This window comes from Aulonocara sp. 'chitande type north' Nkhata Bay, linkage group LG6 (assembly GCF_057382095.1).
Source record: "Aulonocara sp. 'chitande type north' Nkhata Bay isolate Kocher_YH1m ecotype deep benthic linkage group LG6, A_spYH_male_GT1.1, whole genome shotgun sequence".
Classification (NCBI taxonomy): Eukaryota; Metazoa; Chordata; class Actinopteri; order Cichliformes; family Cichlidae; genus Aulonocara; species Aulonocara sp. 'chitande type north' Nkhata Bay.
The window spans coordinates 27,379,863-27,451,951 of record NC_141349.1 but is presented as its reverse complement, the minus strand read 5'-3'; the positions used below and the strand labels follow the sequence as shown (position 1 = coordinate 27,451,951).

General features: G+C 40.6%; 2 protein-coding genes and 2 pseudogenes across 10 annotated transcripts in view; 3 read left to right on the top strand and 1 right to left on the bottom strand.

The window, feature by feature from the left end:
* Positions 1–19,430: 19,430 nt before the first annotated feature.
* On the top strand, positions 19,431–50,666 carry atf7ip (activating transcription factor 7 interacting protein). Of its 5 annotated transcripts, XM_086296007.1 has the most exons (15): positions 19,431–20,027; positions 41,122–41,174; positions 42,072–42,587; positions 42,724–42,781; positions 42,965–43,174; positions 44,035–44,216; positions 44,448–44,585; positions 44,710–44,781; positions 44,872–44,942; positions 46,581–46,645; positions 48,177–48,857; positions 48,946–49,047; positions 49,135–49,212; positions 49,376–49,461; positions 49,725–50,666. In XM_086296007.1, exons 3-15 carry the CDS (start codon positions 42,078–42,080, stop codon positions 50,184–50,186), a joined length of 2,715 nt encoding a protein of 904 aa, XP_086152133.1. In that variant the 5' UTR covers positions 19,431–20,027; positions 41,122–41,174; positions 42,072–42,077; the 3' UTR covers positions 50,187–50,666. The 5 variants fall into 5 exon arrangements, with proteins under 5 accessions (XP_086152133.1, XP_086152132.1, XP_086152130.1 ...); XM_086296006.1 differs by having other exon boundaries at positions 42,724–43,174; positions 48,180–48,857; XM_086296004.1 differs by having other exon boundaries at positions 19,431–20,037; positions 42,724–43,174.
* A 5,315-nt stretch (positions 50,667–55,981) lies between these two features.
* On the top strand, positions 55,982–56,742 carry LOC147327962 (uncharacterized; annotated as a pseudogene).
* A 138-nt stretch (positions 56,743–56,880) lies between these two features.
* Positions 56,881–66,384, bottom strand: LOC147327961 (uncharacterized; annotated as a pseudogene).
* Positions 66,198–72,089, top strand: part of grin2bb (glutamate receptor, ionotropic, N-methyl D-aspartate 2B, genome duplicate b) — a 135,971-nt gene continuing 130,079 nt past the window's right edge. The window contains exon 1 of one of the 5 annotated variants that reach the window (XM_086296001.1): positions 66,198–66,314. The gene's annotated coding sequence lies outside the window, so the exon portion shown is untranslated. Of the gene's footprint in view, positions 68,400–72,089 lie in introns of all 5 variants that reach the window. The other 4 variants (XM_086296000.1, XM_086295999.1, XM_086295998.1 and 1 more) reach the window with 4 other exon arrangements.

Here is a 72,089-nt window from a genome sequence, read left to right as displayed (position 1 = left end):
AGTTAATCTTAGCAGTAAGGAGATCGCACTAGTTATGGCTGAAAGTAGGGACATCCTGGACATAAAGCTGTGAAGGAGCATCATTGCCATTGCTGTTTGAATCCAGTTTGAATAACTGTAATTTCCTAATCCCTCCATTGACGGACGCAGATGTAATCCAGATGACTGTGAATAAATGAATAATGTGACCCATATTCAGCACTAGGCATGCACCTGAACCAATATTTAACATGTTAGATGAGGCAACATGAAAGGTTTAGCAAATTTCCCCATTCTATTAGGGAACAGCACAGTTGAGTTGATATTTTGGTTTTCTGGTCTACCAGTATTTTTTCTCAATGAATCGTTATGCAACTTGGCACAACCTTGTCCCTGTGTATGAGCCCTTAGTGCATGAGCCCTTAGTGCGCAGGGAGCCACCAGCCACCCGCACAGTACAGAGATGGTCGGAGGAGAGCGAGGAGGCTCTTAAGGATTGTTTTGAGTCGACTGTGTGGGAGGTGATCTGTGACGACCACGGAGAGGACATCAACAGCCTTAACTGCATAACTGCATAACTGATTATATTAATTTCTGTGTGGATAACACCGTACCTACCAGGACTGTACAGTGTTTCTCCAACAGCAAACCTTGGATTACCCCAGAAATTAAAGCTGTCCTCAAGCAGAAGAGGAGGGCCTTCAAATCCAAAGACAAAGAGGAGTTGAAAAGGGTGCAGAGAGAGTTGAGGGGACTGATAAGGAATGGGAAGGACAGCTACAGGCAAAAGATGGAGAACCAGCTTCAACAAAACAACGTTGGTGAAGTCTGGAGAGGCCTCAGAACCATCTCAGGCCACAAACATCAGAACTCTCTGCCTGGGAGGGATGTGAGGTGGGCAAATGAACTGAATTATTTCTTCAACAGATTTCATTCAGCCATGAGGCAGTCTCCAACATCGGCTGCAGACTCACCCACCCCCACTGCTGCTGTTCCACCTCTGACACCTCAGACACTTCACACCTCCTCTATTCACCCTGCTCACTCCTCCCCACCCCCAACAACAGCATCCAATACACACTCAACACAAGGCTCCAGCCTGTCTCTCTCAACCACCCAGGTTAGGAGGGAACTGAGGAGGATTAATGGCAAGAAGGCAGCGGGCCCAGATGACATCAGCTCGAGGGTCGTCAGGTCCTGCGCGGATCAACTGTGTGGGGTGATGGAGCACCTCTTCAACCTGAGCCTGAGGCTGGGAAGAGTCCCACAGCTCTGGAAAACCTCCTGTGTTGTACCAGTGCCAAAGACTTCACGCCCCAAGGACCTCAACAGCTACAGGCCGGTGGCTCTGACATCCCACCTGATGAAGACCCTGGAGCGGTTGGTCCTGGCTCAGCTTCGGCGCCTAACAAGCTCATCACTGGACCCACTTCAGTTTGCCTACCAGCCTGGCATTGGAGCGGATGATGCCGTCATTCACCTCCTACATCGTTCCGTCGCTCACCTGGAGACCGCTGGAAGCACTGTGAGAATCATGTTCTTTGATTTCTCCAGTGCCTTCAACACTATTCTTCCCTTGGTTCTGAAGGACAAGCTGGAGAACTCTGGAGTGGACCATCACCTCACTACCTGGATTTTGGACTACCTCACCGACCGACCACAGTATGTGAGAACTCAGGGCTGTGTGTCGGACAGGGTCGTCTGCAGTACGGGGGCCCCACAGGGAACGGTTCTGGCTCCGTTCCTCTTCACCATCTACACTGCAGACGTCTCCCACAATTCCACCCAGTGCTTCCTGCAGAAGTTCTCTGATGACTCTGCAATAGTCGGCCTCCTCACTGATGGGGACGACAAGGAGTACAGAGGACTGACTCAAGACTTTGTGGACTGGTGCCAGCTGAACTACCTCCAGATCAACGCCAGTAAAACCAAGGAGCTGGTGGTAGACTTCCGCAGGCACAAGCATTCTCCACTGCAACCACTGAACATCCAAGGTATGGACATTGAGGCTGTGGACAGCTACAGGTACCTTGGTGTTCATCTGAACAACAGACTGGACTGGACTCATAACTCAGATGCCCTCTACAGGAAAGGGCAGAGCAGGCTGTACCTGCTGCGGAGACTCAGGTCGTTTGGAGTGGAGGGCCCACTCCTGAAGACCTTCTATGACTCTGTGGTGGCCTCTGCTATCTTTTATGGCGTGGTTTGCTGGGGTGGCAGCATCTCTGCTGGGGACAGGAAGAGACTGAACAGGCTGATCCGAAGGGCCAGCTCTGTTCTAGGATGCCCTCTGGACCCAGTGGAGGTGGTGAGTGACAGGAGAATGGCGGCTAAGCTGTCATCCCTGTTGGACAACATCTCCCACCCCATTGCAGGACACTCTGACAGCACTGAGCAGCTCCTTCAGTGGGAGACTGCGGCACCCACGGTGTGGGACGGAGAGATTTCGCAGGTCTTTCCTCCCCACTGCTGTCAGACTCCACAACAAAGACTTTAACTGATCAAACACACACATCCACAAATGTGCAATAATCTTTTCTGGCATCGTTGTATTTTTACTCAGTTGTATATAGCATTTGTATTTTATTTTTATCTTATTGTATATTTTATTCTATTTTATTCTACTGTATATAGTATTTTATTTTATTCTATTCTGCACAGTTGTGTACTGTATTTATTCTTATTGTATTCTAATTTTTGTTTCATAACTTTTGCACTGTCCACTTCCTGCTGTGACAAAACAAATTTCCCACATGTGGGACTAATAAAGGTTATCTTATCTTATCTTATGCTGCATTGTGCAAGAGTTGACAAACAGTGCTTCAGTTGAACATTAAGCTTATTCCTATTTGTTCCTGTTTGCAAACAATAAAAAACATTTTTTTAAAAACAGTAATTTTACTAAAAGAGAATCAGTTATGCTTTTTCTTGTCTGTGCATGTTCTCAGTCATCCAGGTTATATTAGTCTTAAGTACTTTATCTGAAGGCAACTCAAGAGCTTAAGACAAGGGGTTAGTGGGTCTGCCCCCGTGGAGGTGGTCCTGAGAGTTGAGGACCCTTCCTGTGATGACCGCCTTAACTGAATACTTTATACACTGCCTTTATCTGACAACAGAGCTCTCTGCAGGTATACAGGCTATCCTCTGACTTAGAGCGGTTTCTGAACCATAAATTCCCATAATTCAGAGAATGACAGGTAGGGGCAACGAATTTTGGGAACACATCCAAGGGGACCACCTCACTAGGGGTTTTGCTGGGTTCCAGCATCAGAAATCCTGCATTCTGAATTAGAATTGTGAGCTGGAATGCCTTCTCCGGATTTCCAAAGAGAAAGTTGGGAGAAGCCGCACCAACCCCATTTATAATCTAAGATGGCAACAGTGCAGAAAAACAGTAGTAATATGGTAAAATCCTGTAATCTGCAATGAAACTGTAGAGCACTGAGCAGACTATCCGTGGATGTGTTGCAGCTGTGTTTTTGAGCATCATTGGCTCTACCACAATTTTTCCTTGCTTTTCCGACTACAACTGTAACATGGTCTGAGAGATGTGACTCCCTGCTCCAACTTTTGTGGTAAGAGGAAGACAGCATTAAAGATACAGAATACAGAATACATATACATGTATTGTTGCATCCCTAATATATACATATACATGTCACAGTGGTGGAAGCACGTTCTAAATACCGCTGTGCTATTGAGAGCATCCTCACTGGATGCATCACCACCTGATATGGCACCCCTTATAACCGCAAAGCTATCTAGAGAGTGGTGCGGTGTGCTGAAAGGATAATTGAAGGTGAGCTTCCCTCCCTCCAGGACTTCTCCAGGAAGCAGGGCCTGAGGAAAGCGGAGAGGATCATCAAAGACTCCAGTCACCCCAGCCAACTGTTCAAACTACTTCCATCAGGTACTGCAGTATCCGGTCCCAAACCAGCAGACTGAGGCTGTGTCCCAATTCAGGGTCTGCACGCTTGAAGTACGCATTTCAAGTGTGGTTATGTCACCGCCATGCGACGACAGCTGTCCCAATTCGAAGTGTGCTTCAAATGCATACTCCAAATGCGCCGTCGATTTCCCCAAATATCAAGCGTGGTTCGGTGTACGCTTCGTGGTCCCATATATCCCACAATTCATAGCGCGGCGGTGGGTGTGGATAATTTTGCCGCGAAATACGGCAGAAGGGAGCGGCCGAAGAGGTTTTTTGTTTTTTTTTCCAAACTTTATTGAACTTATAAAGCGAACAGTCAGTCATTCCAGTTCAGTTTGTACAGTAGACATACAACGCAAATAAGAGTAACAATATACAGTACAATGAAATAAGAAGGATAAATAAATAAAGGATAAAAAAAGAAAAAAAAGGGGGGGGAATGTGACAGACTTCATAACAACTTTGTACTTGAAAGTTGTGACAGCTCATCCGTTAAACATTTCTGAATGAATTTCAATCAATGATAAACCTTTTTTATTGGAAGTTAATTTAAGAGAGTTTAAGTAATATTCAATTTCAATCAAAGACTAATTAAATGATGGGGTTGAGTTTTGAAATTGACATTTATGTAAGTGGACTTTCCCTAATAAGATGGAGCAGCCGAAGAGTGAACTGTCAAAAGTACTGAATATGACGTCACTTATTTATGTACGAATGTTTAATAATTAAAGTCAGTCATATATCCACAAACACAACAAGCTGAAAGTCAGTGATATATATATATATATGTGTGTGTAATATATATATATATATATATATATATATATATATATATATATATATATATATTAGGGGTGCAACGATACACAAAATTCACGGTTCGGTTCGGTTCGATACTTTGGTGTCACGGTTCGATATTTTTTCGATACAAAAAAATGTTCATGCCTTTTTAATTTGTCATTTATTAAAATTATAAATATATATTTTAACTCAAAATTACAGTTTTTAAATTTAACCCTAACCCTTGTGCGCGTTTTTTATTTTGACAGCGAATGCGCACCTGCGGACCACTTATGTGCACCCCTGGTTATTTAGCTCGTCATATTGCAGCCACAGAAATTCTTTTGTCCATGAAACCATAAAGCTGCACTTTCTTTTTGCCTTATAGTCTCATTTGTCATAACTTCTCCGTTTTGTGGTAAGCTTTTCTTTGGCTGTCACTTTTTCACCCCGACCTGTCTTATTTGGCTCAGCAGAACTAAAATATATATACTGCTACTTTTACACACGGACTCACATAAGCTCAGCGATTCTCTGCGCGATCAACCTCTCACATGTTTAAGCTTGCTGCGGGAGATTTCACTTGTCATGTTTGCATAGTAAGCTAACGATTAATAAGACGATGTCAGAGGAATTGGTGCACAAATTATCATCACTCACAGATCAGTGCTGTCATTGCAAAGTGAAAGCAAAAAAACAAGCGCAAATTCAAACGCGATTTCAATATGTCACATATTGACAGTGGCTCACCGATGCCAATGACATAATTACCCAGCTACATTTCTGAAAGAATGCAAAAGCATTGACATATATTTTTCCTACAATAGCCCGACGGGCAGGGCAGAGAGATTTTTGTAGCCCGACTGGAAAGATCGCTAGCTCCGGGACGTCGGGCTAGCGATTTTGCAAGCCCTGTATCTGATCTCATCTTTGGAAAAGAGAGTTTATTACAGAGAAATGTCTCTTTCCAAAATAAAAGCTATACTATCCGCTTCTTCTGGGCTATATTCTCAGCAGCATAAGGAGAATCACATGCTAACAGCTGTCTAAATGACTCGGCTAAAGTTAGTAGCATGCTTGTTGTTTTTGTCTTTGCACTAGGATGATGTCGGCGTAAATGTGCAGTCATATTCGTTGTGTTCCCACTAGTGCTTTCAGGTTAATCTCGTTGAAATGACCTTAACGCCACAACACGGCAAATCTCCGTTAACGAGCTACCGCCGATCGCCCCGTGCATGGGGCTAGACGGCCAACACGTTAACGAGCTAACTGCGCTAACACACTAGTTCACACCAATGTAATTAAGCATTGCATGGCACATCCAACATACTGTTTTACTTTAGTCCATGACTCGCTTACCTTCAGGGTCATACGTCACATGAAAACCAAAATAATTCCAAATGCCAGATCTGAATGAGGGTGGGGGAGGTCCATCTTGCAAGGAGAGCTTAACTTCTGTCTCGCTAGCTTGCCCTGCGCTCTTCCTCCTGACTATGCTGTCTGTGTTGAGCGCTCAGTGGATCTGCGCTCGACAGTGCAGCCTAGGCGGAGTAGTCGAACGCAGATTCACTGAGCGCTCAACACAGACAGCATCGTCAGAAGGAAAGTTGATAAAATAAATTACAAATGTTGTATTGTTCGATACATATGCGTACCGAACCGAAAGCACTGTATCGAACGGTTCAATATCGATACGAATATCGTTGCACCCCTAATATATCATAATAATCTGACAATACTATAATATTGGCCATATTATATTTACATTACCACAGTGAGATGACTTTAGTCTCATGAACAACATTAACTAATTGTTATTTACTAACTAATCTTAAATGACTGTTCAGCACAGAAATGAAGCCCAACAATTTTGTTTTACAGTCTCGTGGTCTCAGCCTCAGATACTCAACTAATCAAAGTGATGTCATGACAAAAATATATGACCAACAAAACATTTTTCTCCTTCATTTCTGTCAAACAATGCTGTATGTAACGTGTCTCGCGGTTAGTATCATGGTTGCTAGGCAACCTGAACAGCGCAACGAAGCATATACCGTCCCATTTCACAAGCCTCTCACTTCTGCACTTCTTGTACTTATAGTACGCACCGTACGTAGTACGCGTAGTGCGCGTACTTCAAGCGTGCAGACCCTGAATTGGAACACAGCCTGAGACAGCTTTTTCCATCAGGCCATCAGATTGCTAAACACTTCATAGACACCTCACCTTCACTTATCGGAATGTCAACATTATGCACTCCATACTGTACATAAATGCCATTTCTTTTGCACAATATCCAACTGCTAACCTCTGTATATTTTATTTATTTTATTTTATATATATGTATACACACACACATATATGATTTGGTATACATATTAAGTAATGCGCATGCATTCTCATATTTGTACATATATTTATTATAATTCTCATATTGCTATTCTTATATTTTGCTTTGTTATTATGTTTCTTGTATTTTGCACACCTCGGTTGCTTGTGAAGCTTGCACACAAGAATTTCACTCACATGTGCTGTACCAGTGTACCAGCACACATGATGTGACAATAAAAGTGATTTTAGTCTTTTTTCCCCCCAAACAGTCTATGATTTCAAATAAAGAGGTCAGCAAGTACAAGTTACAAGCAACCGCTGCTAGCTCAATTCTCAAGCTTCAGGTTGCTCTAAACGTTTGTTTTTTTATATTCTTGGTTTGAGATGATGTCAGTGACAGCAGATATCCTCAATATGGCCATCTCTGGCACACAGTGGGAGATGTAAGCACAAAACCCCCGCCTACCTGCTGTTCAAATCTTTTCTTTACAAGCACTAGCCAATAAGAGGAATGCTGGCTTGAAAAGGAGGGGGATGGGAGGTGAAAGGTCTTGTTCCACAAGCGCTGAGCTGAGGGGTTCCACCCAGGCTCATAAAGATGATTTTGAACAGTGAATCATAAAAACTCTGAGTCCAAGAATAAAATTTAGGAGTTGGACATGAGCTCTGAGTTAATGAAATGGGTCCAGTTAAAGATGTCTGAGATGTCATACACTTTGGATTCCAGCCAATCATTTTACCTTTGTAAGCGTAGTAGGTGCATGGGCCCAGGTACATACGTTCTTTTAGAGCAGAGCTACAGATTAAAAACGCCCAAGGCCAAGCGGTCAAAAGTCTGGCTGTACTTCACAGCAAAAGATGCAAACTCAACAGCCTGCAACAAGTGCTTTAAGCTGATACTGTGCAAAGAAGGTAACACCTCGAATCTGATGAAACACCTGGCGACGCGTAGCGTTTTTTTAAAAGCAATGCACCGTATTTGATAGCTTGCTGCGAAACCTCACATCGAGCACATCTACTGCAGGTGGGTTGCCTGTTATCGGACCCTGAGTTAGCAACATCCCCCAAAACTCCGAAGAGGAGAGTCCTGGCCCCTAGCCCTGCCAGTGTAGCAGAAATGATGACGGATGATGATGGCAGCAGCAGCAGCCGTTCTTCTCTGGGTCAGTAGCTTAATGTTGTTCGTGTGTAATTTACGTTGAGTAGGCTAACCACGTTATTAAAATAATGCACGTAAGGTGAACTAGCAAACACCGTCGTAGTTACACGCGGCTGTCTTCTTGTTTGATGGCAAATACTCCCTTCACCCTGGCCAAAAAGGCTAAAATGACCAAAGAAAAAGTGGAAAACAGTTAAACGAGAGGTTTTTGGACAAAGTTGGTGTTTTGTTTTTCCCCCCCCATTGTTTAAGCACTGCTTCCAGCCAAGAGTGATACCATAAATCCCCTATAGCTGCAAAAAAGGCTAACATTGTTCTCTTTTTACAAAAAAACAGCTAAACATGAGAGGTTTTTGGACAAAGTTTGTGTTCTTCATTCTTTAAGCACCGGTTCGAGCACCGTTTAAGCACCGGCACTGTTTCAAAAGTACCGGTTTGGTACTGGTATCGGATAAAACCTAAACGATACCCATCCTTAGTCCCGTCGCAGTGTGGACACTCAAAAACGCAGACTTTCTAAAATGATGACGCATTTTAGTCATGTGATGCAGTCATGTGACCAATTAAACAAAGATAGCAGTTGTTTTGATTGCTCTCAATTTTGACAGCCCTAAAAAAGATTAATATCACTTTGTACATGGTCCGGATAGCTTTTCTTCAATTCTTTAATTCTCAATCGCTTTTGCGCACGCGCAGGACTGGAACGTAAGCGTTTTCAACTCTGTGAAAACGACTGAAAACGCTAGTGTGGACGCGGAGCGCTTTCAGACGAAAAAGCCATTTTCAAATCTATCCGGGCTAGTGTGGATGTAGCCTAAATTGCTCCACTCCTATAGGTCTGAACGTCAGTGTGAATGGTTGCTTTGTGATTGGATTCTTCAACATATAGTGAAGTCCTGACAATTGTGAATTTCTAAACAGTGATGTCATGAAACTTCTACATCTGAACCATAGGGAAGCTGGTTCTCAAATTTGTTTCTACACAGCATTCAAATTCCGGAAACAGCTGTTTCGATGCTGAAAAACCCATGTAGGCTTACTTTTCCCCCCACACACATAAAGGTTGATTGGGATCTCATAATTTCTCTAACAATTTCTCATCTATAAACACAAAATTGATAATAGCATTGCTATATAAAAAGTGTTATCTTTACTATGGCAGGAATCAGAAATCTCTAAATGCAGCTGAGTCCTTATCTGATGAATAAATTGTGCAAATTTTAGGGTTAAAAAACCTTGTATTTCTACTTTTTGAAGTCCAACTATCAACTTAACATGGGTTTCTTCCCAATTTAAAAGATGAGGTCAAAAACGTTTGTAATTACACTTACTTGTCAGATGATGACACTATAACAGGTAGCCTTGGATTCAGGTAAGGTCTAAAATGGATTAGTGTTAAGAGTCAGGATTTATCAAGTAGAAAATGCATTTAAATTACTTTCACTCAATTTTCTTCTTCTTAAAGCTTTTCTGCACCTCTAAACACATGCTATTTGGAATACCTGATTTTCACTACACGATTATTGCAACAACACATTGCAGTATCTGTGGAAAATTTGAACTTTTTTAAAAGTGTGCCTTGTGCCTTGTGCTTTACGCTGGGAAGAGGGGGGAGGGGCGGTAGTTACACTCAGTAGCACAGGAACAGAGCCGGAGAGAAAGAGAGCCAGGGACAACAACGTCACATTAGAAAGGTATAGTAATCATCAGTGTTGGGACTAACGCGTTATTAAGTAACGCGTTACAGTAACTGATAGGTTTGTAGCTTGAACCTATTTGCTGGAACGTTGAAGGCAATATAATTACACAGCAAGCAAGACACGAAGTAGGCAAAGTTCTTCTTGTTACTCATGCATGAGGGAGACCTGCCTGGAGCCAAGTGTCGTTCCACCACTTGACCTCCATCAGACTCTCAGCCAGGTTCCCCATAGCACTCCTTTTATTGTGGTTACATGAACATGCATAGGGTCATTAACATATGACGTCTACATACAAACAAAGAGTACCTTGCCTCTGTGTGTGTGTGTGTGTGTGTGTGTGTGTGTGTGTGTGTGTGTGTGTGTGTGTGTGTGTGTGGTCCTGCTGATCAAAGGCTCATATAACATGAAAGCACAAAAGGTACATCCTTGGTCAGGAAGAGGGTAGTCTCCCCCTCACCCTAGATGGTTCACCCTAGATAACACGGTGAGGAAGTCCAGCAGTTCATCTAAACAAAAAGCACTTAGACTAGAACAGACGTAGCTACGTTAATCCTACTGTAAAACAATAAGACAAGGTACGACCTCTCTCGTGCTCCCAGAGTGCTCTCTAATGCACACAAAGTTTGCAGACTATCAAGGATCAAACCTCTACCAATCTACAACTAATTATAAAACTCTAAGCATATATAAGTAGATATTTCTAAGCATAAATGACAATCAACAATACAAAACCTAACAGTAACTACGTTATTATTGTGGTAACGAGCACAGTAACTAGTTATTATGCCAAAACCGGGAACGCGTTACTCGTTACTGGGATTTAGATAGGCTCGTTATTCGTTACTTCATGTGGTGGCTATCGCGGAGCTTCCACAGATTCAATAACATTAGCAAGTGGTGGAGGCCAGCAGGTGGATGAAGGAAAAGGGAGCCAAGAGGAGAGACCCGAAGCGGCCGCTGGTCCGAGAGTGTCAGGTGAACTGAACTTCAGGTAAGAAGTTATAACCTGCAGTCCATCTGGGTCAGATATAAACCAAGTTTAGGTGGAGTTTATTTTCGTTATGCTGACTTTTTCGTACTGCGTGCTAGCTAGCATGACGGAGTTTCTATACAGCTGGGTGGGTGCTATGTTACTGATGTTGAACTTTATTTTGTTCATAAGGTTAATTATTAGAGTTGCCAAGCATCCAGTAAAAAACGGAATCGTCTCGTATTCAGAGAAAATATTACGCATTTCGTATTGAGGTGAAAAAGAACATTTTGTCCCGGACTTCAGCTACAATGAAAAAGACACAAAGCTGGAGTTATTCTGTGTTTACGCTGCACAGCTGCCTCTTCTTCTCTCATCCTCTCACCCTCCCGCTCCTGTTTCTACTTCAATCATGAAACTGATCAATGATCAGCTGATCGGCTTTTCTCTCTTGTTTATTTGTCGCTCACTTTGCGCCAGAAAGAGGAAACCAGCGGATGTCGCGGTTGTCACGGTTTGCCGGGGCAAGCCGTGTGGAGTTGGAGAAAGGACCCAAAAGGCGGCAGCTCTGGTGCAGGTGAGTATTTATATACAGGAGTGGGTAAAAACAGCAATCAGGGCTCTAGACTAACTTTTTGCCATGGGCGTACCGGTACGCCTAACTTTAAAAAGTTAGGCGTACCGGCCCGGCCCGGCCCGCAGACAGCTCCGACGGGCCGGGCAAAATCACGTCCGGCGAGTCGGGCTGCGAGGTAGTAGTGGCGGAGAGAAGGTGTGGTGTGAGGTGGAGAAAGGCCTGCATGGTCGGGGAAAGCGATTCCAATAGCCATGGCAGGCCGGAAAAGAGCCGTTGCAGCCGATTTTCCGCTGCGCGGCGAAGCTCTTCCGGGGGGTGTTCCAGCCATAGGCTGAGAAGATTCTCCACAGTGAAAATGATATCGTCCTTTAGCTCCTCAGAAGGGTTGCAAACTGCTGGGTCGTGGTAGTGGCTGGTTCGTACTGTCACGGTTTGCCAGGGCAAGCCGTGTGGAGTTGGAGAAAGGACCCAAAAGGCGGCAGCTCTGGTGCAGGTGAGTATTTATTTACAGGAGTGGGTACAAACAGCAATGGTGGGTGAACATGAAACCGGAAACCTAAACTGGGTAAACTAACAACACAAACCAGAAACGAAGATGCAGGGAGATCCGAGGAAATACACATGGAGAGATGCAGGGAGACCGAGGGGAAACAACACAGACGAACCAGCAACTAACCACGAAAACAACAGCAGCACTTTTAAGCTTGATCAGCTGTTGTTAGAATTGATTTAATATTAATTTCTAGTATCAGCTGATGTTTGCTGGAGCCACAGCTGTAAACCTGCTGGTCATGATATCGGTTTGAATATGTGATGAGAGGGAAACATGAAGATGAAACCAGGAGATGTCCTTCCTGAATCATCAGAGCTGTGATGGAGAAACAGACTTACCTTTTAGTTAACATGAATGAGTTGAAGGGAAGTTATGAACTGTTTCTGAGAGACAAATAACACCAGGATCCTTTTCTAAGTAGCTGACAGCTGGTAACTGTGCAGGGGCGGGTCTAGCAAAGTGTTGCCAGGGGTCCATGTAGGGCATTAAAAGGAAAAGGGGGGCAAAAGAAAATACTTTCTTATTCTCATTTAAAATGTCTCACTTTTAAAAAAATAATTATCTGAGTCTTGCAACAAACAATTGATAGATTGATACATATATACCATCAGAACAGTGTACATCACTGTCACAACAGCGTTTATTTTCATTCAAAGGCTTTATGATTTTTCCTATAATGGTGGGCTGGTCTCTAGTCAAAATGCCCGGGACGATTTTTTTGTCCCAGTCCAGCTCTGTATGCAGCTCATCTGCAGTCTGGTGTTGCCTACATCTTCCTATTCAGAAGGCAGAATTTCCGAGTTCTGAGTACAATCAAAAGCACCACGACTGCAGTTTTTGTGTTGGATGTAAAAAGCAGGCTAGGATAGAATCAGGTGTGGGATTTCTCTCGTGGAAATGTGCACATTATTTTTTCCTTTCTATTGGTAGGTGGCACAGTGCACTTGTGGCATGTAAGCAAGCTAGAAGACTGGCAATCTTGCTGGGTATCCAGTTACGGAAGCAACACATTAACAAGAGAATTCTGAGTAAAACCAAAGTTACTTTCCCTAGTAACTAGTTACTCTGAAAGTAACGAGTAACTTGAAGTAACTGAGTTACTTTTGATAGAAGTAACTAGTAATGTAACTAAGTTACTAATTTAAAGTAACTTACCCAACACTGGTAATCATCCACAACTATTTTCAGTTGCAGATGATAAAGGATTCAGAAAGTTTATTCATGCAGGTCCATATGACAGAGAATATGCATGTTCTTTTTGTTTTCATATTATAATTTATATTTAATTGTGTTGTGGTTTGCAGTGTTTTGTGTTGTTTCACTTTAAATTTGTAAAAGGAAAAAGCTGAAAATTTAAATAGTTAAAAGTTGAAATGTAAATAGTTGATTTTTGTATTATATGATTTATTTATTACATTTTATGTGGAGTGAATAAATAAAAGTATATTTATGGTGGCCCCTACAGACAAAGCACATACAAACTTCAAATCGCGTACGAACTCTGAAGCACGTACAAACTCCAAAACACATAAAAACACGTACAAACTCCAAAACACGTAAAAACACGTACAAACTCCAAAACACGTAAAAACTCAGAAGCACATAAAAACTCAAAACACGTACAAAACAGAAGTGCTCCAGGATGCTAGGAGCAGTGTTGAGCTTTTGTTACATAGAGGCAGTGTTGCCAACTTAGCAACTTTGTCGCTATATTTAGTGAGTTTTCAGACCCCCTTAGCGACTTTTTTCCTAAAAAGCGACTAGTGACAAATCTGGCGACTTTTTCTGGTGTTATTGGAGACTTATTTATGACGACTTTTTGACGTGAAAGGGCGTGTTGCTCTTACTCTCAAAAAGCAGCGGTGCTGCCGTGGGCACCTCACCCGTGCTAAAGCGCTCACGGGCGGAGGATAGTCCTCCCCCAGCTGCAGGAGATGTTCACACCTATGCGTCCAAACTGCAAATGAACCACACATGAGCGAAGCCGCTGCTCCCGCACTGACTGTAACGCAGTCAGTTCTTCTTTTACTGTTATGCTGTTTTGTGGATCACAAGGTTTAAAACTACTTATAAACACACACACACACACATAACGTAACTCCACCAGAGTGCCTATTTCGAGTCACTTTTGCCGGTCGAAGCCCGGATAAAGGAGCAGGGTTGGAATTGTGACATTAAAAAACAATAATTGCTAAAAGAAATTTAATTTGTAGTTCTAAATAAATTCTAAATGCATTTAGGACGTTTTTTTGCTCACTTTATGTCTCTTCCACGATGTTATTTCTCTCTCCAACAGCGTAGGTTACAATTATATTAGCATGACCAATTATGCAAATTAGGTGATGACATCATTTAGCGACTTCTAGCGACTTTTAGGACAGCCAATAGCGATTTTCCCTACTGAGGAGTTGACAACACTGCATAGAGGCTACACAAGCCAGCAAGTACCAACGACCGGATTTGGTGTGTGGTAATAACAGGTAAATTAACTTTTTTTTTTTAATTATTTGACTATATATGAATGCTTGTGTATAAATACTAGGGGTGCAACGATATTCGTATCGATATTGAACCGTTCGATACAGTGCTTTCGGTTCGGTACGCATATGTATCGAACAATACAAAATTTTTAATTTATTTTATCAACTTTCCTTCTGACGATGCTGTCTGTGTTGAGCGCTCAGTGAATCTGCACTCGACAGTGCAGCCTAGGCGGAGCAGTCGAGTGCAGATTCACTGAGCGCAGGGCAAGCTGCACTCGACAGTGCAGCCTAGGCGGAGTAGTCGAGTGCAGATTCACTGAGCGCAGGGCAAGCTAGCGAGACAGAAGTTAAGTATGGGCAGAAATCTGATTTGAATTTGAATTAGTCTAATTTGAAATTGAATTTATGGTTTGAAAATGATCATCACTAAATTGAAATTGAATTTTAGATTTTGAAAATGAATTGATTTGCTTTGAAACTGCATTTTATCCTTTAAAAATTCAGCTCTCGAATACTTTCAGTTTCACTTCTCACCATTCAGTTTCAGTTCTACAATTCAATTTCAGTTCCAAAATTCAGTTTTTTGGAACTTACATCCGGTTCCGGTTCAAGCGCAGATTAATAGAACTACGTTTTACTAGCGGACCGAAAGTGTTACTGACGGGAATCTACAGCGTCTTGAGCTGAATTAAGACTTCAGAAGTCATTCGTCATGTCGAATGACCAGCGGATGAACTCTCAGGTTGGTAATAAATGTACTACATGTATAAGAACAAGCGTCATGTTAACAAATGATAGCCGTACGGTAACTTTTATGCTTATTGTAGCTGCTAGCTAAAAACGCTAATTTAGCGTAGTTTGCCCTGAATTCAGCTTTGACAACAAATATGATCGACTGTTTCTAGTAGAATTCCAAAGTTGTCATCTTGGACCCTCTCAGAGTACCCCCTCTGTATGCTTGCAGAGACCCCTACAGTAGGGAAACATGCAAAACGGTGTCCAAACCTTTGTATTTTAGCTTTATTTATGTCTTACACAGCATCCCAACTCTTTAGCTAACTTAATAACTTTAGCTAAAGTGAATAGTTAGTCTATTTCATTAGTGCAGCATTACTGGATAACTTAAAAACTTTACCTATGAGATCAAGAGAAGGCGGGTCAATGCTGGGTGTGGTTTGAAAACTTTGTGTTATTGCATTTTATTTTTGCTCATATGTAGAGATATGTTCTCTACTCTTATAAAGGTCCATTTCAGTAACAGATTCAGTGTTTTACATAAGCTGTTTTCACAAATCCATATGGAATAACCAGTTATGGAAGTTAGGTCAGGCGTGATGCTGGCTTCCAGTACTGTATTTTTAACTTTAAATAGGAAAAAATTTGCCCTTGTTTGTGAGATTTTGAAAGCATGCCAAGTCTATGAGAACCGGTTTCAGCCAGTTGGAGCCGGTTCCTTTGCTTTGGGCTGAAAATGAGAGAGATGAGAAATGTGATCTAGGTTCAAAATTCTGTGTGCTGGTTATTCGTCGTTGATGTCTTGTTGTGCTGCTGATTAGAAATCTTGGTTGTTTCAGATGTAATGTTGTACTTCACACATAATAATAATGATGATGATAATAATAATAAAAAAGTGGTCAGGTTTTACACAGATTTTTATCCTATTAAAATGAGAATGTTTGTGCTTAAGACATGCTACACTTGCGTATTTTCCAGCTTCATATTTTGTTGTGGCTGTTTGTAATTATTTAATCCTGGTAGCTGTCTGGTAGCAATATGAGTACTAAGGGGATGTTACACAGAAGAGCAGTGATGTGGCAAATAAAGACTGAAATATCAGGAAAGTTATTTGTAAAATTACAGAAAAAATTGACCTTTTAACATTACCTAAAGCAGTGAATCTTACAATAGTTTTCAGACTAGGCGACTAAAGTCTTTCTCATGTATTCAAGTTACCTGTACAGGCCTCCTAGCTATATTTCAGTTATTTAGAAAGTTCAGTTGCTGCTACATAGGGATATGCGCGACTACTTAACTAGATGTATAGATGTTACTCCCCTTGCTAGTAGACATCAGAAACACTAGTTGGCTAGTAGGGCTGCCACAATTTGTTGACATAATCTATGACATCGACTATTAAAAAGTGGTTAGTCCATCATTTTATTGTTGACGCGTCATATACATACCACATAAATGTGTTTTTGTAACTGCAATACACTGCAGGAAGGTATGGGGGCAGTATCACATTTTCCATCTGCAGGACTGCACTCAGTTTGGGATGCTATTTACACTTCTCTGACATGAGGCACATGGGTGGAAACAGTCCTCTTCCCACATGCTTACACTACTGTAAATACCACACGGTTCGGGAAGGAAGCTGACTGAATGCAGGAAGCACATGACAACCAGACTATTACCAACACGTATTAGCGTAAACTGACCTTACGTGGACTTTGTCTTGGGAAGATGGCAAATTAAAGACTGTCTAAAGTTCGATTTGAAACTTTGCACCCTTTGTTGTGCTCATAAAGAACTTTAGTTAATTTTTAATATGATTTTCTGGCGTTCTCTTGTTTACGCGGAGACTCTAAAGGATCTGGCACACCATGTAGACAAATTGGCTGGCAGATCATGATTGTGGTTTACCGTGAGCTACAGTTTCTTTATCATTGGCTTTGTGGCTGACTTATCGTGTTCAGCTGAGGTTAAAAACAGTGTGTGCGGATGGTGGTTAAAGCTAAATTTAATGTGGGCTTTGGTATTAAACTAATATTTTTAATATAATGATATTAAAAATGATCCTCCAGAATTGTTTGTCCTTCCAGAATTGTTTCTATTTGAAACAGACTACATAGCTTTTGTGGAGATTTATATATTTAGCTTGTTAGTTTAAGGTTAGCTTCACAAAGTCAATAAAATTATACACTGAAAACAAGTGTCTGTTACTCATGCCTACCCAAAATCTCCTTCTGCTATAAACAAGCACTACAATACATGCAGAAGTTTGGACACCTCAAGGCAAATTAAACGTTTATTAAATTTCAAAGTAAAAAGAAATGAATAAAGCCCTTCGGGGAAATAAGATGTGTCATTTCATTATATATTTAACTCCCATCCCAAACATTCAATGAAACTCTCAGAAGTCAGCATTAATTAACTCATTAGGTCTCATACAGTTCATGTATGTGTCTCGCCTGTCATCCTATGATAGCTGGGATAGGCTCCAGCGCTCACTGGCGTCCCTGAAGAAAGTGGGTGAATGGACTTGTACCGACAAATTTTCTGACCACTCCAACTTTGCTCTCCTACTTAGGAAATCTCGAGTTAAGCTAACTGATGCTTAAAAGCCTATTATAATATCATTAATAACGGTAATTAACAGGAACACTGTAGAACTGCTGGGCAGAAAGGCCAATTGAAAACTCCATATGATGACAAGGGACCCGGCTCAGCATCGGTAAAGGGAGACCTTACCTATGCACAGATGACCTCTGGATAAGCCAACGCCTTTCTGAAAGCTCGATTAAGGTGAGAGACTGGTGGCAGCTGAGACTGCAACCTTGCAAATCTTACCAAAGGTATATTTGGAGGAAATGGGAACATGGAAAAATTCTGCTTTAAGGCTTGAGAAGAATGGACCCTGTTATAAATACATGTATACACAAACACCACTCAAGAACTCACAATTATCAACAAGTATTATGTGAAAGTGTGAGTACTTCAAACTAATGCATACAAATGTAGTTTTTTTATTACTGCAGGAAGTCAAGCCTGCTGTGGGTTTTAATAAGCAAATTTGTGGCTACAAATGAGTGTGTAAAGACAGAGTGAAACAAATGCGATTATTGAGATTTATTTTTTTTAAATAAAGAGGCATGTGTACAGACAGCTTTATAACTCTGCCGAAACATACAAGCTCACCTGCCGATATAGTGAGATTTCCAGCATTAGGAATTTTAAATAATCCCGACAAATAAATTGAAAAGTACTCTAATTTTAAAAGAATTTATTCCTTCACTTGCACGGGTAACTATGCAAAAATACTTCTACCATCAAAGCAGCGTGTTATGATTTATTGAGGACTCTAAACGGTGATTCACCAAACTGAGAGCTTCAGCTATGCAGGCTATTTTCAGGCTGCTTGTACTGCCTAAGCGAAGGAAAATGTAAACGTTTTTTATTGCTGTGTGTTCAATTTATGCCCCAATATCAATGTATGAGAACTAAGCTACAGTGTAGCCTAGCTGATTTGACCACAGGGGGTGACTTGTCTAAGCTCAAGGCTGCTTTCTCCAGCACTGCAGACATGTCGGTGTGCAAAAGGGTGTGAGAAAGAGAGAGACACGCAGGCTCTTGGAGAGCACAGATACCAGCTCCCCTGCTCCCGATCACATGGATTCTGCTGCAAAGGGACTCAGACAACACGAGGTGCAAAGGTTTAAGCTATTCCTTTTCTGGAATACCAACAAACATGAGAATATAAGACCACTATAACTCACCCCCTGCTGGCCTCTTGGGGAACAGCAAGTTCCTCAAGCACAAGTGAGTGCACAAAATGGCTGACCTGAATTAATGCTTTGTGATCTCAGAAGGAAATGACTGCAAAAAGACTGTTGTTTCTAATAAATAGCATAACATAACATAACATAACTACTCGCTGGGACCTTCAGGTGGACTCTTCTCATGTGTGCACTTCCGCGTAGAAAGTGCAACACTTCAATGTACCTAACACCCTGCATAACCACCATGCTTGCCGATGCAGCAGGTCTGTGTAACTGTGAGTGTAGGTTTATAAAACTACAATCACACTACTGTCTGTAGTTAGGTTACAGACAAATTTTCAGGCTGTTGTTTGGCAGAAGGCTCCTCCCCCTCCCTATAACCCCTCCCCCTTAGCACTGTAATGTCTCTGGGCTCTGTCTGGACACCCCTCCCCCTCCATGCCAATGTTCAGCTGCCTGTTCTCTACCACTCATTGGCTCTGTGATTCTGTCTCAAACCTGCTCCTCCTGCTGCAGGGTAACTACAAGCTGCAGCACATTTTCTTTGAGTCCTGCATATCCTCCATACTAACCGACCTAAAACATCCTGCAGCGGTTCATATACATACCTTGCCTGCTTTTATCTACCGACTTCAGCACGGTGACCAACAGGATGCTTTAAAAAAAAAAAAAACCGGGTGAACCACTCAGACTGCATCTCTGGACTGCGCGACCGTTAGTCGTTTAACGACCAAACCCCCTCTCCCCCGGTCGCAACGTCAGCCGTTGGAGTTTTTTTGTGCGTGCGCGAAAGGAGGAGGAGTCTGTTCGCGAGTCAGAGGGGGCGCGGAGCAGTCGGTTGAATCCGCGAACACAACAGTTGTTGTTGTGGCACAGCTCACTAGTTTCCCCGGTTCATCTTGAGAACGTGGACTTGATGCAGCACTCATAACGCATCCCGAGAGCATCGGCGCTTCACACAGGGGGTCCGTAAGAGTTGGTTTGGACACCAGCGGGTGAGGAGGGGACCGTACGGAACGAAGCTTAAAATCGCGGGAACGTCGGCGGACAGCGTAGAGAAATTCGGTGAGTCGAGGTACTGCAGTTAGCATGCTACCCAGACAGCTTATTTGTACTTTTATTTAATAGCAGTGAATGTCATCCTTTATGGAACTTGTGGTTCTGAACAGAAACATTTGATATGAATTAGGGGAAAAAATCTGTTACTGGTAGTTGGCTGCATACAATGCAACAGTGACCCCTACAGACCGGGATTACAGCAGACATGCATAATGAAAACCCTGTCAGCTAGCAGTGTCAGTGTTCGCTAAATGAATAATGGTATATTGATACTGTTTTGGTTTTTTTAATCGATATCACGGAGTGAAAACATTTTATTTGCAGCTTTTATTTACAGACATTTTTTTTAAAAAATTCTCTAATGGCTTATATTCGATTCGTTTTTTTGTGTGCTAGAAAAGTCGTTTGCATAACCAGTCTGGAGTCATAACATCCGTGTATGCTAGCATTAAACTGTGAATTGATTTGAATGCTGATATATCTTACATTTGTTATTCAGGTAGTTTTTTTTAAATTACATACAGCATATATTTTAGAACATTTGAGCTTTAAAAAAATTACATGTCTATTCCTTGATTTCTGATAAACGTTGTGAAACAAGTCACCTTTATCTTTAGTTATATAAATCAGCAGTCCCCAACCTTTTTTGCGCCACGGACCGGTTTGTGCCCGACAATATTTTCACGGACTGGCCTTTAATGTGTCGCGGATAAATACAACAAAATAAAACTAGTACCGGTAACGAAAAAAAGATTTATTCATAACACAGGTGAAAAGACCCAGGAAAACCGAGTTAACGATAAAAACGATAACAAAATAACGCTGAAAACCGATAAAAACCCTGAAAACCATACATTTCACACCTGAGCCTCAACTCTTGCGACCCGGTACCAAACGACTCACGGACCGGTACCGGTTCGAGGCCCAGGGGTTGGGGACAGCTGATATAAATAATAGTCGCTTTACTATCTGCTGATTGAAGAAAGAGTTCTTACATCTCATCAGTAATCAAATACTTTAAGTTTGCTTCCCAATTCAGAATGTGGAAATGCACACTTGTGTCTCTGATGTTTTTGTACCTCATTTTATGGCTTTTTAGGTAAAGTTCTACAAAGTCAATGTAGCAACTGCGCCATGTTGGTGCTAGGAAGCAGCGAATATAATCAGCATGTTGACATAACAAAAAGCTTTGTGGCGTCCGTTATTGATCTTCTGTGGATGCTAAATGAAAATGTGGCTTTTATTTTAAAAATAATATCTACAAAAGTTTTTTAGCTCTTACTAGATGGTATCCCTAAATTCACTGCTACAGTATAATCTTTTTAACTTAGCTGTCTAAAGTGACTAGAAGTGAGTAGGAGAAAGCTGCATTCCTCATATTGAGCAGCTGAACCCGCCCCCTCCCCCTCTTGGTTTAAAGTGGTACAATCCAGTAATTTTCCATTTCACTCTCCTAGGATGTGGGTGTGGCCTAAAGTCAATGATCAGACAAGAGTTGAGCAGGTTTTGGTTTTTTTACCTGCCAGTGACTTTACTTGAAAACTGAAATCTCCACCTTTTATGGTTTTGGTGGAAAGATGGAAAGATGTACATGATCATTACACTGCACTAAAGATCAGACACCAAATGTCTTGGGCAATTTCTCAGTTTTCAGTGCTGTAGTCTTTCATCATATTTTCCAACATCTTACATATTTTTTTAAAAAAATCAGTTAATATAAAGTCAACAGTTTCATATTTGCTTTTAATTTTTTGAATCATGCCTTGTTTCTGGTTTCACCTCCCCCTCTTCACTTCTGCAGTGCTCACATGGTGCACTTGTAATTCATTACAGAGACTGTTGTTTCCCTACAGAACAGGAAGCAGCCCTTAAAGGCACAACCTATTTTTTTGTGTGTGTGTGTGTGTTTAAAGTTATATTTGACTTTGCTGTAGCTATTTATTGTGCTTTTCCTGTAATCCAGGTTTTTGCAATTACTGTAATAGTAATATGCTATGCTACAGTTTGTAGTTTTACCTGTGTTCGCTTTAAGATTGTATTCAGTTTGGATGTGTGTTTTAACCGGTGCCCTTTCGGTTGCAAAAAAACAGAATGCTCGATTAAGCCCTAAACTCCGCACGAAAATGTTTAGTGGTCAAAATAAACTTTTTCCCCCCCCTAGATCTCTGTAGAACCAGAGGTTCTTTTTGCAACCACAACTGTCACCCTCTGGTGGCCGTCAGATAGAAGCCACTTCCAGGTTAGCTTCGTATATGTTAGAAATGCGTAAAACAAAAAATGTCAGCTAGCAGTGGCAGTGGCCAGTGATAAATTAATTACTTTCTAATACCATAGAATTGATAATATTACACTGGCAAATTTTTAAAATTCTGATTAATATGACATTAAATGTTAAAACAAACAACAAAAAGCTACTTAAACATTGTCACTGTTTTTGTTCATAACAAACTGTTTCAGGTGGGAAAAACTACAAAAATATAATGAATTTTCTCCCAAATTTCACAACTGGAAATGTACATTTGTGTCTTGGGTATGTTCATACCTCACTTCAAGACATTAAAAGCCAGTCCTACAACATCAGTGTAGCGACTGTGCCGTGTTGGTGCTAGGAAGCTGCAGACATAATCAGTGTCCTGCAAAGGTGGTAATTTGGGCGAGGGACAAAAAAAATGACAGATCTTAATGTGTAGTTGTTTATCTTGAGATAGAAACTAATGAAGAAGGTGCCAAAGTAATAAATGGACTATGTCACTCTGTTTTGTGTCGTTGGATTGGCAGCTTTACTGAAGAGTTAGCGATTTAAAAAATACACTTGCAGGAATCGCTCTAGCTTATCAAACTGCAATCTAGATAGAGCCTTCAATGTGATAGAATAGAAAAATATAATGGCTAATGTGAGTAAGAGGCAGCTGCACCCCTCCCCTCTTGGTTTAAAGTGGTACAGTCTAGTAATTTTCCATTCCACTGTCCTAGGATGTGGGTGTGGCCTAAAGTCGATCTCATCAGACAAGAATTAAGCAGGTTTTGTCTTTGACCTATCACACAAATTTACTACAAATGAGAAATCTCACTTTGTTTTTGGTTTTGGTGAACTGATGCGCAGAATAGATATAAGGCCAGTGGAGTGATTTCTGAACTGCATAAAATATCAGGCACCAAGTGGTTTGGGCAATTTCATCTGTCTTCAGATTTGGAGTCTTTCATATTTTCCAACTCCCCGTTATAATGTTATTGATAACCGTGTCCATAGAAACAGAGAAAATTAAGAGTTTAATATTTGGTTTTTACCCTTTTAGAACATGGTATGGCCTTGTTTTTGGTTTCACCTCCCCCGCTTCACCCAGCGGCAGTGCTCACATGGTGCACTTGTAATTCATTACAGTCTCTTTTTTTTTTTTATCTGCAGAAGAGGAAGCAGCCCTTAAAGGCACCACATACATTTTTCAAAAGCTTTCTTGTAGATGTTATATTTGACTTTGCTGAATTTATTTAACTTCTTATACCGTGTAAGATTGTCTGTATTGAGTTTTATAAATCAGCAATTTGTAGAGCTAGCTTCATTAAGATTTTAAGATTGTAAATAAAAAAATATTTTGTTTTGTTTTCTATCATTAAAATCGAGACCTTCTGGGGAGCTCCATGTGGAGAAAAGGGGGAGTTAGTGTGACAGCAGTCCTGGTTTATACATGTTTGCTACCAGATGTAAGTCGGCACTGTGCAGCTGTTGGCTCATGACAACTATAGGCCAAGAGTTTTTGGCCTCAGTGATAAATATGAGCAGAATTTGATGACATAACTCAGATTCATCTGAAATTTTAATGTGTATATTAGACAAGGGCGTAAAGTGCCATTCAGGTAGGCCACATCACTGTACCATGTCACACAGAGCATACTTGTATCTTGCAGCATTTTCTGTAGAGAAATAATTAAAAATAATATATCACATTATATAACTGGTCAAGTGACAAAATGCATATTGATTCTCAATACTCTCAATACGTGCCACTGCTATTGTGTGACATTATTTGTTATGTATCTTAAATTCTTACAAAGCGGTGCACTTCAACATGAAATGGTATTCATGTTGGTATATCATAGTAGTTATGGTTAAAACCATGTCACCATGGTTATTTATTGAAATTTAAGCTAATTCTTAATAGATTGATCAAATAAATCAAATGTAGAAATATAGAGACATAACTGATTTGTCCACAATGAAAAGGCAAATCAGTTTGTGTGTTTCTCATTTAATTACAGATTCTGACATTTACATGTTATGTTATGAAATTATTCTTATGGAAGTTAGGTCAGGCGTGATGCTGGCTTCCAGTACTGTATTTTCAACTTTAAATAGGAAAAAATTTGCCCTTGTTTGTGAGATTTTGAAAGCATGCCAAGTCTATGCGAACCGGTTTCAGCCAGTTGGAGCCGGTTCCTTTGCTTTGGGCTGAAAATGAGAGAGATGAGAAATGTGATCTAGGTTCAAAATTCTGTGTGCTGGTTATTCGTCGTTGATGTCTTGTTGTGCTGCTGATTAGAAATCTTGGTTGTTTCAAATGTAATGTTGTACTTCACACATAATAATGATGATGATAATAACAATAAAAAAGTGGTCAGGTTTTACACAGATTTTTATCCTATTAAAATGAGAATGTTTGTGCTTAAGACATGCTACACTTGCGTATTTTCCAGCTTCATATTTTGTTGTGGCTGTTTGTAATTATTTAATCCTGGTAGCTGTCTGGTAGCAATATGAGTACTAAGGGGATGTTACACAGAAGAGCAGTGATGTGGCAAATAAAGACTGAAATATCAGGAAAGTTATTTGTAAAATTACAGAAAAAATTGACCTTTTAACATTACCTAAAGCAGTGAATCTTACAATAGTTTTCAGACTAGGCGACTAAAGTCTTTCTCATGTATTCAAGTTACCTGTACAGGCCTCCTAGCTATATTTCAGTTATTTAGAAAGTTCAGTTGCTGCTACATAGGGATATGCGCGACTACTTAACTAGATGTATAGATGTTACTCCCCTTGCTAGTAGACATCAGAAACACTAGTTGGCTAGTAGGGCTGCCACAATTTGTTGACATAATCTATGACATCGACTATTAAAAAGTGGTTAGTCCATCATTTTATTGTTGACGCGTCATATACATACCACATAAATGTGTTTTTGTAACTGCAATACACTGCAGGAAGGTATGGGGGCAGTATCACATTTTCCATCTGCAAGACTGCACTCAATATTAACAAAGAAGAAGTGTAGGCGAATGGCAATGCAGGAAGACGGAAGAAAATGGAAACTGAGATTTTAAAAAATGCGAAAGCATTTCACAGAAAACAAACTTAAATGCAGACTGTGCAAAGTAGGGCTGCCACAAACGATTATTTTGCTAGTCGACTAGTCACCGATTATTTTTGCGATTAGTCGACTAATCAGATCATGCATCCATTGGACGTAAAACGTACAGCTTATTGCACTAGCATGCATCTGCTCTTGTTTAACTATCATTAGCTTACAGCTTTAAGTGTTTAAGGTATGTGCTAACTAAAAGTAGAGACAAGATGATAGTTTATTAAATTTTAATGATATTTGCAGATTTTTTCGGTGGAGCTTAATTAGAGCTGGGCGATATGAGATTTTTTCATATCACGATATGTTTTTTTCATTTCAGGCGATAACGATATCTATCACGATATAAGCCAAATAACTATATTTGTAAGATTTAAATGTGCCGTTGCTCACAAGTAAAATGTGAAATAATCAGCAGCTTGTTTGTATTTAAATATTTATTTCCCATAATAAGTTCAACAGGGTAGATGTACTTAAGGAACATGAGACTTTTTCAGATAAATAAAGGCAAATATTGCAAACTACACAAAAGGCAGCCGCTAAAGCGTTTAAGTTTCAAAATAGAACAAACGAAACAGACTAAATTGTCAATTCCACTTAGAAACAAAATATTAATTCTAAAAATAAATCTTAGTTTGTTTTACAGAAGAACAGACAAAACTGACTAACTTTTGTCAATATCAAATAAACAGAACTAAAAGGAAATTCTCAATCTCTCCTTGTTGTATAGCTTAGCTTTTCAAACAGTTTTAACAGTTACTTTAGTCTGACAAAAGCCGAATGACGAATTAGCGCTTCCAGTCAGAGACTGAGGCTACGTCCACACGTACACGGGTATTTTTGAAAACGGAGATTTTCCTTTTTCGTTTTAAAAAATAATCCCGTCCACACATAAAGGCAGAAATGAAGGAAAACGCTGCTATGAACATGCCAAAGCAGCAGGTGGCGCTAGATTCCTAACCGTGCAGAAATATTGGCCAATCAGAAGTCTAGAAGCCTCGGTGGGAAAAAGTAAACAAAGCTGGGGCATAGAAGCAGAACCGAGTCGTATGTGTGGAGGGACAGTAACTGTGTGTGTGTATGTAAGCATTTAAACACTGCAGAGAGTAGAATTAACAGTAACAGTATTGTAGAAATTCATTTCACCGAAACAATAACGTGGCGCACAGTGTGACGCATGCACCAGTTTATTGTATTTCCAGACTTGCTTTCGGCACAATTTACAGTGCACGCTACTCTGTTTTTTGTCAGACTTGAAATAGCCGAAATACCTTCACACTACGGAACTTCTATGGCTCTTCCGTTCGACAATCTCTCCGGCATTGGAACCATCATCTGTTTTCTCTTCGGTCACGCTCGGTTGATTTTTCTAGTCGGCACACTCATTTCCTCCATTACGCGCTGGCTCCATTACCCGCTGGCTGCTTCCCAAACAAACACACGTGCGGCTTGGCACTTGTGCTGTACGTAACAAGTCACGCCACGTGACGCTGCGGCTGTGATTGGTTCGGCTCTGCGCTACTTAATTTGGATTGGCTGACCTTTTTTTTTTTTTTTTTTTTTTTTTTTTAAGAGGACAAGAGCGGCGAGGTCTATCGCGATAGCTTAATTTCTCTATCGAGTAAAAGTTATATCGCGATACATATCGTTATCGTTCTATCGCCCAGCTCTAAGCTTAATAATCTCAGTCGTCTGCTCCTTGCTATCTAAAATATAACAGGACACCGGAGTATATCCTCGAGCATCTCACACTTCTGATAATCAGTTGTCTGCTTGACGTTTATTCAGCTGTGTAAAAACTATAACTTTAATCTCAGCCAAACCGATTTACTCAGGAACAAAGAAAATACTGAAAAAAACCAAACAATAACATTTTAAGTTATCTAAGTGACTTATATATGTTTAACCTGAGTAGCGAAAGATGGCAGTGGGTTTGAAAACGATTTGCCGGGAGTCCGGTGTTCTCACCGGCTCTAGTGAGCCTTGAACCCGGGCTAGCTATCGAGCTGGTGGGTAACAGACGTCTCTGAAAACGTCGGAGCACTTTTGAAAATATGTGGTGTCTTGATACACTGAGCTGGTGTTTGAAGTTTACACAGCTACATTCTCGCCTGAAAATATGTTAAGTTTATTTTGTGACCCAGAAAGAATAATAAGAGTAATATTAAAACTAACTAGCTGCCGCTATTGTTGGAAACTGAGCTGGCATGCGCTATGAATTCTGGGACAGGGTTGGGCTACGAAGTATACACCCGACCCATCCTTCAAATCTTGGGAAATAAAGGACGCATTTGTTGGCGGCATTTGTCGGAGTCTTCGAATTTGGACAATCTTCGTCGTGTCGCTGTAACGTAATTGGCCTACTAATGCGGGCACAGGAAGATGCGGTTCCTGAATTTGGACACAGCTACGATACCGGACACTGCTTCTTCTTTGGGGTTTAAAGGCAGCTGGCATCGTTGTACATGCAGTGCTGCCAACTTCTGTTTCAGTCCGTTATTACACTCTTAAATCCTGCTACTTATTCCTGCGTCTTTTGGGATCTTACAAAGCTTCAAAACAACGCATCGACTACTAAATTAGTTGTCGACGATTTTGATAGTCGACGTAATTGTGACTAGTTGACTAATCATGGCAGCCCTAGTGCAAAGCGACAGCAGTAGTTTAAATGCTCATAAACTGCAGCTCATAAATATTTAAATCCCCAGATTTGATCTATGATATCAAATCTGAATGGGTCAGTTTTATAGATTTACGTTAATGTGTTGCGTTGATACTTAATGTTATAATGTTATGACAATGCTTGCTAAGCGAACACCATTTTAGTTTTGTTAGCTAATAAGTGAAATGTGATAGTAAACCATTAAACAGGAGAAGCTACACTGTCTCCTAGTTTGGGGGGTTTTCCACACAATTGCAGCCGTAATGATTAGTTGGCTTTCCATTCGGTTTCTTAACAGAATAGTTAAACATCTAGTCACCTAGTCAGGGTTTTGTGGTCTGTAGGGTTGTGTAATGTCATATTGTCTGCAATACCAGAATATATATTACATGATAAGTGTCATATCTCAATATCATTGCTGTAGCAAAACTATGGTTATACATTGTCTAGGTCATGCAACAAAGAGATAATCCCAGGCATGTCTGATAGCAAGAGCTGCCTGCCAGTCTCAGGTGATGATTTAATACTTAAAAAGGGAGCTACTTCAGCAACCTCCAATAAAGTAGTAGTGTAAAATATGTAAAGAATGTTGTTTCCACTGAAAATGGAAACAAGAAACTTGTTTCACCACTTAAAGAAGAACACACTGTCACGTACAGCCAGATTATGAAGCAGGGGATGTGTGACCGAAATGTTAAAAAAAAAAAAAAGACTTGACTGTGCATAACTGCACTCACTAGCTGCACTCCCTATGACAGAAGGAGCAAATGTTTGATGAATATTACCAATACTGTTACATGGTGGTCAAGGAATGCTTTAAGCAAACTGGTCAAAAAGCTTGAAGCAAGTTACAACTACCCAGGTAGAAAATATTTTTCATTGGCCACACTGAGCGAATTGTGCACTCTAGCCAGTAATAAAACTGTAAAACCTGTAATCTGTGTTCAGCTATTCTTTTCACAAACAGTTGGCACATTAAGTAACTCCCGATGTTTTATTTTGCATATTTTTACTGGATACCCTTCCTGATGCAGTCTCAGAGAGATTTGTGTCTCCTCCCTCTGACTACCTCCTCCAGCTTATTCAGGGAAACATCGAGCCTCTTCCAGGCCATCCAATAGACGTAATCTCTCCAGCATATCTTGGGTGTACGCCTGTGCCTTCTCCCGGCAGGTTCCTGGCCGGAATACCTTACCCAGGAGATGACAGATGTCTCAATGTGGAGGTGTAGGGGCTCTACTCTGAACCCCTCTCAGATGACAAACTCCTCACCCGATCACGAAGGGAAAGCTTATCCATGCTTCGGAGAAAGCTAATTTCCATGGCCTGTATCTGTGATCTCATTCTAATTTTGTTAACAAAAAGATCAGACCTAAATTAACAAATGTAAGGTGTTTCTAAACAACTATGCACCATCTTGTGGCAGGTGACTGCATTACATTTAGGACACAATCATTTCATGGGATTGGGAATCTATTAAAATTTTAACAATTTATTCAAACGACTAGTAACTCTGATAGAGAGTAGTGAAAACAGCAATGATTAGTTGACTACTATATATCTACTGAAGGAAATTTTGTCATAAGGCAGTTAGCTCGAGGGTCCATTCGGACACCCATGTGCCTTCTTGTTTTTTGTGACCATAGGGACTCATCCGCAGAAAACTTACTTTGCAGTGTACTAATTATACATGCTGCCCAGGCTGCGGATTTCAAAGAAATATAACAGGAATGGCTACTTAGCCGTCCGGTCTTCAGCTCCGCATCAGAGTATAATCATGATTAAAGCCTGGATAACCTTTTCCTTTTCCATCTGTTGATGCCTGAGAATTTCATCTTCAGTGAGTGAACATAAAGGTTGGTACATATGTCCGCATAACTCTCCATGTTGTGCAATTGTCCATGGACAAATTACATTACGATGCACCAACAACACATGGACTTGGCAGTGGACTTCAGGCTTGATTCCTGTTATACTTTAAAACATCCCTGAAAGTCAATAGATGACAGGTGTACAAACCAGCGTAATTCTGCAGCACTAGAAAATTAGCGACCGTGTTTCCTTTGTCAGAGTAACCAGGCCACTGCTGCAACGATTGCTAAGAGCATTAATCTGTTTTCTCCAGTCACAACAAATTTGCTGTCAAACGTGATTCTACTGCAGTATTGGTAACTGTGATGGAAGGCTCTTGGCCAAGGTGCTGTGAAAGATCACCATAGCCTTCCATGTCACTGAAGTTGTTGTGGGCTCTGTCAACCTAGTTAGTTATATTTCTCAGGAGGTGCATGTCAGGTTGTGTGCAAGGTTACAGTGTAGCATTAAAAGGAGTTTCTGGTTATGTTGTAACTTACAACGTAACTTCCTTCAGCTGATTCTGTTCCCAAGCGACCTAATGGTGTGTCCTTGGTCTATCTCAGGGACTTCTCGGAACACCTGAAAAACTTCATCTAGGATGTGTCAGAATAACCATCCAAGCCATCTCAATGGGCCCCTTTTGCATGGAGGAGTACTGTCCCTACCCTAAACCTCTCCTGAATGACTGAGCTCCTCATCCTGTCTCTAAAGCAGGAATTATACTCTCCTTGTCAGTGTGTCCGCTCCGATCTCAATTACATAAATTTTGAAGTCACATGTTTAGCATGAGGGTTTGTGTGCTTTCCTGTTTCACGTCCATGGAGAATTTACATTAAAATGCACCAACTACATATGCTCCTCAGGCAGCAGAATTCTAGCTGATGTCCAAGAAGTATAACAAGAATGACTTCTTGACTGTCAGGTCTCCAGCTGTCGATGTTCGCTTCTGCAACAGAGTAAAATCATGACTTAAGGGACAGGCCAGTCACCTGTTCAGCCTTGCAGGGTAACTTAAAAGCTATACGTGGGCCCATCACAGGAGGGAGCGTAGGGGTTTGGTGCTTTTTCAACTGGGAAGAGGTCTTGCCATTATAGTTTGAACATTTAATTATATGTGATATTTGATATGTGAATGTGAACTGGGTATGCTTGACCCAGCTAGGTTTGGTTCTAAATAAGAAGTAGAACTAGTGAAAGGGAAAATGTCTCCGCCTTTAATTTGGAGCACTTGGACTTTAACCACGTTCATAAAGGTGAGCTAGCCTTTACTACATTTACTAAATAGGCTAAGCCTAGGATTGTGCCATCGTCCATACATCATTTCAGTCAGTCCACTGAATCTGTATTGGTGTCTGCCAAGTGTCATCGAGTCTTCCAGCAAGAATCTGGAGCAAGGTAGGGTTGTTCCCAGCTATTAATTTCTTATCAGTCAAGCTTTAGATTTAGATTAATCCAACAATTTAAACACGAGAAAACGCATTCTCTTGAAAGTTAGTTGCAAAAGCAGGATTAGCTCTCTTACCTTACAGTTACCATTGTAATACTCGGTGTGCTTGTGGGTTGCTTCATGCCACCCACAAAGTACCAATATTTCACAAATATATTTTTCAGAAGTAAAAGAGAGAAATATATGGGAAAAAGTACTAGTACTTTACAAATACTATTATTTTATTGTAGCCTAGCCAAATAGGAATACTTTGAGACATTGCTAACAAATACATTTGCTATAAATACTGTCAAATTATGAAGCTGGCTAATTTATGTTAACATGTCAACAAATGCAATTGAAATGACCATTTACTGCTGTGGGTCCAATGAATGTTAATTAGAATATGTCTTCTCCTTTTATACTTAAAAAGAGTCTTCTGTTTATACAAACCAGCAGGGAGGGGAGAAACAAATATAGTTCTTTTTAAAATAGAGTGGTATTAAACAGGCGTATGTGGGGAAAGGCTAGCTATATTAATTACAAAAGGCATTCTCAGGCAGTCAGCCATTTTGTGCTCTAGCATTCACTGCAGCCCATCAAAGGAATAGAGTGGGGGATGGAAAAGTGTCAAAGTTGCTAGCTTGTTGACTTGTCTAAATTATCGAGTCAGGAAATTTTAGCTGTGTCCTGCAAAGTTTTTCACAGAAAACAGTGTGTGAGTTCCATGGCCTCTTTATGCTTGAATGTCTGTTTTTAGACAGAGAGGAGGAAGCTGTTAATACTGGATTTGTGAGTCCTTAATTCTGGACTTTATTACCACGCAGCAAACTTCCGAGAAAACCCACTTTTAGACATAAACAAGGATGAGTTATTGCAGAACAGACAGAAGTAAAATTTGATCAAAAAGCTTAAGGAGAATGAACAGGTCTTTCAAAGCCAAGGGTAAAATATCTGCCTCCACAAGAGGACTAGAACACACAACAAATCTTTTCCTGTTCAGCATAGACTTATTTAGACCTGAATATGTAACTATAGAGTCTGAATCATTTAGGTAGGTTTGAAATTGTAATTTATCTTTATAGTTCCCTCCCTTTTTATGAGAACCCCCCTACTCCTGAAATGGTTTAGTCCATGCCTGGCTGTAAACCTCCAGAGAGCCGACTGCAGGTGTGGGGGAGGGGTTCGGTGCTCTGTTGTCAGGCTGTGGCTCTGACTTTGTGTGCTAGCTGTAGCTATTTCATACAATGTGACCTAAACTCAAATTATTCCACACAGCCTTCAGACTCTTGAAAAAATAAAATGGAGCAACTACATGCAGATGTTTTGGTTCTGCAGTTAACCAAAAGTGTGGGGTTATTGTTTTTGTTTATTTTTTGTTTATTTAATGCCTTAAAATTAACTTAAGGTCGACTTTATTTTGGTGGATGGTGTACTTCACTTTGTATTTGTAACCATCCATAGCATTTTTCTGTAGTCATTACACAAACCCCGCTCAGCTTGCCTGATTCACATGGATCTCCTGGTTCTCCCACCCCCACCCTTTCCCTAGTTTTCTTCCCTTTTTTCCTTTTACCCAGCTCTCGCTGGAGTCTTAATTTGTCACAAGAAGGGGGGGGAGGCACAATCACGCGTACAATGTTTGAGAAATGGTAGGCAAAAAGTCAGTGCTTATAAACGCAACAGTTAAAATCATGTCAAAAGAAATTTCCTTTCTTTTGACTACTTTTCAGAAATTGGTTTCTACAATACTACTACTACAATACTACTACAAGACTACTTTATTTATATTTTCTACTGTAATTTCCTTATTTTTTTACGTGTTGTTTTTATTACTATGCGCTTTGGGGTTTTCAGCTAAGGGAACAGTTAAAGGAACGTCACACACTGTCTTGATGGCAAATAGCTGGATATATGTAGATAAAGGAATCCCACTGGAGAGAGGAATGATCAAATATAGTGGCAATAGCTTGGTCCCCAAGTTGATCTGTCCACATGCCTGCTGAACAAAAGTGAAAACTAAATCCATAAGGAAAGCATAAAAACTGACTGTGGCAGGTGGCAGACTATACCTGATGGGCTGTGTTCAGTTTTATTGCTGTCGCTGAGTGAGTTCAAACTGCGACTGCATCCACTTATAGATGAATTATGAATTTGACAGCATATCGAGAATGTGTTCAAGGATAAAGTCTTGTAATTGCACCTGTTTCTCTGGAAAGTATCGTCAGTACCATCATGTGTACTTGAACACATTTTTTCCTTTTAACAGTTTTGGTATTGGACGTGCTCTTCCCTTCTAAAGTGTCCACGTTTGAATGTATCCATCTAAATGTTTTCTATACATCTCACCCTGTTCAAGGTCTTGGCAGACTGGAACCTCTCCTGGCATGCATACACTATCTCAGAGCAAACATCCGCGCACTTTTTCTCAAACCTCTGGGTGATTCAGATTTTCCAGTTCACCTGACTTTTCCATCCACTGTGGTTGGAAACTGGAGCTTCAGAGTCCTAGTATTATAATATTAAGAAAGCTTTGATTGAATTTGTGTACGAATATTTTAGATTGTGTGACAGCCATAGACCCAAGGTTGCTACCTGTTTAGGGGAATTTTGAAATTTTTTTCCTGTGTTTAAGGATATAAAATCACTTCAGCTAACATTAAATGTTTTGGTCAGACTTTACCACATATGATTTTTTTTGTTATTGTTGTGGTTCCTACTAAACATGAGATCTTGTTGCCGGTGTAGCAGGCAGTAAGAGCTCAGTGTGCCTGCGCACAGCAGATCAGCGTGGCCATTTTAGGTTTCATTGAATCCAGATGCAGGAGGAGAGGGTGGGGGAAGGGAAGACTGCGCATTCTGCGCAGTAATGTAGGAATGCAGGCTCTGACCTCACTGGCTGACATCTATCCCCCCCCCCCCCCCCCACCACAGTATTTAGCCTTCATAAAAATGTCTAATATCAGATAGCAGTTAATTGCTTTTTCAGTGTATAGTTAATCAGAAAATAAAACCAACAACATCTTGAGTGTGTGACAGGCTTAGACAGCGAAGTCTCAGGTTTACTGGTTGAAGGACATACGGCAGTCTGAAAGAGAAAAGGCGTTATTTTATTACCCAGTTCTTCAGACTTATAAAATATTTAGCAATATTTGAGGTTGTCGAGATTTTCTTAATTCTTCAATCCTAGCTTAGGGTGGTAGTGAGCAAGTGAGCACAAGACTTCTGGTCTCTTGTAACAAAAATAAGCTAAACCAGGATTTACAGTAGATCACTAACATGCAGAGATAACACTCAGTCGTCAAATTTGCTGTTTCCTCAAGATCTACGTATGCATATCAAGATTTCTGCAGATACGCATTGCTTTCCCCCCTCCCCCCTTCTTTTTTTGTGGGTGGGGCTTGTTATGTGATCTGATCCAGCTTGTACTCTGCATGCTCCTCGCAGCAGCGCTGGTGGCCATTTTGTGTTTCTGTCATGGAAGAAAGGAGGGTTAGGCAAAGAGTGCACTGCAAGCTTTTATTGACTCTGGCAAGAGGGCTGTTGATGAAGACAGGTGCAGGTTGAATATGAATGACAATTTAAATAAAATTGTATTTCTATCCTACTTCATCTTATTTTGTCGTTTTTGTGTCAAATCAGGAAATTACCATAAATAGTTCTTTTTAATTTGATGAATCATTCAAAGCAAACCTAATTAGAAGAAGTGATTAAAAAAATGAACCATGTAGGCTTTTGATTTTATATTTTTAGGTGTGTGTTCTTTGTTCCTCTTGAGTAGAGGAACCACCCCCGCATAGGAATGGTTTAGTCTCATTTAACAGCAGCCCTCCCTGCTGAGGGAGAGGCTGGGCGGGTAGAGGCTGCTTATTGTGTCAGACTCTGCTCTCTTTTTTTTTTTTTTTTTTTTTTCTTACTGGATGCAGCTAGCATGATACTTTGGGGCTAAGAAAGCACCATTTATTCTCAATAAAAGATATATACACACACTTTCTTTCCTTTTTTGCTGAGATAATCTTTTAACATTCAATAAAAACAATAGACTGTATACACAGTTTGGTACAAAATTGCTTAACTGGCTTGTTTGATATGTTTTAGGAAGACATTAAAGACGTTTCAGCGGGTCTAGAACATTCTAGCGGTAGTATTTTAGATAAAACCAAAAAAAACTTCTGGTTTTCCCTTGGTAATTCTGAAAGTGCAGTATTACTTCAAAAAGAAATAAAGTAAAATTTTCTTTGTTTGAACGCCCCACCCCCACTTCCGCCCTACAGCAGAATGGTTCAGCCCATGAGCAAGAGGGAGAGGCTGTTCCAGAGAGAGCGCCTTTCTCTCTGTGTGTGTGTGTGTGTGTGTGTGTGTGTGTGTGTGTGTGTGTGTCTGTCTGTGTGAAAGAGACAGATGGAGAGAGGGGGAGGGTGGCTTCAGCTTGTTCTAGGTTGAGTGTCGAAAGTGTGCAATTTAGCGCTGGTTGTGCAGTGCTAGCTAAGCTGAGACTAAAGTGCACATTGTGCTGCTTTTTGTTGTGTTAGTGACTTTATTTGTTTTCTGTGTTGTTGCTTTTCATTTGGTTGTGTATATATAATGTAATGTCACTACTTTTTTAACTTTTTTTTTTTTTACTGTTTGGTTTGTCTTTAGCACAGACTGCGTAGTAGCTTTAGAGGAAAAACATAGACTCCTCCCCTTTACCTTTGATCGTCCTCTGCTCAGTAATTTATCTGACCTTCAGTGGATGCCATATTTTCTAGAGTCATCCTGATAAAGGTGAACACATACAAAACAATAATTTCTATCATTGTTTAGTATTGAGGCTTTTGTTAATTTTTTTTTTTTAGAGATTTGGCGCATTGAGCTGTTTGGGTTTGTTTGGTCCACTCAGTTTGATTTTCAGTTTCAGCCTTAACAGTCTAAAGGTTTAGGTTTTTTTTTTCCTTCCAGTTCTGTTTTGAAAGTGTGAATACAGTGAATACTAAGCCAAAGGATGTCTGTGGAGATGGTGCAGGGCTCTAGGTTTTGAAATATTTCAACAAATTAAAAAAAAATCAGTAAACCTTTTGGTGCCTCTACCTTTCATCGGATCTTAACACATCCTGCAAATGTATGGTCATCTTATCACTGAACAGAAAGGAAATGTGATCCTGATTAGCGTGTGCACACTGTCTACATTATACATGGCTTAAATTGTTTATATCTGAACAATATGAATTCATGTTTATTTAAGGTTTTTTGGAGGGTTTTTTTTTTTTTTTGCATGTTTTGTCTTGAGGAAAACATTACAAAATTACTGCTTTCTGTGAGACCTATCCCTAAGGTACTAGTGCACCGCCTGTAAATACTTATGCGATGGAAAGAATTTAAAACAGCTATTGTTTCCCCCTCCCTGGTTTCTAATAAATTCAACATTTTGTGTGAAAGTGTGGCATTTAGCATGGCCAAGAAGAGTCCTGTGAGATTATGTTACAGTCTGACTCCGGTCCTCAGGAGTCATTAGAGAGCGTTGAAAACTGTGGCTAACACGGTGCTCAGCTCAAGAACAGCAAGTCCTCAGGTTATTGGAGTAAACCATGGCCGATCATATATGTATCCAGTTCAGATTAATTCTATCAAAGATTTAGCAGAGAGCCCAGAGGGAGCAGTAAAATTTTCCCTGAAAGGGCTTAATATTTTTAATTGCATAAAAACAGTGGATTGAAACAGTTTAATATTTTTAACACTGCAAGCACAGAACAGCATAAAATACTGTGCTTTCAAATAAACATAATGCCCTTAACCTTTTCATCATAAATGTCCTCTGCCGGTGATGTTTTTAATAAAAGCACAGATCCCCCCCCCCTGCCCTTTGTTAAAATGGTTTGTCCCGTGCTGGCTGTAGATTTCCATACAGTGGACTAGTTTGTGCTAGAGTTGGGGGATGGGTGTTGCCATGCAACAGTCTGTGCAGGGTACTTTCCCTCTGTCTGTGCGCTGCTAGCTAGTGTTGTCACTTTGAATCACCTTGTTGTTGAATTGTGCTATACAAATAAACTTGCCTTGCCTTGCCTTGATAATCACTACGCTACATTTAAAAATGATAAAAGGATTAAACTTGCATGTATTTATGGCAAGCTGTAAATAAATCTTGCTACTGTGACAGCAGGAAGGGAGGAAAAAATTTAGCGGCTCATGTTATGCAACAAGACACGTTGCTGTGTCAGGAGTGCTCAACAGGCTTTTCATTTGAAAATGGTTTAATTAATAGCTAGTACAGACTTTATAAAGACTTTATATGACTGCAATGTGCTTGATGGACTGGTCCTAACTGAGCCCCTCCTCTCTTTTGTAGTCTGCTGTTGGCCTCTTACCCAGTGCCTGCTTCACAGTCAGTAGGCCCTAATCCTACATAACCTGCTTTTAAATTGTGGGTTTTTAAATTAGTTTTTAAAGTATTTCAACAGTTAGAGTCTCTCTGTTATTTAAGTTGACGTCTTTTTAAGAGATCTCAAGTTCTCCTAATGAGATTTTTTAACTTGAAGATCTAGAAGATCTTTTAACTATGTTTTATTTTAATAGAAAGAAAGATTTTTTACTTCACTCAAAAAGGTAGCATTTCGACAGTCTGTCATCATCCCCTCAAAATGTAAGTTGTAAATCTCAAATAACAATATACTGTAATAACACAGCTGCCCAACTGTGTTGTCTTAGTCCAAAGCGGGCTTTCTTGGCTTGAGTTGCTGATAAACACGTGTGTTTTCTTTGAACTCACTGGTTTATTTGTTCATGCTGACCCGTGGTACACTCACACACTGTTTCTAGTGTTTAATGGTGCACAGTGGACAAACAAACAAAGTAACGAGGGATTTAACATTAACTGAAATCTGTAGGTCAGCCAGAGATGTGACGATGAATAACTTCGCGCTTCGTCACAAACATGCTCGACAGCGTGTGTTGGTGGAAAGGCCAAGATGTTAAGCCAGGTTGTCTTATGTTGTCTTGAAAACTGATGATCAAGATGTCATTAAGTATGACCGTGTCTTCCATCTGTACCAGCGATGTTCTTCCATGTTCTGAAAGAGAAGGTTTTGATGTTGCATGTAACCACAAAGTATGAATGTCAAGTCTTGATTGTTTGCTTGGCTGCTAAAAGACTGAAGAAGGTTAGAGGTTTTCTTGCTGCAACACAAACTCCTCTCCAGTCTCTCAAAGCAAGTGACCTTGCTTCTGCTTTATTTGGAAGTAGTTATGCTTGTAGTCGAGATTGACAGAGTTTGTAATCGGCAGTTTAATGACCGCTTATCGGGGGCTGACACAGTGAGTTTCAAGGAATACTTCTAAAGGAATGAGCAGCTATTTTGTAACTTGGAGTAAAGATTTGTTTAAGTCCAAGGATGGAGTCTGAATATCTCTCCATGGCTCTTTCCTTTGATGCACCCTCTGTAGCTTCAAATAAATGAAGCAGTTGCTGTTCATATTTAGTAAGCTGTTAGTCATAGCCTGGCTTAGAAAACATTGCAAAAATAAAACGCAAGTGTTAAATTAAAAAGTGCATCTGTGCATAGTAAGATCCTTGAACTCGGTTTAATCACATAGTTGTGTTTTTAAGGACACAGAAACAGTGGGTGTCTGCTGTTTCAGTAGTCAGTGGATTCTCTCTTGGGAAACATTCACAACTTGTATGAATCGTCATTTAGTGATTTGAATTCCAATCTATAAACCTTCATGTGTTGGCTTTCCTATGGGTTTCTGTTGTGTGAAGTTTGATTAACGTTGTGCTGTTTCTGCTGATTTAGGATAAATAATTTTTTTAAAAATAGTGTTTACCTTTTTTGGCCTAATTTGGAGTGAAGATTAAATGCCACACCCTGATGCTACTCATACATGTTATGACTGCTTTCTGCACTTTACAGGGGCAAGATGACTAGTTCTCGTAGCTGCAAGCAACTATTAAAAATCTATGCACTGAGCGTTTATACACAGAACTGCGCTTTTTTACAGTCTGTGTACATTTTTAAAGACCATAACAATGATTAATAATAAAACCTGACAAAATCGACTCAATACTTTTTCTGCTTGTTTTATAGCAATAAAAAGGTTGGATTTAAAGATCACTTTAATAATATTATCAGCAAATAACTGAGATTATGTTTGGCTTAATTAGCACTTTCTTTAAATGTTCTACAATTTGTTCACAATGTGACAGCTTGCCGAAGTGTCAGGCTGAATAGAAAACTCTTGCTAAGCAGAGTTGTGCTGCAACCTGATACACCTGAATGAGAATCCTTCTCAGCTAGCTACTGAGAGCTCGGGCTGACATTAAACAACAGATCCAGCGGCCATTTTGAGTTCCTGCACTAAATCCAGGAGCAGTAAATGAGGCCGTGGGACGGGGGAGGGGGATAGTCGGCTCTGCGCAGTGTGCAGTAACACTGGAATGTGAAGCAAACCAATAATTGTTCTTGCAGTTTTCACTGCTCCACATATTTGTGAACGCTTTTTTAGGAGTTTTTTTTTCTGATTCTTCTTGTTTTTCAGGTCAGATCTTTTTTAGGCAATTGTATTGAAATGCTGCCTTACTTATTTTTAGAACAATAGGAAGGAAAACAGCAAGAAACATGCATGCTCATGTAAAAACAGAGTAGGGAAGGCCTAACATATTGAACGTGTGTACAAACATCTCACTGTGCTGCTCAGCATTAAAGCTGGAGCTATACGCTCAGTCCACATTAGTCTTTGTGTTTTTCCATATACATGTGGCAGCCTGCTAAGCTTCAACATACACAAGGCTAAATGAGAGATTTTTGCAAGTTGAGGCTGTTTTCCCTCGGTTCTCTCTGCACCATGTGAGTACTGCAGTAGCAGTAAAGCTAACCAAGTTTACAGTGTGAAACTGACACGGCTTACTGCTCATTCCTGGTCGGAGTTTAAAGGTTTCTCATGTAGTAACCACTTTTTATGTTGTGTTTTTTGCACTGAAACCAGTATAAAGACATGGCTGTTTGAGGTTCCTACCATCTGAATGTCTGTTTTTGCTTTTTACCACTAGAAGCGACAGTCTGATCTTAGCAGCTGGGGGAAAAATAAGACCAAAAATATAACAAAACTGTCAGTGACTGCATGTTTTTGTTTTTTTCTTCTTACCTGTACATAATTATGTTTTGTTTTTTGGGTTTTTTTTAAGTTCAACCTTTCTGCAGTAAAACATCTTTTTCTGTCCATCATTCTGGCAAACCACTTTCCTGTTTTGCGTCCTTTTGTGTTAACCTTTTGTGTGTTTGTCACCACTTTGGCGACCTTCACCAGTTTGTCACCACTCTATTGGTGTTCTTCTTAAGCCTCTTGCTTGCAGATAACTGAATAATCGCCCAAAATATAATTGTGATATTACGTTATTGTGTTTACCTTTGAGTAATTTTTGCCTTGTGAGTTACTGAATTTTGAAAAAAAAATAGTTTCGAGTTTTGTCACGTCATAAATACTATTCCTAAAAAATTCCAAATTAAGGCAATTTCATTTGCTTTACCAGCACGAGTAAGCGAAAGCTGGTCACGACCGATAATTTTACACTGCAGAAACAAATGTAAGGAAGAAGCATCAGTCTTATCAAAATCCGGGATTTAGTGTCCTTAGTCTACTTTACTGTATGCTATTTTAAATCTGGATATAAATAAGTATGTTAAAAAATACAGTAATTGACATAATTGCACTTTTAGTTGATGCAATTCATATTGACCTGGAAAAATATATCACTTTGAAGCCAAAGAGACAGTTAGAGCTCAAGTTACTAAGACATTTGCTAACAAATTATTCTCATTTGTCCTTCAGGTTGTCGACAAGTCCTGTATTAAGTCCATTGTCAGGAACCCTTTGGCTTGAAGGTGAGTTCTAAATACTTTTTATATGCTACTTAATATTATAACACATGAGTGTAAAAGAAGAAAATTACTGCAAGTAAAGTATCTCCTGCACACAGCTCAGGTTCATTTTTACTTCTGACACCCATAAAATGAAGGTAAAATCAACACATGCTTCCACGCATATAAAATAAGTAGACATGAAATGAATCCTTGTAGAATGTGACAACTAGCCTTAACAGTAAATTGTGCACAACAATCACAACTATACGGAAAGTCCTTCATGTTTTGCATAACCCTTTTGCTGCTGCCAGCACAGCCTGAATGGGTCCGTTCTGATTTGCTGACGAGGGAACCAATAGGAGGATGGGGGGATGGGAGGAAGGTTGAGCTGCTGCTGTTGTTAACTCGTGCCACTTCTGTTCTCAGGATTGGGGCTTAGGTAAACATGAAATCCGTAGTTTTTCAGAAAAGTGAGGTAGAGGGGATTTGCAGAAGCAAGTTTAGCTTTTCTGACTACCATGAAAAAAGGTTTCCTGGCTTACTGAGCTGCTTGTTGACTTAAGTCACTGTAGGACAGATAAAGCAATGTGTAATCAGATGGATGAGTGTGATTTGGCTTGGATGCTGAGTTAAATTTGTAGTAAAGGAACGGGCTGCTAAGGAACCATCAGTTTGGTGCAGAGACAGCTGTGACAGAAGAACCTTCCAGAAAGAAAAAGCTAATGCCAAAGAGCTCTGCAGTGTCCTCTAGTGTTTTCTCGGAAACGGTGCACCCAATACTGTGCAATGCGTAAAGATCAGAATCAGGAAAGGTTAATTAGCGGAAGACACTGTGCCATTAACTTTTACAGCTCTGGGTGTTGTCTGTTCTCATTAATCCCTTCTGAATGCATGTTATCTATTATCTCTACTCCACAGGCAAAGATGGAAGTTATTGTGACAGAAGAGAAGAAGAAGATTTTCCGCGCCAGGAAAACCATGAAGATCAGTGATAGACATCAGCTGGAGAACCTGCACAGCACTTTGCTCACTGTGGGTACAAGTTTGTCCAACCCATCTCCACCACCTCTGATGAATGGAACACATAAAGAGGACGGACAAAAAGTGGGCGACAAAGAGCAAAACAACATCCTGGACTTGAACACTCCCCAGACTACACCACCCGTCTCTCCGACCGCTCTGAGCTCTCCCACACCGTCCCTGTCCCTAAATTTGTCTCCTTCCCCTCCCTCTTCAAGTCCAAAAGGACTCGAAGAAATGACTGCTCCGAGATCACCAGTGGATCCTCTAAATTTTGAACTGAAAAAGGTAGAAGAAGATGAGAAGAAAGATGGCACACCATCATCATCAAGTGAACCTGTCACAGCTAGAACAGACTGCAAGGGACAACAGGAAAAAGACACTGAGGTGATCCCAGCTGAGGAAAAGAAGAAGGTAAATGCATGGAAACATGAACAAAACTGTCAGATACCTTTATATTTATTTAAAAAAATTAGTTTATACTGTAGTTCGTATTGAAAGTGGAGAGCCCGAAAAACGTTTAATTGGTTATCATTTTTAATTTTCTCAGGAGGACCACACTGTAGAAGAGGACCCAGCTGTAGATTTGGCAGTGGACCCACTGAAAGGTTTGGATACACCTGTGCCACCTGCAGTATCTGACTTCACAGAACCAATGGAAACAGATAGTGACACTACAAAGGAAATGGACACTGAGGCTTCCACAGCCAAAGTACCAGATGAAAAGCCTTCTTCTCCTAAATGTACCACTTCCGATTCTTCCTCATCTTCTTGCTCTATACCCAATCCAGCTTCTTCTTGTGCGGACCAAAAACAATCAGTGGAAATCAAAGATGACATAAAAGAAGAAGAGACTGACAAAGCGGATGTGAAGAAAGGCTTGACGTGTGAGGAAAAGATGGAGGTGGGCTCTGTAAAAGTGGAGCCCAAAAAGGAAAAAACTAATGTGGGACAAGCCTCAAAGCCATCTCGACCATCGTCCACTCCACCATCTGATACAGGTATGAGATGGTGGATGTTGCAACGCAAAAAGCAATTATATACTACATGACATGTGAATAGGATAATGTAACACTGTACTCAAAACATAAATGATTTGATAAGATTTCAAGTCAGAATGCAGAATCCTTGCATACTTTACCATGGGATAAATCGGCTTCCTCTGATCCTGAAGGGAAAAGTTGGGTGGTTTCTTTTTCGGAAAATTGTCACAGGAAATTTATCATTTGAGGATTTTACTGCAATAAATTTCCTGGATGATATTGCAGTTTGATACGTGGAACTCTTTCGCAGTTCTTGGAGTTGGAGGAAGTTGTGCCTTTTTTCTGTGTGACTGCAGGAGTAGGAAAAGATTGCAGTTAGTACTCTATATTTGGTGTTGTTTTTACTTGAGGGTAGGGACTCATCCAGCACAAGAGGACCCTTTGTAAGTTTACAGGGATTCGTTTAGACTTCAGTTCATATGCTGATTGGTCAAACAAACAGAAGAAGAAAAAAACACCAGGTGTAAACACTGGAAAAATGTTAACCATGTAAACAACGGCTCTTATTGCTAGCTTGTAAAAACGGCGTCACAGAGTAAGGAACCACTGGTAAAGTCCATATGAATATGGACTCAGTTTATATTAGGACATGCCTTTGATTCAATTACTAACTAACCTCTGATCAGCTTTTACATAACTTCAGCGTTCATAATGGCAGTATCAATAGAAACCGAAAATAAAGCCTTCAGAGGTATGCAGTTCTTTTTGAGGGCCCCGGGTCACTGAAAGGGAGACCCAACAAATGTTCTTATTGAAAGTAACTGTTACTGGTTCTGTGTTAAGTTTAAATATTTTGGTGTTTGTCTTTGTTTGCTAAGCAGTGAAAGAGGAGAGGAGCTCAACCTCGGGACTGAAACGCACTTTATCGGAGGGCTCTGAAAAAGATGGGCAAACTGTAAAAATAGAGGGTAAGAGGCCCAAGATGGACCGTGAGGAGTTGGAGGCCCAACTGGAACTTAAAATTACTACAAAAGCTGGCAGTCATCATAAACTCGGGAAGGTTTGTATTCGAGTATTCAGATATGCTTTTACTCTAATAGCTTTTAAACACTGGTTGCATTAAATCCATTCACACATACAGCATAATTGATGCCGACTTCATTTTTTTCACAGTGCTCTGTGGCCTTAATTATAATAATTTTGACTGATATAGCTGAGCTTGGATAAATATAAGTTTCTCTTCACCAATTTTCCTAACATTTCATCCCTTTCACCTCATTCTTCTTCGCAGATTGTGCAGCAGTTAGTGGAGGAGCGATTGAAGGTGTTGGAGCTCACCATTTTCGACAAACATTTCCAAGAGCTGAAGGACAGAGTAGACAAAATTGACTGCGCCACTAAACACCAAGCTGCCATTAACACACTCCAAGTGAGTGCAGGTTAACTTTTTATGTGAAATTAAATTTGTCCCATAAGGAGAACATGTTGGGCATTGGAAGATGCTCTGCTTCCATTTGACAAGTATCTAAAGTCTACTTGGTGTTTCTCTTCAGGCCAAGATTGCCCGACTATCAAAAAAGTTTGGAGAGGCTAATCAGGTATCGGAGAATAAAAGGAAACAGGAGGTAAGATGTTTTTTTTGTAACTTGTTAAAATGTTTCCATTTGGCATGCAGGTGATGAAAAATGTTGAAACTTCTTATTTGTTTTCTACAGGCACTTGCTGCTGTTGCTGCTGCTACTGCTGCCAAAACGGCAGCGGTTACGAATAACCCTCAAGCTCAGCGGTAAGTGTTCAGGACTCATTTTCAGTCTAGATCCCTGTCAGCTATGCTTTGTATGTTAAGTCATGTATTTGAGAGGCAAATCTCCATGGCTTTTTTAAAAGACATTTTAGTCCCTTCAGTGGAAGTTAACACCTTTTGACAGTCCACTTGTCAGTCTGATTTTGAGGTTTCAAAACTGACAGCATCAGTGTATTTAAACATGTAATCTTTGAATCATACAGCAGTTTGTGCATGATGATATTTTGTGTGAATATAATTTTGCTTTTGTATGAACGTGACAATACCGGACTAAAGCAAGTACTTACTACACACGAAACCGTTACACTGTGAATAGTTGACATTGTCCCGGGTTGCTAAGTGTAATCACTAGATTACAAACAAATGGACAGAATATCAATCTTTACGTCCTCTAAATCCATACTTTTTTGGAAACAAGAATCCATGTCCCTTGTTCGGTTTGTCAGGACCATCTTTTTGAAAGTCTTAATTTCGCTCCAAATATTTCTAAAGACTTGTTTGGAATAAACAAACACATGCCCCAGTGTGTGTTTTGCACCTGCAAAGTAACCCCACATGGGTCCAGGTCCTGAGTCTTGTGACGTTCTACAATATGAAGCCTGAGCGTTTCTTCAGGCAGTGCAGAGTGTAGTTAAAACTGCACCTCTCCTCCCAACAGCGTGCTCCGTCGACAGACAATAGAGCCGCAGCCTGAGGTGCCCAGAGAGGGATTGGTGCCCTCTGTTGATAAGACTCCGGCACTGTCTGTCAAGATGGAGGGAGAAGACGAGGAAATGGAGGAGGAAGAGGAAGCAGATATGTCCCGCCATGTTGCCATGGCGAGAAAGCTGGCAGAGTACAATGAAGGGAAATGCAGAGCAGACATTAAACTCCGCACGATTCCCTCGCACTTGGAAAACGTGCTCTACCACAACTGCAAGAGAAGCTCAGGGAACCCAAGACCTGACCGCTACGCCTCGTACATTTTCCGCTACTTAGTGCCATACGATGTCTACTGTGACTGGGTCGCAAAGGTCAACTACGTTGGATTATTGGGCAAAGAGGCCTTGCCCGTAAACTTGAGGAGGGCGATGAGGATGTACATTGAGCGTCGATTTCCTGTGCTGTCTTGTGAGAAGTGGAGAGAAATTCGAGACGTTATCAATGAAATACTGCGAGTAAAGAGAAGGCCGGAGTTTTTTCGAGAGTACGAGGAAAGAACTGGCATGTCGTTTTGACGCTTGAACGCCACAGGAACTGAAGCATACTGGGACAATTGTCATTATTCGTGGTAGAACATATATAAACATTTTGTCAAAATATCACCCTCCAGTCACTTAGATCTTTGTAGGTGTTCTTAAAAATTATCATGTTGAAAAGGATATTAATCTCTGCTGACAGACTTTGTGAAGTTGGCACCATGCTTGAAGAGAGCGAACTGCAGTTAAATACCGATGAATGATTTTGTGAAAACTCGGACACACGCTTTAAGTTTGATTCTCGTTCCTACCACAAAGATGACTGTGTTACATGGAATAAATCTAAATGTCAACACCTTACCTCATTCACTCTTCATCCTGTAAAGGACATAAGCAACTTCAAGTGTCAACAACTCTAAGTATCAGCAATCTTTCTAAACAGGCCAGGCTGGACTTCCATGGAGGTAAAGCAGACATCCACAACTGTTTCTTCATCCAGCACAGCGGGTGAGTAACAAAGATCTGTCTTTAATTTTTTTTATGGTAAATGTTGTGTACGTTTTGTTTGTTTGTTCTTTGACAGAATTAATGGCTTCTTGTGGGAGTTTTGAAACTTTAGCTTTTTTCTTCATGTGGGTTTGCATGTTGTTCGTTCTTTGTGTGTACTTGAAGCCTGACCAGTGTTGGATATTTGGGACCTATTCCCAGGTTTTAGGTAGTACAAATTCAGGTATTGGTGTATTGGCTAAACAATAAATGAAAATGGGATCCAGTGCAAGCTGTGACAGATAAAGCTAGGATTTGACACAACAATGCAGTCATTTCAGAACAGTTTAGAGTGATCTTCAAATAATAGACAAAGTATACTATATCCCTAATGCATACTTACACAGTTAAACAAATGGCACATTAGACTTGTCCTTATCTATTTACTTTCTAGCAACAGAAAGTTGCTTTTGTCTGCTTCGTTATTTATGAGCGGTTTCCACAGCAGAGATCCCTGCATGTTTGATTTGGCAGATTTCTTTATGGCAGATCTGATAGTTTACTTCACAAACCTAACTGTTGTGTTATTTTGAAGACATGGCTCAACTTTGCACCATAGTTTGCTCAGTTCTGATGCATACTCTGCTGCATGTGCTGCAAATAGTGGTGAGACTTTTGTAAACAGCAGAGTCAAAGCCTCTTTTTTTATTCTTTATTTTTTGTTTTTTTCTTCAGGAAAGTGTTATAGTTATTATAGTTCTGTATTTTCTAATTAGTTTTTATTTTTCTTTCATTTTAACCTTTTGTTTAAAATTCCGTCTAGTTAGTTTGTTTTAGTATTTATTTGTTTTACACTTAGTTTGGATCTTTATAATTATTTATGTCCGAGACAAGATTTAAGAAAATCAGTACAGCAGTTAGAATCAAAAAACACTGAACTTTCTGAAAATGGATACAATTTTTACCAAACATTATAAGTACTAAACTTTCTCCTACACTCTTTATTTTATTTTGATTAGTTTTCACAATTTTTTTTGGAGAAGTCTTGTTTTTATTTAGTTTTCACAATACACCGAAACCTTCAGAAATAAGAAAACAGTCGACTTCTTAGTAAGTGTTTACAATGTAGCCAATTATATATAGGAAAAAAGTATTGCCTAGTTTTAATTTTCAGCAATGTTAATTGAGTTGGTTACAGAAACACCGCGAAAGTGAGCGTATCAAACTTCTGGCTGCTCTTTAATGTTTATTCCTGTTAAGAAGCCATGTTTGTAATTGGAAGTTTATTGACCATGACAGAATTACAGAAAATAGGTCATCTTACCTTTCATGTTTTCCAGGAGCAGTGTGGAAAAGTGTCATTGAATTTGTCTGCATGTTGTATTTTTGCATAGATGTCTCAAAATCTTTTGTCCATGTCATGCTGGGATGGGTTTTTAACTGCCATCACCTTTACTAGCAATTAACAAATGATTGACAGTCTTTTGAGCAAAAGTGTACCCTGTGCAGATATTTTCAAGTCTCTTCTAACAAGTCTCTTTCCCCCCCCCAGTAGTTCCAGTTCCTACCGCAACCCCTGCCGCAGCTTCAGCCCCTGCTGCAGCTTCAGCTCCAACTCCCACCTCCACTTCAACTGCCATGGTTCAGCAGACCCCTATCCTCCAGCTGATCACTTCCAACTCTAATCCCACCTCCACCTTGGCCACTGGCATTACCACCCAGAGTCAAACGGGCACCCTCCTCTTGAAGACTGCCTCTGGGAGTAGCATGATGGCTACAGGCCAGCCGCTTCTCATCCAGTTGCCTTTATCAGTGAACGGCCAGGCAGGGACACTGGTCAACATCCCCGTCTCGTCTTTGTCTGCAGCCAGCTCACTGAACAAGTCCAAAACCACTGCTTCTACCGCCACGTTTATACTCAAGCCTGCACCTGTCACGACCACAGCCACAGCCTCGGCACCAGCCGTGGCCACTGTCCCAGCCCTCCATGGCTCCAGTGCCCAGATGTCCTCTGGCCAGATCTCTCTTGCTCGTGCTGTGTATCAAGGCGGTGCAAGTGGAATAACTACACCCCATGCTGGGGTATCTGTGACCACGGCCAGGACACCAGCTCAGTCTGTCTCTGTAGTCGGGGCCATGTCTTCAGTCTCTTCACCTACAACATCTGGGCCAGCAGCAACCGGATCCACTGCTCCGGGACCTCCACAGGGGATGTCTTTGACATCAAAGACAGGTGAGGATGACTGAAGAGCACGGAGGTGCTGCTGACATTTCATTTTCCTTAACTTGGTACTAAATTTAGATTGTTTTGTATTTCTCAGACAACCAAGTTACAGTAACCGCTGCATCTAAAGCAGCTGCACCAGCGGCACGACCCAAAGGCTCCGTAATTGACCTCACCGAGGACGATGATGATGTCCAAGGTTAGAGTTGGCGAACTTTTTGTTTTGTTTTTACTTCCCCTAATATATGTTATTAAGGCTAATTATGTTATGTTTTATGGTTTTCAGTGACTGGAGTGAAGAATGCTACTGTTACAACTCCCTCACCGAGCCCACGCACTAACCCAGTCATCAGCATCCACAACAGTAAGAGCACCAAATTACACTAAACAAATTTTATCACTCTGGCAAATTATAAAGTATCTAGTAATTTAGGCAGATGCCTATGCATATGTATCCTGTGCTTTAATTCTAACTTATACATATAATCTGAGTTTCTTGTTTTGTTTGCTTTTGTTTTTGTTTTCAGATACAGGAGCAAGAGCATCCCCTCTAAGCAATCAGAACAGTTCTGGCAATCCTCAGTTGACAGTACATCACCGCCCCCCAGTGGTGGTGAGCTTTTAGAACTGGATTCTAAATATTTCTCACACAGGCACTTCACTACTTTTCTGTTCTGTAACTTCAATGTTTAAGTCTTGGTGAATTGTTATTTTAACATGATTTGCTGATGGTTGGTTTCTAAAGCTATTATTAGATTTTTCTCTGTTGAAAACTACAGCTGTTAGCTGTTTTGGGAGTTATCCAAGCACGAATGATCCTTTTGCCACAACTAAAAGGAAAGAACAAGCTGTGACACCAGATTTCTTTTTTTGCAGGATACTCCATTAAAATCCCGCAGTGTAACCACTACTACTACACCAACTCGAGGCTCCAGCATGGCGCTTCCACCGCTCCCTCCTGCACCCGCACCATCACGCTTACCCCCAGAGGCTGAACGGACCTCACCTCCTCAACAACCTCAGCTAAAGCTGGTGCAGAGTCAGACTGGTATAGTGCTCTCCTGGTGTGTTGGAGAAGTTGATCGGACCTGCGCAGCTGTAGAAAGCTATCACCTTTATGCCTTTCATCAAGATAACTCTAACAGCAATGCATCTCAGCAGCACTGGAAGAAAATTGGGGAGGTGAAGGCCCTTCCACTGCCTATGGCCTGTACGCTGACCCAGTTCCAGTCTGGCTCCACGTATCACTTTGCTGTTCGAGCCAAAGATGTATATGGGCGCTTTGGCTCTTTCTGCGAACCTCAGTGCACAAATGTCATCAGTTCCAGCTCTAGTTGAACCGTTACAGAAAAGACATAGCGTTTTGCCTTTGATAGTTTATGACTTTTCACCTGTTTTGTGTTAGGAACTGAAATATTGTACGCTGGACAAAAACAAACACCTGTAAATGTCTTCCCACATAACAACTGGGCAACAAACTGACTTGGAGAGTTCAAGTGGCAAACGGTTGGTTTTGTCTGACTCATCATATGTAATGTGTTTTTTGTGACTTAAGCTGTTGTGTATATAAGTTGAAAAAGTTTGCCCCTCCTGCCAGATCAGGTATTTGTGTTGTTCGCTCCTGATCTTCAGACCCAGATCTTTTTTTTTTTCTTTTTTTTTTCTTCCTCTTTTACTTGACAGGATTTTTTTTTTTCCATGTAAACTAAATTGCACAGAAATGTATAAATGTGTGGTAGAAACAGAATGATAACTTTTGTAAGTTTTGTCTGGCAACCAGACTTTCACAAGCATAATAAAGAGGTTTTATTAAAGTCAGCGACAGGTTAAATATTCTGTATTTAATGCCATAGCACTCCTCTGCAGTTAGACTTTAGTCACCTAGGCCTAGAGAGCCTGGATGACTCCTTTGTAGTTCCCATAGGATTGGCAAGTTGTTCATAGAGGTTTGTGGGTGATGCTATGTGAAATCTGTTTCAAAGAGTGCTGCATCCACAACGTTCTTGTGATTGCCCAATTGGTGCAGACAAATCGTCACCGACACAGTGGCGACTGCCAGCAACCACTCACCAGCTGGTTGTGGGATACATACTTTTCCTAAACAACCTGGGGTTGCCAGTGGATCACTGACTGATCCCTAGGCCTATGTGAATGAGGCTTCAGCAATCGATGTCAAAGCGCGCATATATATATATATATATATATATATATATATATATAATTTTTTTTATTTTATTTTTTTTTAACCTCATTACCAGTGGTTGCCGGATGATTACAGAGTGGACATTAAGCCTGTGTGGCTCGGACCATACAGAAACCACAAAGCAGAAAACCAATGCCTAACAAAGACATGGACTTTGGTAACAGGATACAGAAAATATAGTCATGTGGGGACCAAAATCAAAAAGGTTATGTTATTGTCTCTGAATGTGCACAATAAACCTTGTCAGATGGCAGTCCTGTGACTCAGTGGATGTCTTATACTGGTGTTCTTCAAATGCGAGAACAAGATCAGAACAACTATTTGGATAAATCCTTGTGAAGGCATCAAGAGGATTATTGAAATGCTTTAAACAGCTGTAACCACTCCGTTATTTTGGCACAAGGCTGGCTGGCTGGTTTTAAGATTGGTCCCTGAAGCCATCCACTAGTCCATTTATTTTAAACAGCTGGGCTGGAGCCCTCTCTAAGATGAATTGAGCGACAGATAATTTGGAGATGCTACTTAACCTTAACAAAGCTGTCTCTGGACTGCAAATGGAAACCCAATGAACCACATGGAGAACATGCAGAGTGCACGGCTGACCATAACGTTCAAGCAGAGAACCTTGTTTCTGTGAGGCGACAGTGCGCTAACCACTGCTCAAATGTGCTACCTATCCTTCTCTAGTGGGACTAGCTGCACAGCCCCATTAAAATCAAAGCAGAAATTGATTCTCAGACTGCCTCGTTAAAGAGTTCTTGGGCTTTGACCTGTGGAAGCTGGTCAAAAGAAGAATACACTTGATTTTAGTCTTAGCGGAAAGAGGAACTGAAACGAACCATTCTGGTAAAGAAAATTGCCAGGCTGGTAGATGATCTGGTTTGGAATTTTAACAACAAGACAGTCTCATGTCTCCAGGAAACTGGCAATGCAATGTCTGGAAGAAAGGGAAGTAGAAACTAGCTCGGACTGAGACAAACTGTGTACATTGGCTGGCCATGAGCTCTGACTGACGTTGGCATGTCTCGGATGAGGATCTATAAACAGACTAGGTGGAAGAGGTGCAGTCTCGTTCTTATAAAGTGCTTTTCTACTCCGAACACTCAAAGCACTACATACTAAAATCCTCATTCATCGATTCGCGCAAGCACGCAAGTGCTTTCTACGTAATATTCACACTCCAATGAATGCATCAAGGTTCACTAGTTGGCATGCAGATTTGAGCAGCCAGGGATCAAGCCACCAACTTTCTGATTAGTGTCCTGCTAATCTACTAAAAAGTCCTGGCTTCAGGGATGGTATATGGAAGTGCACTTCCCTGGTAAGATTAGATGAAAATGCTGACAGGGCATGTTGCACTGCTCTGATGAAGGATGGAGGAACTCAGTCCAGAAAATCTGAAGTGCAATAGACTAAGCTCACTGCAATATGATAAAATCAACTATGGTAAATCAAGACAGAAAAGCTAAGTGGTCCTCTGGAAGTGATTGGCAGAGGGAGAGACTGGTTCACCAGATTAGGCTGTGACAAGACATGCCTGGATCCAACAGTGCTGCATCAATATAAGCCTTGGAAGATGACATCTGAAATTTTTAAATCACTGTCAAAGTCTTTAGTATCATTGCATTTTTGACTTTTTCATGGACCTCAAATTTGCGCAGTGAGCAAAATAGGTGTCAAGCTCAATCTTCATGTTGAGGATCATCACTGGTGATAAGCTGTGCCTTCAAGAGACAGACAGTCCTCAGTGGATGAGTGGAATTTTGAGGGCATTGCATGAAGAGATAAAACTAGACCTGGAAAATATCTCTAGACTGTAACATTATGAAAGGTCCGAGAGAGAAAATTTGGGACAAAAGATCTGAACTGTGGCACTTTCCCATTGTACAGTTGTGCACATTCATCACAGAACCACCTTCCTCGCTCAGATCCAGGTTTGAGGCCCACTGTTTTGATGGATATGATACAATGTGCACTGAAAATGTGAACATGCAGTTGGTCAGTACAGAACATCCATAGAAAAAAAAATGGAAGTAGCAAGGTTGCTGGAAGTGGCGCAGCACTGCTCATAAAAAGTACCTTGAAGGGAATAGTGACAAAATTGAAATTGGAGCTTAATGGAGTCTTAATGGAGTCTTCTCGATGGTCTGTACGAGCCAGTGTTGGAACTTTGAGCTGTACAGGCTATAACATCACATTCACTGGCTTCACCTGGGATGGGTACCAGCCTTCATGGAAACATTTAATTAGGTCCGACCTTAGTGATGGCTTTGGTTCTTCCAGGTCATACAGAGGCTTGATTCAATCTCCACACTTACAGACTTTGACTCAGGGGCTTTTTACGGTTACTGCATTGGTTCTACCACTCACAAACAATCATGTCACTACAGCCCATCACCATTTGAGAACTGAGGACGTGAGAATTTGCTGAAGTATTCTTTTACAAATGATAGGTGTCGCCACCCAGACAAGCAGCGTGCAGGTATAATTGGCCTTTGAGTCTTCTCAGTCCATGAAGGCTGAGGGTTGAATGAGTGTTTCTGCAAATTTTGCCTAAAGTCCTTGCCCACATGTTATGCCATACAGGAGTGAGTAGATGTCTTAGAAAAAACTGTGGAAAATTACAATGTAAACAAGCTCACATCCAGGTAGATATTTAAAACCAACAAAGAGATTACAGATGACTGTAGCGTGCCCTTCATTACATTTTGAGTTTGTTTACCTTTTTTCTTCATTGGCTCGTCATTGATGTTTGACATTTATTTGCTATCCACGTAAGCAAGGCAAGGTTTCAAATGGAACAATTAAATTCTTTCACCATAAAGAAAGTAAACAATCTTAACTTCCAATCCAACTGCAAGTATCAAGAAACTATTGGGGTTGTCGAGATTCATATCATTCTGAGCCCTTATGAATTCACACTCAAATACTACTGAGACAGCACCATTTGCTGCCTTAAAAGATTTAGTGCTTAGGCCTTCAGTCAGATCCTGGGTTGAAGTTAAGGGTTTTGCCATAAGCTAGAAAAATAAAAACAGCAAGATGGCCAGCAGCAATGTGTCATTGTTGGAAGGCAACAATAACTCAAATATCCACTTGTTACAAGCAAAGTATACAAAAGAGCGTATCTGAACACAACATTTGTCGAGCCTATAAGCAGATGGGCTACAGCAGCAGAAGACCACAACTTCTGCCATACCTGTCCGCTAAGAACAGGAAACCGAGGCTACAATTTACGTGGGCTCATCAAAATTATGTGAGGGGTCTGCAGAGATGTTTTCTGTCCTTCTGGAGGGAAAATCCACAGCGATGATCCTGTCTCCAGACTGATTGTCTGTTGCACTCTGGCGCTGTCCTGCTTCGTGGCTGAGCCGAACCAGACAGCGATAGATCTGCACAGGACTGTCTGGATGAAGGCAGTGAAGAAGATGACCCTATGACAGGGTTAAGTTTCTGACTTGCCACAACTTTTTCCAGACAAATTCTATATGTGAGGAGCACTTTAGATCACGTGAAGTGGTAGATCCTAGGAATCTGAAGTGATCCACAGTAGGGCTGCCACAAACGATTATTTTGATAGTCGACTAGTCACCGAGTATTTATGCGATTAGTCGACTAATCAGATCATCATCCACTGGACGTAAAACTACAGCTTATTGCACCAGCAGCATCTGCTCTTATATAACTATCATTAGCTTACAGCTTTAAGCTTTTAAGGTGCTAACTAAAAATAAAGACAAGATGATAGTTTATTCAATTTTAATGAAATTTGCAGATTGTTTCGGTGAAGTTTAATAAACTCCTTGCTATCTAAAATATAACAGGACAACGGAGTATATTCTCCAGCATCTCACACTTCTGATAATCAGCTGTCTGCTTGACGTTTATTCAGCTGTGTAAAAACTATAACTTTAATCTCAGACAAACCGATTTACTCAGGAACAAATAAAATACTAAAAAAAAAAAAAGCCAAACAACAACATTTTTAATTTATCTAAGTGACTCATATATATTTAACCTGAGTAGCGAAAGACGGCGGTGGGTTTGAAAACAATTTGCCGGGAGTCCGGTGTTCTCACCGCGCTAGTGACCTAGCCCCCGGCTAGCTATCGAGCTAGTGGGTAACAGACGTCTCCGAAAACGTCGGAGCGCTTTTGAAAATATGTGGTGTCCTGATAAACTGAGCAGATATTTGAGGTTTACACAGCTACATTCTCGGCTGAAAATATGTTAAACGTTTATTTTGTGACCCAGAAAGAATAATAAGAGTAATATTAAAACTAACTATCTGCCGCCATTGTTGGAAACTAAGCTGGGCCGCGCTATGAATTCTGGGACACAGCTGCTTCTTCTTCTTCTTCTTCTTCTTCTTCTTCGGGTTTTAACGGCAGCTGACATCCTTGTACATGCAGTGCTGCCATCTTCTGTTTCAGTCCGTTATTACACTCTTAAATCCTGCTACTTATTCCTGCGTCTTTTGGGATCTTACAAAGCTTCAAACGACGCGTCGACTATTAAATCAGTCGTCGACGATTTTGATAGTCGACGTAATCGTGACTAGTCGACAAATCGTGGCAGCCCTAATCCACAGTAACTACTGTATTGTTGAGGATGGCAAAAGGTGGGAAGGTTTTTTGGGTTCTTCAAAAGTCCACCGTCATCTCCACAGTTTTGAGCGGGTTCAACTTCAGGTGGTTCTAACTGCACCAGTGGACCAGTTTATCTGCTTCCCTAACTATACACGGATTTATCCTCATTTTGGATCAGACCAATGATAGTGGTGTCATCCACAAACTTTAGGAGTTTCACAGATGGTTCTTCTGAGGTGCAGTGATTACTGTAGAGGTAGAAAAGCAGCAGTCAAACTGTGAGTACGTCGTTTTTCAAACAAAGGTAAGTCAGCTTGAGTCTAGTTGAATGCGATTGATCGATTGACCTTGGCCTTTCTGATCTACAGCTGTACTGTGTAAGGTATAAAAATGCTGCAACAGTTACTGGAGAGCAGGCAGAAGCTATTGAAGGACACACAAGACTTCAGCACAAGAGCCCTGATTGGTTCCGATGGCGTGCCGGGAGAATCACAGCTTCGGTGAGGCACGCTGTATTTGCCACAAGTTTAGAAACTCCCGCCCAAAGCGTGGTTAATCGTGTGTGCTACCCTGAAAAGTCTATGTGTATTGTGCAAACAAGATGGGGACTGGAACATGAGGAGGACGCACGAAAGGCCTACACTGAAAAAATTGCAGCACTTCACCACTATCTGCAGGTTCGTTTGTGCGGTTTTATTGTGAACACACGTTTTCCTGAACTTGGAGCATCTCCTGATGGACTCACTATGCGTGAATGTTGTGGGAAAGGGTGCTTTTAAATACAGAACGGACAGCATTAAGCAAGCAGTGGATGCGCAGGATAAAGACTTCTGCCTGGAGTTAGCTGCAAATGGACTTCACTTTTAAAGAGGACGCACTCTTACTACTGTCAAGTGCAAACACAAATCTTCGTGACCAGCACCAAGCACTGTGACCTCATTGTATGGACCCAAAGAGACATGGCTGTGGTTAGCATCTTCCCTGATGTAGACTTCTGTGAACCACGATTGAAGAAAGCACAGGAGTTAATCAAAAAAAAAAAAAGTGCCTTCCTGAACTTCGAATATTTTTCTCTATGCGTAGTGCAGCTCTGAATATCTAATTCTTTCTTTCTGGGGTCTACTTTTATGCCTGATGTGCATAGACATGTTCACAATTTGCTTTCACTACTTTTGTACTAACAAAATACCACTTTACAAAATGTAAATAAAGAAACAAAAGATTTTTTTCTTGCCTTTCATTACTTTTATTACAACAACGTCAAAGGCGATCAAAGTAGTTACAGTGACGAATAAGTGTCAGTTACAGTTTACAAATACATTAATGTAATGACAACGTTTTTATAACATAACGCACTACCAACTGTCTTGAAATTACTATGTCTTAAGAGAAATAATCACAATACATACAGCACACGTTTACGAATTTTTAACAAGAGCAAGTTTCAGTTGTCCCTGGTTTTACCACCACACTGGGACACATGTTCACCAAAACGCAGCAAACCTTCACTATTTTATCAAGAAGGGTCACATCTTCACCCTCACATGGAAGAAGTAGACGGATTGGCATGGTGGTATGCAGCATTTTGAACTTATTGCGCAAAGTACCTATTACTCGCTCAACATGAATTCTTAGGTGGGCAATGGCTCTCTTATCTTCTATGTCCCTGGCATCGAGTTGACAGAAGCCCTTTGTATATGCAGGGATCTTAACCTCTGCACACATCATTCCCACAGGATTTCTGATGGCAAAGCCTCTGTCAGCCAAAACTACATCCCCTGGTAACAGCCTTTGAAGAATACCACAGTTCTCTGTGATATGTCTGTCTGATGCACTCCCACCCCACCCCTTGGAAATGAATGAAATTGCACCAAGAGGTGTAATCCCAACGAGGTATTTCATGGTGTGTGTACCCTTATACTGAGAGTATGTTTGTGCATGTGCCTTTAAATTTGATGGTCTTTCTGTACAAATTTCAAAACAATCTACAATGATGGCTACCCGTTTTCCAAAAATTTCAATAAATTGAGGGGGCATTGTGGCCTGTAAACAGTGCCTCTCTGGCCAGTGCACCAAGGCTCCTAAGCGGGCATACAAAACATCAATGGTATCGGTAAAGACAGAAGACAGAGTTTTGTGGGAAACATTGAATAGATCACAAAGATGCTGGACAGGAAGATCAAGTCTGAGACGCATGAGTGTGAGTAATAGCATTTGGAAATGCGACAGTTTCTGTGACGCTGGCAGGAAAGCTTTTACATTGTCAAACACGGCCAGTAAAATTGCAAAACAAGGTAGTCCAGTGTAATATCTTACTTTTTCCGTGTCATCCTTTAAAAAAATGTTCATTCAGCTCTGTCTTTTTCAGTTGTGATTGAAGCTTCCTGTTCTCCTCCAACAGCCGGTTTACTTCTGCTCTGCTCTGTTCACAGCACACACAATCCTTCGTCTGTCTTGTAGCCTCTGTGTGTCTTACTGTCAGATCAAGATTTTCTACATTTGCAGTTGCTAACTCGGCCTCCACTTGTCCAACACAACTCTGGCCCACAGCCTCCTTGGCAAGGTGACTATGGTGTTGGTCTTCTGTCTGTCCAACTTGAGCTGCTCTTCATGTGTAACTGCTGCACAGGCCTCACCTTCACACTCTACTACTCCTTTATGAAAGCCTGTCAGATACAAAGAGTACACACACAAAAGGGAAATGTTCAGCAGTATTCCAAATAAGGGCGCATGATTAATTAAAACGCTATGTGATGATTGCCGGACAGTGAGAGCACTTTTTTTAATTTTAGGATGGGGTGGTGGTGTTCTTTACCTCCGACTGCCGCTCTTTGTTGCGTTCGCCGTCTGTGACGGTCAGAATTAGAGGTTAGGATTTCGGAGTGCCCCATATGGAGCGTTGGAACCCAGTCAGGATTTGTCTCATCCATTACATAGGCTGGTTTACCTACAATTACGCAAAAATAATATTAGTGTATCTATACATAGAAAGTATGTCTGCGAATTTACTCAGTAGGATGTTTGACCTCTGAGCGCATCAACATTAAAACTAATAGGCTATAAAGCTTGATTTGTACATATTTAGAACTTACCGGACTGAAAATGTCTGGAGCACACCAACAGATGTTTGGAGATGGAAGAGAACTTGATATCAGGTCTTCTCACAGCTGCTATCCAGGCTAGACGCCGTCGTTTGGTTACATCAGCAACATGAGCTCCCTCATGTTGCTTCCAGGTGGGGAAAGAATGAAAAGATAAACCGTTTTCAGGCTTGTTCCTTTGCCGGTCGCGCGAACTAACGTTACAACCGATTACACAGCAAGTACGAACCATAGCTAATGTTCTCCGTGTGCTTTCGCTCCTCTTTCGCTAGCGCTTTTTTTGACCCAGAAATATGGCGCCTCAACCAAAAATCCTGACCACGCCCCCTCCCGTGACATCACGCTTGGAGCGTCTTTGGAGCAGTCGACTGCATCCTTGGTTCACCTGTTTGGCCAGTAGGCAAACTGCAGGGGTTCGAGCAGGATTTCTTTGATGTCTTTCAGGAGTGTTAACACCATACATGCCTCCCTGCCGATTTCAGTGCCCCTCCCGATAATCTCCCGGAGCCACCATTCTCCCGAATTTCTCCCGATTTTCCACCCGGACAACAAAATTGAAAAGCCATATCGCAGAATTCATAGCGCGGCCCTGCCAATTCCAGTTTCCAACAATGGCGGCAGCTACTTAGTTTTAATATTCCTCTTATTATTCTTTCAGGGTCGCAAAATAAACTTTTAACATATTTTCAGGTGAGAATGTAGCTGTGTAAACTTCAAATATCTGAGCCGGCGAGAACACCAAACTCCCGACACATCGTTTTCAAACCCCCGCGGTCTTTCGCTACTCGGGTTAAACATGATATATAAGTCACTTTGACAACTTAAAAATGTTATTGTTTGGCTTTTTCAGTGTTTTATTTGTTCGTGAGTAACTCGGTTTGGCTGAGATTAAAGTTATTCGATTATATTAAATTAATTTAACTTTATTAATCCCTCGGGACGTTGTTTACAACGGTGACATTTAACGTTTTATGCGATAAATAAACACTGTAAAATGTATTTACCCCCCCCCCCCCCCCCCCCACCCCAACAGCCCTTTTGAATGTCTCACTAATTCTGAGGTTGGCAAGTATGGTTAACACTAGTCTTTCAAAGGACTTAATGACAACAGACATCATGGCGGCAGGATGATGGTGGAGATAAGATAAGATAAGATAACCTTTATTAGTCCCACACGTGGGAAATTTGTTTTGTCACAGCAGGATGATGGGGGGAGGGGGCAATAGGTCAGCACAGAGTCTCAGATACAAGGGGGGCAAACTGTCCTGGAACCCCGGTGTTCTGTCTCTGACAGAGCAGACAAACATCCTCTTCACAGATCTTTAATGTAAGCAGGGGGTCAGAGGGGAGGGAGTGAGGGCTGCTGATTCTTTTTGTGTGGATGTGAGGGTGAGCATAAGGGAGGTGTGAATAGTTGTCTTTCACATCTGCAGTAGAAGGTGTTAAGGTCGTCAGTCAATTGAGGATCCTCTTCACAGAGGGGGGATGGACTCCTGTTACTAGAATGTGCTGCAGGTCTCTCCAAACTGAAGCAGGGTCATTGGCTGAGAAGTAGTTTTTTTTAACTTCTCATTGTAACTCCTCTTAGCGACCCTGATCTCCTTGCTCAGCTTGTTTGTGGCCTGCTTGTACAGGGCCCGGTTCCCGCTGCTGTAGGCCTCCTCCTTGGTCTGGCACTGCTTCCCCAGATTTGGACTAAACCATGGTTTGTTATTATTGTATGTGCAAAAGGTCTCAGTTTACACCCCCCACGCACGGGGCGATCTGCACTAACTTGCTAACGGAGATTTGCAGCGTTAATGTGGTTATGGCGTTAACATCATTTTAACGAGATTAACACTGACAGCGCTAGAATAAATCTTCTTTTTTTGGTACTGGTACTGGTTTTATTTTGTTGTATTTATCGGCAATACCGTAAAAGCTGGTGCGTGAAAATATTGTTGGACATAAACCGGTCCGTGGCGCAAAAAAGGTTGGGGACTGCTGCTTTAATGTGGCCACAGTCAGACCAAGGCTCTCAGTAGCTGAGCTGCTTTGTATATCTTAGTGTTTCCTTTGTGCCTTTCTAGTGAGAATTGAAAAGATGAACACATCACATTAAGCACTGAAGTGAAATTCATTTTATATTCTCTTATATTATAAATAACATCTGGTCAGTTTGGGTTAAAAACATTCTGAAGTGCCATACATTTTGATTATTTGACTTCAACAGAGACCTTAAAGTTTCACATAGACAACCCAACATTTCCCATTTAGGAAGCACTTACCAAAAAGAAAGGAAAAAAAAAACCTCTGGCAGCAATTTACCTCAACAGACTGCAGAGTGAGGAAAACTGAGCACTGTAAAAACAACAGACAATAAACACTGAGCAGATCCAGTAGCCACCACAACTCTGGACCACACATTGCTGGCGCCACTGATACTGCAGAAAAGTGCAGGGAGGGAGAGGATAAAAGCATTAAAGCATAATCCACAGTGCAGAGAAAACAGTAGGTAAACGCATACATCAGTGGCATTAGAGTAAGCAGATGCCTAATGGAAACTTTAAGTTTCCATTGACAGAAAAAAACATTGCACGATAAGTAAAAGAGGTAAACTGGCCTAAAAGAAAATGATCTTACATATAAACTTCTTTGATTCAAAGGCTCTGTAATGACAAAAAGAGAAGACACAGAGACTTAAAGGTGGATCTTTCCGGATTCTTGAATTATTATGGTTTTATTCAGCTCAGTGTTTTTTTTTTTTTCTAAATTAAGCATGTGAGCTACTGTTAACATGAGCGTAAGAACTGCACATTAATGCTGCGACCTCCACACTAATGTCTGTGGTTATCATTGCAGTTGACAGGTTTTGCTGCGATATTATTTAATCCTAGCTACAATAAGTAATGATATGAAACGAAAAGTCAAGTTTGTGGCCACTGTTCGTTGCTGACCTGCAGTACTTTCAGTTGCCACAGAGGGGAGCCCTGGAGCCTTCAAAATCAAGTACTGCCAATACAGCTATTGCTGTCATGGCTACAATTCTAACAACTGGTAACTCACCAAACTGTATTATTCTTTGTTTTGTGCATCATGGTCTGCTCTCCTAATCACAATCGAGGTTTGCTGCAGATAATGTTTTGTTATATTGTGTATTTTATTTTAATATGCTACAGCTAAACAGCAAATCCACACAGTCCACACCAACAACATATCAGAAGAACACACAAAAGACAGAGAAGAAAAATCATGAGACTGGTGCTCTAATCTCTCATCATAATGCACGACACAATGCTAAAAGATTACTTTAGTGGAATTTTATGTCTCACAGATACATGGAAAATATTGTGGATCCTGTTACTGCCATCATGAAGTTTCAGTCTTTCTTTCTTTTTGTCTTTTTGGGATATTTGTCACACTTACATGTTTCATATTTAAATATTACACAAAGATAACCTAAGTAAATTCAAGATACAATTTTTAAATAATTACTTCATTTATCAAAGGAAAAAAGTTATACAAACCGACCTGGTCTTATGTGGAAAAAAAAATGCCCCCTAAACATAATAACTAGTTGCAACAAGAACTGAAAACAATTTTTTTTTAATGAAATTAGCAGTAATCCACAGTTCCTTATTGCAGCTTCCTACAGTAAGTAAGTTCTCTGATAATGGTGTATTTTATGTATTTTATCCATACTGTCTTCCAAATCTGGCTCCAAACATCCATCCATCACCAGGCCAACCGCAAGATGTAATCTCTCCAACATATCCTGCATCTGCCCCGGGGGCTCCTCACACTAAGTCATGCCTGGAACATTTAATCCCTCTGAGAGAGAAGATATCAAAGGACACTTCCACCCTGCCTGGGATATCGTTACCAGGGATGCACCCTGGAGGCAAGCCTGGGGAGGGAAGTTGAGGGAACATGCCTGGTGGCTGGGCCGATGGAGACCAAAGAGATGACATGGGCCCACCTCCTGAAGGAGGTGCTGTATGGCGTTTAGTACAATATTTGTTGTACGGCGATCAAGAGTGGGGGCTCTGACAGTTCAATGTCGGGCTATTGAGGCTGGCTATGGAAGAAAAAAATGAACTTTTTGGCACTAATGTTAAGGATTCAAAATGTTTAGCACAACACAAGTGGGTGATAGCTCTGTGGCTACATCCATCATTTAAATACAGTCTTTGACCCACATGGACAAGTGACGAGGCACCGTAAGAATCATGCTGATGCAGTAATACGAACTACAGGAGTTGTTGGATACCCTTTTTCAAGCACACATTCCCATAAACTTTACCTGTAGGCAGCTTCATTCACAAGCTGGCAGGTTTCTGTGGCAACACGCCACATAAGCGGGATGCCTTTCTGTTTGATTTTATTACATATTTAGTTCAGGCACAAAGAATAAAAAAAAAAAAAAAAAAGTAAAAAAAAATGCTTGTTTTGAATTAAAACCACATGTTAGATGTGACAAAACTATCAGTGTCCAAAAAACAAAAAACAAAAAAACCCCCCACATGTTAGAAAGCTCCATTTTCTGTGTTGTTAGGCGAATCATACATGCACCTATACAAACTACCACTAGAGGTCTCTCACATAATCTACTGCTTTATATTTCCCACGGAATGAAACTGTAAATAACACACTTTCTGCACCAAAGAGAAGGTACAGAATCATACCTGTTTGTCTATTGAATTAACACAAGTCAGCGATGGAAAGAGTAAAGGAATTTAAGAAAAAGAAGAAGAAAAACTACAAAATCATAACAACAAACCTATGTAAGTTATATTTTCACAATTAGAAAAACTTAGTTTCACACTGCAACAGTAATCCTAACATATATGTAACTAATACTCAAAATTCCCAGTTCTACCACTCATATTTAGTACAATAAGCTGAGTGTATATAAAGACTTCAAGCAAAATGTAACTTTTTTATATACTGATGAGTGTAAATAAGTGTAAATTCTATTTCACAGGCTGATTGCGTGCATATTTCTTATGTAAATAATTGAGCTGTAATATAAAAAGTGAACACACATCGAATACAGTAGATAACCCAATAATTGAAAAAAAGCTGCAGCCTACTGTGTGTAAGCAAAGAATTTCCATTAGCATTTTATTTGGGCCTTTACTGAGCTTTTATGGGGGTGAATGTACAAGCACAGGAACACAGAACACACTGTCAAATATACACTCACCTCTCACTTTATTAGGTACGCCTGGTTAACTGCTTAACTGCTTAATGCAATCAGATGACACAAACTTAAGCATGTAGACAGGGTCAGGACAGCCTGCTGAAGTTCAAACTGATGAGCATTAGAATAAGTAGGAGAGGTAATTTTGTAACTTTGATTGTGGCATGGTTGCTGGTGGCAGACAGCTTGGTCTGAGTATTTCAGAAATGATCTCTATTGTTTAATCTCTATTGTCATAGTGTTAACAGAGAATATCCACTAGCTCACTTATGAAAATGCCTTGTTGATGCCATTAGTCATAACCACTCGTTACAACCAACATGCGTAGAAGAGCACAAGTTGCCACTTCAGCTAACAACAGAAAAGTCAGGCAATACATTCACAGAGTAAAGCTGGGCAAACACTGTGCGATTTTTTTCAGTCGCGTTATTCAGCTTCTGCTCAAACTGTACGATTGACTCGCAGGGGTTAGAAATTGGTAGGTAACGATGCAGGGTCTCACACTATACGGCCCGATGCTCTGATGCGACCCGAGTGCTCACACCGTGCGTCCATAAAAATGAAGGTTATAACAGAAAATCTGTCGCTCTATGGGATCAGAACGATGCCACCTTGAAATGAAACCGAGAAAAAATATTGTAACTGAAATAAATGTACTGAAAAATCTTGTATTGAAACTGAGAAAAAAATGATAGTGAAAAACAATGAATTGAAACTGTAAATTGTTTTGTTTTCGCGTACAATTTGTTTCAGTTGAGACCCTGCATCGTGACCTACGAACTTCTAACCCCTGCGAGTCAATCGTACACTTTGAGCAGAAGCAATAACGCGACTGAAAAAAATCGCAGTGTTTGCCCAGCTTAATGTGTGCTAAAATAACTACTTTAGTCACTACATAAAAAAAATCTGTACTTTCTTTTCACAACACCACGATCACAAGGACTGCACGTATCCACAAGTTTTGGTAGTTTTGGTACTTCAGCATGTAGATAGCCCTATGAAAAGTAGCGAGCATGAAGGAAGCAAGGTTTTTGTTTTGTTTATTTTGTCTGTCAGAACTGTTGTTTGGAGCGACGTTTTTTAAGTGGCAGGTCATTTCAAACGCTACGTTTCTTTCAACTCAACAAACATCAACAAACACGCGAACTGTTTGTGTGCAGTTTGTTGCTAGCTTAACGTCCAGCTGCTGTATTTCACAGGGAGAGAAAAGAAAGAGCCAACTTCACTCAGAGATGGAGAAAGATGGGGAGAGGAAGAAGAGAGGTTAGATGCAAAGGTAAGGACTGCTCAGTGAGATTTGACAAACTGGAAATTTAAAGTTTACATGTGAGATAATCTGTTTTCATATTGTGTGAAATGGCTAAACAAGCTGAGGTTGACTGTGTTATGGATCAAAATCATTAAAAGCATGAAAATCCTCTGCTGATTAGTGCAGGATTAACAGGTTAGATTGCTGTACTGTGATGGATTTAAAGTAAAGAACAAGTGTGGGACTGGTGCACAGTGACTGTCTAGTTAGTATAAACAGTGTACCCTCAGTGCAGAGGATGGAAATCAGCCAGGACAACTCATGAAACATCTGCTGACACCTGGTTGAGTCAGGTGTGTAAATTTGTAAAGAGCAAGAGGTCAGCTGATCACAGTCTGTACATTAAGACCCCCCCCCCCCCCCCCACTGAATCCCACTTTAACTCTTGACACATTCCTGTTTTAAGTCAAAGAAAATGGAGCTCTCTCTTTTTCACATTTTCCTGCTATCTATCTATCTATCTATCTATCTATCTATCTATCTATCTATCTATCTATCTATCTATCTATCTATCTATCTATCTATCTATATGTGTGTATATATATATATATATATATATATATATATATATATATATATATATATATATATATATATATATATATATATGCTTGCTATTATTTTAGATACAGTAAACTAGTCTTAATGCCAAAATAGAGTTTAATACAGTTTTAAGTTGTGACTTTCGGCTTTGCAGAACTTTAGATTTTTACTTTTTTGTAAAAAGCATCATTAGCAGTCCTAATGTACTTTGAAATGCAGGTGTTTTACTTGTAATGGGGTATCGTTTCGCAGTGTGGCACTGTTCTTTCAGCTCGTTCCGCTGTCTCCCTCAGATGCTGCCGAGTCTAATCTCCAATTAAAACAGAGCAACAACAGAGGGAGCCATTGCTTTCTGTATTGGAAACAATTTTCTTGACAATTGTTGCAGCAGCCTGGCTTCACTGTAGCATATCTCTAATTCACAACCCTACAGAAGGACCCACCTCCACATCGCTCTCTCTTTCTCTCGCTCTCTTGGAAGGAGGGGGAGGAGAGCGAGCGCAGTTTGAGTTGCGCTCGCCGCTCTACGCCAGCCAGAGGTGTGTTTCGGCTCCACACTCTGTATCTCTGCGTAGCAGCACCCAACCATGCAGCCAGCCTGAGTGCCATGTCCAACAGCTGTGTTGGCAAAGGGTTACCGCTCATCTGAAGGGAAGGTAGCGTCTTGCTTTGAGGAGGACAGAAGATAAAAGAAGACTGACCAGTTGCAGAGAGAGAGAGAGGGGGGGATATAACTGAAAGCCCCCTCCTCGCCTCACTAAACAGAGCAAAAACGGAAGGCTTTGGAGTATTCAATTTTTTCTTTCGTTTTATATTTTTCTTATTCCTCATCGCAGTGCTGGGAGGTGCTTCATCTTTTCATATAGTCTCTCTCTCCGTCATTTGCCTCCTCATCTATTTCTCCATCTACCTGGTGTACAATTTCTTATATTTATGAGTGAGATAGAGGGGAAAGAAGGGAATTTTGTTTTTCCAATTTTTTTTGCCCTTTCTTTCTCCCTCTTCACTCTTCCTTCTTCTCTTTTCACCAAACCATATCATTCCTGTCATTCCCTCCTTTGCATTTCACATCAAAATGCTGCTCGTCAGGTCATCATACCCCATCCTACGCCTCTTTCTGTGTCTAAAGTCTGATGATTAATGATCTTGGATGATTTTTTTTTCAAAGACAACTAAAAAACTCCTCATGAATGACTATTTTTCCCCCCCTTTTCCTTCTCTTTTGGTCCCCTCCACACCCATTTCTTTTGCATCACACTCTTGCGGGATTCTTAATTGTTACTCTAGGTAGGTTCAATATCGTTTAGTGTCTGTCTATCTGTCTGTCTGTGTGTATTTGTGTGTGCTTTACGTATACATAAAACACACATTAACACACACATGCACTCGCACACTAAACTACGCCTAAAGGATGAGCGTTCAGTGAGTCGACATCGGTCTGGTCTCGCATCCTTCTCCTCATCTGTCCTCATCATCATGGCCAAGTGCGCCCATTTTTAATTGTTGTCTTTGAGAAATCTTTTTTTTTTTATCTGTACACATGTCATGATTTAATAATAAAAAAATCTTTATATATATTTATTTGTTTAGTAACACATTTGTAACACATTTGAAATGGAAAAAAATGAGTTTGCAGTCTCACTGGTGTAATTTTATTGACTTTGACAGCCGAATTTTGGCAAAGTTTGGGATATTTGTCCTAAAAGGAATGATATTCTTTTCACATGATCTGCTGAGCTGCATTCAAAGTTTGGCGCTAATGGCCATCTCAAGTCATTAATAGTGTATCCCATTTCATGCTTGATTTTGTGCTTATTTTGATTCTGCCAGTCCATCAGCAGCCATTAGTACTTTTACTGCCTCCCTGCCCCTTCCCATCCCACACACACACACACACACACCAACGCACACAGACACACAATCTTCCCTCTTCAGCATGTTTTCAGTTTTCCTCCCTCTTTTACCCAAATCTCTCCATTTTCTTTTATTCCCCGCTTTCATTCTCACTCCCTTTCGGGCCAACAGAGACCGGTTACCATTAGCTGGATGTTGATCAGTGGATTCAGCGGGTAATTCCTCGCTGTGGATTTAAGGTGTAATAGACAGCAGGTCTTTAGATAGAGACAGACTGATAGACAGATTAAAATAGGTAGAACTTCACGCGCCATTTCATCACTACCGTCCTCTTTTCCTCTGTCACATTTGTCCCCTTTCCCTCTGTGTTTTGTTTGACGCTACGTCTCTACTTCTCACCGCCACACCTTTTTTGGGAGAGCTGCTTTAAAGCGTTACCACTGCTAGTCTATTCTCAATTAGCCCATATACACATGGACATTTAGCTGAAAATTGCCTGTGCACTCAGCCGTAAGGTGAAAAATTTTGCCTACTAGCATAGGCCCACACCAGCTACTTTAGTCTCACCGCCCACCCCCTTCTTATGGACTGATAAAGAGGCTTAATGAATCCCTCTTTCTTGATTGTTCTGAGAGTGGGATGTCGTCATGAAGGAATATGAAGGACCGCTCGTTTTGCTCTGTCTTTGCTTTTGTGTCTCAACTCTGCTCCTCTGTAAAACATCTCCACTACAGTCTATAAATTATGTGTTACAGAAAAGAGTTAATTAGGTGAGTAGTGAATTAATAAAGCACTCACTTCTTCTTTGCAAGTGAGCGTATGCACATGCATGAAAAGAAGGTGTGTACCCTAAATACGTGTGCAAGAGCACAGCTGACGGAGCAAGAGTGTGCATGCATTTGTGTACATTCGGAAGTCTGCATGAAGCTGGTGGAAATGTATTCTGCATGAACTTTCATCTGCAGGTGATGGCTGTTTTTGTATTTTCCACCACAGTTGCTTGCACGGTTTCACCTTTCGTCGTCGCTCTGTGACTAATTGGTTGTTTATCCACTTAAAAAAAAAAGTCTGTATAATTGAGATTACATCTTCAAGAATTTCACACTCTCACACGTTCAGCTGCACTTCGGAGCACAAAATATCCCTCACTCATGCACTATTTCTAACGCGCAGAATGAAGCTTATACCAGGTGACTCACTCAGTTAGTCCAGTGCAGCGTGCAGGTGCATGGATTTACATCTGTTCATTACTATTCTCTCATTCCTTATTGTGCGCCTAAGCTGGTGGAGGTGCGTTAGCCAGTGCCAAACTGATGTCATCCTCCTCCTGTGTTACCTTTCTTCTTCTTGTTTCCTCCCCAGTGGGTCTGCGACAGATCGTTGACAGTGAATAAATCACAGACCTAATATCACTCATACACCAGCTTTGCTCTAATTGACTCTTCAGCAGGACTTTATTGAGTACAGTGCACACTAAAGGCGATGCAAAAGACTGTATGCTGGGAATTAGGCTATAAAGTCCCATTTCAAATTAAAATGGTTAGGTAAATAATACTAATATTTAACAAAGTTAGGAACTGCTTCACAGGAAGAAATTTATAAGCTTTAAAAAAACTCCTGGAAAAAAACAGAAAGGCAAATAATGAAAAATAAAAGAACATTGCTACCTTTTAAACATCCATGAAAGCTTTTCCATAAAAATGTTTTAAGAAGAGATTTAAAAGACAGTAAAGAAGTTCCCTTTTTGACCTCAAAGGTCGGACTGTGCCACAGTTTGGCAGCTCTGACAGCAAGCACCTGCTGACCTTTGTCTACTAGCAGAAACTTTGGGATAACCAGCAGATCGCCCTGTATACGCCCTGCCCTATGTAACAGGTTAATAAGCCCTTAATGTGCTTCAGATGAAAGATGTATGATCAGTGAGATTTTAAAATCAATACAAAGTGAGAATTTGCCTGTACTCAAGTAATGTGTTTATATTCTTGATGCCAGTTAGCTGTTAAAAAGTAAAAACAGAATAAATATCCTAAAAATGATTAAAATGCACCATTAGACAAAAGAGAGCAAAAGTGAACTGAGTCTGTAGGTAAGAATAACTACAGGATAACAATAACTAAATAATAAGAGTCACACCTTTTAATGATCTCCTATTAATGTAATCTGTTTTGTGTCAGTATGAAAACAGTTTCTAGGCATTTCTCATAAGCAGCTGTAAAATAGAACATGATTTTTAGGCAGTCTTCATACATGATGTTGGACGTTCTCTATATAGACCAAAGTACTGGGCCACACATTACACCAGCCAGTTGGTCATAGAAGCCAAAGCCATGAAGCTCCCGGCGCAGTTTTTGTGCTGATGTTAATGAGTGTTGGCGACTTTTACGCACTGCTCTGTAACCTGGCACGGTCTAAGTCCTAAAGCCTTCACCTTTGCAATAATATATCTAACAGCTGATTGTGGGATATCTAGGAGGGATGAAATTTTAAAAACTGACAAAGTTTCCATGCTATCACAGTACCACGCTCAAACTCGGAGAGCTCGTTTAAAATTCTTTCACATATGTTTGTACAGGCAGGCTGGCCATGTGCTTGATTTAAACATCAGTGGCAACTGGGCTGAAAACACCTGAATTCAGATGTGTGGTTCAATACTTTGGTCCGTTAATGCTGTACATGAAAAACACAAAATCACCATTTAAAAACAAACTAATTTCACATGCCATAAAACAAGTAATCAGTTAGCCGCTGTTCATTTTGAGTAATATTGAGTTACGTATACATAACCATAAAAGCATTCACATTTACATCCATAAAATGGCTCTCTGGGATTGCATAATTCAATATTTTGAGAAGCTGTTGGTTCATAGCGAGGATACTAAATGAATAAACAAATAAGCCTTGTCCAGTTGTTTAATGCAAAAGGTTTATGTAAGGATGTACCGCATTATTCTACGAGTCAAGCCATCAGAATCATATTAATGCCACTATGAGAGTCAGAGATAATTAGAAGGAGTCAGAGAGAAAGATGGATTTTTGTAAATAAAATTTGTTGAATGAATAATTCATTTCACTGCCAGACGGGATTAAAATTCTACACATGCACATATCCTCTGACAGTTTTCCTAAGGGCTAAACTCTGTGTACCTACATATCCTGCATCTACTTCAAGATGCAATAAATACGCACATGTTGCCAGAAATAGGCATATCCCATCTTATGAGCGTGTGCCAGTAAAGATCTGTTAAAGGATGAAAAACTAGACATAGCATACATTAGTCAGGCTACAGCTTAGATATTTTTAATACTGATGGATCATTACATCATTTTATACCACCACAAGGGAACTTAGTGATTTGAGACTGCGACCATGTGCAATGAACTTGCAGGTTTCTTGCCTTTGTAATGGTTATGCATAGATGGGGACCAGTTACTGTCCTCGATGCATCAAGACAGAGTTAGTCTGCTATTAGTCTGTAAATTAATAAGGTCAAATTGGGAATTTGACCTTATTAATGTGCAACATGTTTGTGATCAGTTGACTGTGATGAATCTCAAATGCGCAGCTATCTGCATACACAGCAATGCACATTAACTCCTTACATTCAGAGTTGAGCTCTAACCTCAGAGAGATAAAACAGAAATTTAAAAATTCCTCCGCAAACTGTGGTGGGGTGCGAATCTTTGGAGACAGGTTGCCTCCGCAGTCACCTTTCAATCTAAAGTGGTTGCCCAGATGATGAGGATGTTGCGTGCTCGATGTTTGGGTGACCTTGTCTTTGGTTGCAACTGGGAACCGCTGATTTTTCCAGGTCACAAGCTGGTGGTCATCTAATGTGACCAAGCCATCACAGAGCACGAGACTGATGCGCTGCAGCAACTCTGGTCCTTAGTGGAGCTTTTACACGATACACAAAAACATTTTGCAATTTTGAATTGCAGTCCGTTAAAACTTAATCAGTGTTTTGAAGTTTGTCAGTGGTGGCCGGTGAATCTTATTCAATTTTTTTATGCGATGTCCGACCCAGAGTGAGGAAAAACCATTTAATTCAGCTTACAAATCAAATGTAACATTCATTTAATATATGAATGTACAATTAATGCCAACATTAAAAAGAAGTTCACGTAGTTCTGTATAAAAAAACAACTCACCGTGAACATTTAACTATGATTTCTAACACTTCTTAAACACTTCCTTGTAAAAAATAACTTACTTTCAAAGTTATTTGTACATATTAAGTAAAATGTTCCTGTAGTGTGTAAATAATAATTAGTTGCTCTGCTTGTTCTTTCGTAGAATAATGCACAGTGCTGTTAATTTCCTCCCATAAATGTTTCATGTCTCTAACAGCCTAGGCTTTATCCGTTCCCGCTGTTTTAAAAAGCAAGCACGGAAAGCTAAATAATGCATCTGCATGGCTGCATCCAGTCCTGCGTATATACTGTGTTTTTCAACCTGCTGT

Bases quoted from the DNA above. Each gene is read 5' to 3' on its own strand.
- atf7ip (XM_086296004.1), top strand. From the start codon at position 42,078: ATGGAAGTTATTGTGACAGAAGAGAAGAAGAAGATTTTCCGCGCCAGG. The intron at 44,782-44,871 runs GTAAGATGTTTT...TGTTTTCTACAG, and splicing joins AGAATAAAAGGAAACAGGAG to GCACTTGCTGCTGTTGCTGC. The intron at 46,646-48,176 runs GTGAGTAACAAA...TCCCCCCCCCAG, and splicing joins TTCTTCATCCAGCACAGCGG to TAGTTCCAGTTCCTACCGCA.